This window comes from Nicotiana tabacum, chromosome 5, assembly GCF_000715075.1.
Source record: "Nicotiana tabacum cultivar K326 chromosome 5, ASM71507v2, whole genome shotgun sequence".
NCBI classification, from domain to species: Eukaryota; Viridiplantae; Streptophyta; class Magnoliopsida; order Solanales; family Solanaceae; genus Nicotiana; species Nicotiana tabacum.
Window position 1 is genome coordinate 93,232,124 of NC_134084.1, and position 72,089 is coordinate 93,304,212.

Below are 72,089 nucleotides of genomic sequence, written 5' to 3' on the forward strand. Positions count from 1 at the left end.
TGAACTGTATATGTGGATCGGGTTGCGTGCCGCAACAATATTATACTTGGATCTGTTGCACGCCGCAATAATATTATATTTGGATCGGGTTGCGCGCCGCAACAATATTATAATTGGATCGGGTTGCGGGCCGCAACAATAATATAATTGGATCAGGTTGTACGCCGTAACAGTAATAAATAATATTGATCGGGTTGCATGCCGCAACAGTGTTATTATGTTTTGGGATCGGGTTGCGCGCCACAACAATTGAGAATACAAAGTGTTTATGGATTGGTTACGAGTTCCTTATTGTTTCGCTGTAAATTCTAGATTGCCCTTATACCTTTCTCTTAATTTACTGTTGGTAGTGATACTCCCCGCAGCATGTACCCCCTCCCATCTTTACTTGTTTATTCCTATTTTATTTTCCACTGCATATTATATAACTGCACAGGTTTATCTGGTAGTCTAGTCCTAGCCTCGTCACTACTTCGCCGGGATTAGGTCAGACACTTATCAGCACATAGGGTCGGTTGTGCTAATATTGCACTCTGCACTATGTGCAGATCCCGAAGCGGCAGCTTTTGGACCATAGCTTTGGGTGACTGCCTTCAGTCTAGTTAGAGATCTCGAGGTAGTCCGCAGGCCCGGCGTTCTCTTCTATCTTCATATGTATTCTGTTTTCATTTACTTCAGAGACAAATTGCACCTTTCTTTCCAGACATTTGTATGTTGTATTCGTAGTTGGTCCGTGATATTGTGACACCGAATTCCGGGTAGAGATGTATGTTGGTATTATCGTACTGATTTTGGCTAAGTTATCAGATTACGTCTTCCACTTATATTTATTTATCGTTAATATTTTACTGTTGATCGCATGCTAATTTAAATTGTTAAAAATGGATAAATAAAAGAGTTAGTGATTCTATAATACGCGGCTTGCCTATCTTTCACGAGTAGGCGCCCACTACAAGAATATTGACTTTTAACAACCAAATTTTAACGAAGAGATTTTAATCCGGTCGTTATAAGTGTATCTATGATGACCAATTTTATTTCCGGTCATCAAAACTAATTTTAGGAGTAATATTAACGAAAGGATAAATTTTGGTCATTAAAAATAATAAAATCCAGACGTTAAATATAACAAAATTGGGCGTTATTTTTCCCCTCTTTTTCTGCCCAACCCATAACTGACCCACGCACCCCTCAACTCTCTTTCCACCCTCGCCTCCAACCCCCCCTTTTCCCCCAAAAGAACGTATTGTATGTTTTATATAAGTATACAATAACTTACAGTTTGTTACAGAGCAATTAATAGCTAGCATCTCACAAATTGAACTCTATAAAGAATCACAATTTGGGTTCCTCTCTGCAACCTAGAGTTTCATTCTCCTTCTCATCAAGGTAAGCTCTAAACTTGTAGTAAATTATTTTGAAATTGGGCACTTTTTATGTTATCAGTTCTCTCTCTATTTTTCAAATATTGAGTTTCTTCTTATAATTATATATGCTTCAAATTTATAATTACAGGTACGTTTTATGAATATTGATGTTGAATGTGCAGAAGTTGTTTCTTTATTTCCATTGAATTTTGCTCCTTACATAATAGCTATGTGTATTCATCTTTAAAGCAGATTATTGTTTGAAATTGGGTTTGATTGCATATTGTTATTGGGAAAGAAGCTTCTCAATATCTGGTCATGATTGTATTGTAAACTTTCTCTAGTGAAATTAGGGGTGGGCATAAAATCCGAGAAACTCAAAAACGTGCTAGAAGGGGGAATGTAGCAACTAGGATAGCAGTCAAGTTCTCAAGTCATAATGGAGGCTTGCAAGAATGGGCACCAAAATCTCCACTTCAAGTCCTTCTGAAACCAACTTCGCCATACTTGCTCCATTTTAGGCACAAATATTGCAATCAGACAATCTATTGGGAACCTATTTGACTGTCTAAAGTCTATTTCTTGTAATTACCAGTTGTCCTTGAAAATCTGCTTTAATATGCAACTAGAATAGGGTGAATTAATGTATATGAACAAATAGGTTGTAAGAAAGTAGCTAATCTACCCGCAAAACAGGTCTACGTCCGAACCAAATTAATTCGATTCTTCGATACAGGTTCTTTGGTTTTCGGTACGGTCTTCGGTATTGAGATATAAATATTTCGGTTCTTCGATTAGGTATTCGGTATTAAGGTTTTGAAATTTCGGTATACCGAAATACCGAACTTTTTTAGTATGCATATTAAGTACCTTAATTTAATCAAATCTGTGTCCAACCCATAAACCAATCCAAGTCTCATTTTTCCTTTTAGCTTATCAGAATACATTAAAATTACTATTTCAGTGAAGTAATAAAATTAAGCTTGAGGAAATTTGGTTTATTTGCTGCTACTACCTCAATTCAATGCCATATTTTGTTTATTGCATTAACTTTTACTGATCTTTATAAATAGAAAACATTTTTTGTCTATCATTAACTAAGAATATTGATCTTCAATAGCTACTAAAAGATGTGTACTTACTGCATCTAATAAATTAGCAAGAATAATATGTGATTATCTCATAATATACAAATGGAGAAGGGTAGAGGGGCGGGCCATTATCCACCGAGTTTCGAAGGCTGCGGTTGGTCCAAAGGATCGGCCCCAGACGAATTTCTCGGTCTCATCAATATATATATATATATATATATATATATATATATATATATATATATATATATATAACAGAACATTCAACTTTAAGTAATCTAGACTCAAAATACGTAGAATAACTTCTGCTTCGAACCCCTTAAACAATAAGTAGAATTCCAGAATTTTGCAAGGTCAACAGCGCTACTGGGAGTGGATTTTGTTGCATTTCCATTTTGTGAGTTTGTATAAGCGTTGGTTTACCAGATGACGTCTTATTTGTTACCTTGCTTTCATTTTGCTATATGATTTAATGGGATGTCTGTATGAAAACGGACATTTGCTGCTGCATTTTTATGGAAATTTGTCATGCAAATTTGTTGTGTAAATTGATAAACCGAATACGTAATAGGCATCAAATCTCATTGAGGGAGATATGTGTTTATCTCAAAAGTGGAGCTTCATATTTTGCAAAACCAATTAAACATATAAAAATTAGTAGCTGATAAACCAACAAGTTACCATCCTTATTTTGAAATTGAAACTTGTGAAAGTACTTAGTTTTAAGCTCTTGATGACAAAAAACAAGACTTTCTAACTAGGGAAAAGGAAAAGTTAATGGCAAGAACACAATCGATTATGCCGGAACTGGTGCTAGAAAAATTACAAATACGGTTAATCAAGCCAATATTTGTATAAACAATAAAGAGTGCAAGTCATGTTAGATTACATTGTTAAAGATAATTGACAATCTAATGTATTCATAAATTCTTAATTAACCTGTTAAATTATTTATGCAACTATATGAATATTCATAGATTCTTAATCTATGTAAATGAATTTTATTCCATTTACTTCTTACTCCTTTTGCATTATTTTGTTAATATAATTTTATTGTATACATATTATGCATGTACTAGATTATGGCACCTGACAAACAATGGATGCAACTTATTCATGATCGACTTGATGATGCTTATAAACTTGGGGTGGAGAAATTCTTGGATTATGCTTTTACAAGACTAGGAGAAACACACACAATACGTTGTCCATGCATCAAATGTGGTAATGCATATTTAGGAATAGGTGAAGTTATGCTTGATTTCTGTATTACTTGGTTTGAACTAGTCCATGTTGGTGAAGTAATGTTTGACTTCTGTATTACTTGGTTTGAACTGGTGCATAATTTCATAAAATAGGAGAGCACAGATTTCTGTATTTTGTTTTACTTCAATTATTAAGATATTCATGACTATCTATATGGATATCAACCGTCCATTGGCTTTGGTCATTAGAACCTTACTTTCTTTGATTCTTATATTATGATAATGTAACACCCTTTTACACCAGTCATACCAATCACTTCTTATTACGGTACATTACCTTTTTTTGTTCAGTTACCATCAGTTAATTTTAAAGTTGGAAAACTTTTTACAGTACATTAGCTCTTATCATTTGTAAAGTTCACTCACAATAGTGATTATTAGTCTATGTTGCTCGTGTGATGATATGAATGTCGTTAATATTATAATACTGTACGAACTCTTATGAATAAGAAGATGATAAACATTAGTAAAAAATATGAAAACAAGAGTAGGTCCTCTCTCGAAATTAACTTGATGGTGAACAAATTTGCATCAATGAACAAAAATAAGAAACTCAGCCTCTTATTTGGTTAGTATATCTTTTTCGCTTTCTTGGGTTATCTCTCTGTCTAAAGGTTAACAATAAGGACAGAAATGTGAATTTGATGAAGATATGCAGTCGATAGCAAGCTATTTCAAGATTTTGGGAGAAGTGACAGGAGAATAAAGGAAGGAGCTTAAAACATACTGGCGGTATAAAAAGATTTACACAATCGGGTCACTTGTAAATAATTACAACAAGATTGTATGATAATTATTAACAGGTGATCTGCTAAAAATGGTTGTATTTGCTATCACAGCTTAAACTGATAACGTATAAAATGTTTTACACTAGAATATAGTTAATTCCATCCATTTTCTGTTTCCTACAATACTTATATTATCTTTCTGATTTTTGTTGTTGTCATAGATTCTATTGTCTATTTTCGTCTTGAGCCGAGGGTTTCTCGGAAACAACCTCTCTATCTTTCCGGGATAGGGGTAAGGTCTGCATACATTATACCCTCTCATACCCCACTTGTGAGATTTTATTGGGTTGTTATTGTTGTAATTATGTGTGCTGATTTGTTTTGCCTACTTCTAATAATTTCTGTTTTTAGAAATTTGTCTCTTAATTGCTATTGTTTTTAATCCTTTTTGTTTATATCTTTTATTGATGCCCCTTATGTTCCAAATCATCCAAGTCATTTATTAAGAGGATCCTCCACCATGATTTGGTGGTTTTGTATTCTCAATTACATGTTCCGCTATTTGTAAAGCCTCAAAACTATACACTCCTAGTTGGTTCAGTGATCACATCCTTCCCTCTTAGGAATGTTGTGGGTTGGCTTCATTTGTCCCTTTCCTTGCTGTCCTCTCTGTATATGTTTCTGATTTGTTGCATCTTTAGTGATAGTTTTCCCTATCATGTTTTTGACTTTGCTTCACTGACTGATGTTGTTGTTTTAATTCACTTGTAGTTGAAATATCACCCTGTTCAACATTCACTTCTTTTGATCTCCATTCTTGCACAACTCTTCTTGGTCTTCTCCTTTGTTGTTGGCCAAACTATCTGTTCTTATCATGCTCATTCACGTTTTGCACAGTTATGCCCTATGCTTATACATTTAGTATTATTAGCTTTTTTTTTCACCATGTATGAAACTTTTTAATAAAGGTTATTTGAATTCCAAAAAAAATTGTGTCTTATGCTTTAGATTTATAATAGCCATGTTTGATTTATTTACTCCAATTGTTCAATTAACACGGTGATTAAATTTATTCATTTTTTAAAATAAAATAGTTAGAGAAGTTTTTGCTAAAATGACATGAGCTTGTTCTTTTAACAGATAAAAAATTTGAAGTATGAGGATGTCATTGAAGAAAGTACAAAGCAAGTTGATGCATATTAGATCGTATAGTTCTCTTGGCAGTTGTGTAGGGATGTTGTCATTTTACATATGTTATAATTTCGTTTTCTCTCTTAGAGGATTTGATAGTGAGAAAGTCATACAGTTTAGATGTATATATATTCTAGTAATGTGTTCTTTTATAGTTCTTTCTAATTGACAGATTAATTTTATGTGAATACATGTGGTTATTTATTATTTTTTCTGATGTATATGTATAAGTATATGGAACAATGAATATTATTGCAAACACATGAAAAAATTTATGAATTATCTAATTGCATTTATTAAAATTTCATATAAGTGATGGAAAATATGGTCTTTACAACTATTTAATGATTGGATTGTCAAATTGTTAAACAGGTATTAGCGAAATAAAATTAGTCGTTAAAAATATTATCGTTAAAAGTAACAGAAAATTAATGAAAGGAAACTCCAATCGCTAAAAGTAATTATAGTAATCGAATTTGTGGTTGTTTTTAAAGAGCTTTAACGACCGGATGACAAATCAACGAGGGAAAAATTCGGTCACAAAAGAGTAAGTATAATGACCATAAAATATGTCGTCGCTAAAGAATCTTTAATGACCGAACTCCAATCCGGTCGTTAACTTTTAACAACGGCGCATTTAGTGACCGGTGACGACTAGTTTTTGCCCGGTCTTTAGTGACCTATAGCGATCATATTTGGGCTTTTAACGACTGGATTTTTCGTCGCTAATAATCACTTCTCTTGTAGTGGCCATCACGACTCCCGAGGGTGGGGAATCCGGGTCATGACAAATTGGTATCAGAGCTCTAGGTTACATAGGTCTCACAATTCACAGACAAGCTTAGTAGAGCCTGAGGGAACGGTACAGAGATGTTTGTATTTATCCCCCAGAGGCTACAGAGTTAGGAAAAACTTCATATTTATTCTTTCCTGTCGTGCGGTTTGATTTCTCAATGCTAATTGAATTTCTACTCTATTCTTTCGCATATGTCAAGAACACGCGCTTCCTCATCCACCGATCAGTAGCCCGAGCCCCCAGCAGCAGCTCTCACGAGGGGCAGAGGGCGAGGCCGAGGCCGTGCTAGAGGCCGAGGTATGGGCAGAGCTCAGCCCAAAGCAGCAGCACCAGCGGCGGAGCCTCAGGTTGACTTTGATGATGAGGTTCTGGCCCAGACCATTCTGGTGGGCCTAGCTCAGGTCCCAGAGGGGCTTATTGCTACCCTAGTACTCTAGAATGCTCTGGTCCGTCTAGTGGGCCTCATGGAGAGTGTCACCTAGGCAGGCTTACTTCCCGTAGCACCAACCGTCTCTCAGGCTGGAGGAGGAGCCCAGACTCCTGCTACTCGCACTCCGGAGCAGATGGCTCCCTAGTTTCAGACTCCAGTAGTTCAGCCAGTTGGAGCAGTTCAGCCGAGTGTGGTAGCTCAGATCGGTGATGGGGCAGCTATGTCCGCCGATTCTTTGTAGAGATTGGACAGGTTCACCAAGCTCTTCACTACTACTTCCAGTGGTGCATCTTCTGAGGATCCCCAGGATTATCTAGACAGCTGTCATGAAGTTCTCAGAAACATGGGGATAGTGGAGACCAATGGGGTCGACTTTGCTATTTTTCGCTTGTCTGGATCCGCCAAGACTTGGTGGAGAAATTATTGTTTGGCTAGACCAGTAGGACCACCAGCTTTGACTTGGGAGCAGTTTATTCAGCTATTTCTGGGAAGTTTCTCCCCATCACTTAGAGAGAGGCCTATCGGAGTGTCACGACCCAAATCCGGACCCGGTCGTGATAGCGCCCCTCATGAAGACAAGGTCAGCCGACACTTCCCATTTTCCAATTATTAACAGTTAAGCATTTAAGAAACGGTTTAATCGTGATAAAATAAATCTGAATTAACAATGATAACATAAATACGCGGAAGAACACCCATACATAGCCCTAACCGGGGTGTCACTAGTCATGAGCATCTATAAGTCATAATACAATTCTGCTAAATCCATAACTAGTACAACTGTCTGAAGGGAAATAGAAGTGATAAAGGAGTAGAGACACGGGGCTACGGACGTCAACAGCTACCTCGTAATCTCCGAAAGCCCGCCTGAAGCAGGAGGAATCAGCACTCGAGAGCAAAACCAGCTACGCCTGAATCTGCACACAGAGGTGCAGGGAGTAAAGTGAGTACTCCAACTCAGTGAGTAACAAATGTAAATAACGACTGAAAGTAAGAAAACACGTAAGGCACAAGGCATTCTATAATGAAGCATTAAAACCATTTAAAAGTAGTAAAACAGTGAAAAGTCAAGTAAAATCCTCTTTCAACAAGAAAACAAGTAATTGACAGGTACTTAAGGTAAAGTAAACAAATAGAAGTTCGCCCCTCGGGCACAGTATCACCATATCCGCCCCTCGGGCAATATCTCAGAACAATAACAGCCCATCGGGCTCAATCTCACATCACAATGGGTACCCGCGCTCACTGGGGGTGTGTAGACTCCTGGAGGGGCCCCTTACGGCCTAAGCGCAATAATAAGCCATCTTGTGGCATCAAACTAGGCCCTCGACCTCATATCAATCAAGCCACCTCGTGGCGTACATATCTCAGGCCCTCGGCCTCAAATTAGTATCAATGTTTCCTCACAACATAGGCCCTCGGCCTTACTCAGTCAAAATCCTCACAAGCCCCTCGGGAAATAGTAAAACAGTGTTTCTCAGCCCAAACATCATTTAAAATGTCATTTAAGTATTAAAACTAAGTAAACATGGCTGAATAGTAAAACAGTGGAAAATAACATGACTGAGTTCAAGTAGAAAGTCAAAACAGTGAGGAAATATCAATAAAATCCCTGAAGAGTTCAAATAGTTGGCACTAGGCCCAAATATGACATTCAGCCCAAATAATGATGATAGCAAATAGTTTTCAATCAAATACGCGGTAAAATAATCAATCAGGACGGACCAAGTCATAATCCCCAATAATGCACGACCCCACGCTCGTCATCAAGCGTGTATCTCACCTCAATATAGCACTACGATGTGCAATTCGGGGTTTCAAATCCTCAGAACATCATTTACAATCATTACTTACCTCGAACCGGCTAAATCTCTAGCTTGCAACACCTTTGCCCCTCGAATCGGCCTCCACTCACATCGAATCAATCCAAAATCAAAATGAGGACGTCAAAATATGCTAAGGGAACGAAGCCCAAGCGAAAACAATCAATAAATGGCACAATTCCCGAAATTACCAAAACCCGATCCCTGGGCCCACGTCTCGAAATTCAGAAATTTTTACACCAATAGATTCCTTATCTTCCCGCGAGTTCATACATACCAATAACATCAAAATCGATCCACAAATGACCCTTCAAATCCCAAATGTTTGGTCTCCAATTTCAAGCCCTAGTTCTTCAATTTTTGGCTTAGATTCCATGATTTTCTAGGTGAAATTCACATAATAATCGAGTTTTTAGTCTAAGAATCTTACCTCCAAGTGATTCCCCTCGTACCCCTCTTCAATCTCCTTCAAAAATCTCCAAAAACGACCAGCTATGGAGGAAATGAGCCCCAAAATCGCGAACAAGACGAGTTAAAAACATTCTGCCCAGGCCTTAATTTCCTTCTTCGTGAACGCGATCAAAGCCTCACGTTCGCGAAGCAAAAAAATAACATTGACCATAATCCTCTTATGCGAACGCGATACAACCCACGCGAACGTGATGCTTTTCCCATATGAACCTTCGCGAACGCGATTTTCCCATCGCGAACGCGATTCTCCCATCGCAAACGCGATGGGTTAATTTCCACTGAAGCTTGACCTTTCAATTCCTTCTATGCGAGCGCAACTACACGCCCACGAACGCGATGCACAACATCGCAGCCCTTCGCGAACGCGTCACCTACCTCGCGAATGCGAAGTCTAAACTTCCACCTCCCTCATCAGACTCTTCGCGAACGCGAGGGTCCTCTCGCGAACGCGAAGACCAAAATGCCTGCAACTGCTGGAACTCAAAATCTGCAATTTTTCAAACTTCAAAATGATCCGGTTGACCACCCGAAACTCACCCGAGGCCCCCGGGACCTTAACCAAAGGCAAAACCATATCCTAAAACCTTATTCAAACTTGTTCCAATCACCAAAATACCTCAAACAACATCAAATAACCCAAAACATATCGGATTCAAGCCAAACTTTCTAAAATCTTCCGAATTACGCTTTTGATCAAAAACCCAACCAAACCACGTCCGAATGACCTGAAATTTCGCACACACATCCCAAATGATACAACAGAACTACTGCAACTCTCAGAATTCCATTCCAACCCCTATATCCAAATCTCTCCTATCAACCAGAATCGCTAAAATATCAACTTCACCAATTCAAGCCTAAATCTACTCTGAACCTCCAGAACTCATTCCGATCACACTCCTAAGTCATAAATCACCTCTAAAAGCTAACCAAACCATCAGAACTCATATCCGATCCCTCTAACACATAAGTCAACATCCGGTTGACTTTTCCAACTTAAGCTCCCTCAAAAGAGACTAAGTGTCCCAAACCTTACCAAATTACTTCCGGATTCAATCCGACCAACCCAATATCACATAACACGGATAAACAAATCATAAAGAAGCATAAATGGGGAAAACAAAGCGGTAATTCATGAGACGACTAGTCGGGTCATCACATGGAGATAGTTTGAGCGTCTCCAGCAAGGTTCTATAACCGTTACTCAGTATGAGACCAGATTCATTGACTTGGCCCATCAAGTTCTTATCATACTTCCAACTGAGAGAGAGAGAGGGTGAGGAAGTTTATTGAGGGACTTATTCAACCGATTCGACTTTAGATGGCTAAGGAGACAGGGAGAGAGATTTCTTTCCAGGAGGCGGCCAATGTGGCCAGGAGAGTGGAGATGGTTCTGTCGCAGGGAGGTGGTCAGGGGTCTGACAAGAGGCCTCGTCATTCGGGTAGGTTCAGTGGTGCTTCGTCTGGAGGCAGGGATTCATATGGTAGAGGTCATCCTCTTAGGCCCTTCAATCAGCACTTCAAGTTTCTCACGGCGCTTCAGGTGGTCATGGATCTCATATGCAGTAGTTTGATCAGCAAACCTACAATGCACCACCAGCTCCTATCAGTGCACCACCGCTCTAGAGTTTTTGGGGTGGTCATTCATGTTGACAGGGTCAGTCTCAATTTCCTCAGTCGCACACTCAGGTGGATGCTTTGAGTGTGGTGAGTATGGTCATATCCAGAGGGCTTGTTCGAGATTGGTGGGTACTCAGTTGCAGTAGCAGGGTTCCCATGCTATGGTTCAGGCACCAGGTGTTCCACCGCCTGCTCTGTCAGCTAGAGGTGGGGGGTAGAGGTGCTAGAGGTGGAGGTAGAGGTGTTAGAGGTGGAGCTTAGACCGCTAGAGGTGGAGGCCAGCCAGCTGCAGGCCATCCCAGAGATGTAGTCTAGGGTGGTGGGGCCCAACCCCGATGTTATGTTATTCCAGCCAGGCTTGAGGTTGAGGCTTCCAGTGCAGTTATCACAAGTATTGTTCTGGTTTATGGCAGAGATGCTTCAGTTTTATTTGATCCAGGGTCTACATACTCCTATGTATCATCTTATTTTGCACCGTATCTGGTCATGCCTAGTGATTCCTTGAGTGCCTATGTATATGTGTCTATATCAGTAGGTAATTCTATTGTGGTAGATTGAGTCCATCATCCGTGTATAGTTGTTATTGGGGGTCTTGAGACTCGTGTAGATTTGTTACTTCTGGAAATGGTTGATTTTGATGTCATACTGGGGATGGACTGGTTATCACCTTACCATGTCATCTTAGACTGTCATGCCAAGACTGTAACCTTAGCCTTGCTGGGTTTACCTCGTTTAGAGTGGAGAGGGACTCCTGGTCATTCTACCTGTAGTGTTATCTCTTATGTGAAGGCTCGGCGTATGGTCGAGAAGGTGTGTTTGGCCCATTTGGCATATGTTCGTGATTCTAGTGTTGAGGTTCCTTCTATTGATTCTGTGCCTGTTGTTTGTGAGTTCCCTGAGGTATTTCCTTCAGACCTCCCGGGTATGCCACCCGATAGGGATATTGACTTCTGTATTGATTTGGCTTCGAGCACTCAGCCCATTTCTATCCCGCCGTATCGTATGGCCCCGCCTGAGTTGAAAGAGTTAAAGGAGAAGTTACAAGACTTGCTTGAAAAAGGTTTAATTAGACCTAGTGTTTCGCCTTGGGGGCGCCAGTGTTGTTTGTTAAGAAGAAGGACGAATCGATGAGAATGTGTATTCATTATCGGCAGTTGAACAAGGTTACAATCAAGAATAAGTATCTGTTGCCGAGGATTGATGATTTGTTTGATCAACTTCAGGGTGCCAACGTATTTTTGAAGATTGACTTGAGATCTGGCTACCATCAGTTGAGTATTAGGGAATCTAATGTCCCTAAGACAGTTTTCCACACTCGGTACGGGCATTATGAGTTCTTGGTGATGTCATTCGGGTTGACAAATGCCCTAGCAGCTTTTATGGATTTGATGAACCGAGTGTTCAGGCCTTATTTGGATTCGTTCGTGATAGTCTTCATTGATGATATTTTGATCTATTCCCGTAGCCGGGAGGAGCACGGGCAACATCTTAGGGTGGTTCTTCAGACTTTGAGGGATAGTCAGTTGTATGCCAAGTTTTCGAAGTATGAGCTCTGGTTGAGTTCAGTTGCATTCTTGGGTCATGTCGTATCAGCAGAGGGTATTCAGGTTGATCCAAAGAAGATAGAGGCAGTCAAGAATTGGCCTAGACCCGCATCAGGTACAGAGATCCGGAGTTTCTTGGGTCTGCCAGGCTACTATCGTCGGGTTGTGGAGGGGTTTTCGTCTATTGCAGCCCCGATGACCAGGTTGACCCAGAAGGGTGCCCAGTTCAGGTGGTAGGACGAGTGTGAGGCGAGCTTTCATAAGCTCAAGACAACTTTTACTACGGCACTAGTGTTGGTTTTGCCCACAAGTTCAGGGCCATATATAGTTTATTGTGGTGCATTTCGTATTGGACTTGGTGCGGTGTTGATGCAGGATGACAAGGTCATTGCCTATGCTTCATGGTAGTTGAAGATTCATGAGAAGAACTATCCGGTTCATGATTTGGAGTTGGCATCCATTGTTCACGTGTTGAAGATTTGGAGGCATTATCTTTATGGCGTGACATGTGAGTTGTTCACGGATCACAAGAGTCTGCAGTACTTGTTCAAGTAGGAGGAGCTAAATTTGAGGCAGAGAAGGTGGTTGGAGCTGTTGAAAGACTATGATATTACCATCTTATATCATCCGGGAAAGGTCAATGTGGTGGTCGATTCTTTGAGTAGGAAGTCAGCTAGCATGGGCAGTCTTGCTTATATTTCGGTCGGTGAGAGGCCACTTGCTTTGGATGTTCAGGCTTTGGCCAATCCGTTCGTGAGGTTGGATGTTTCTGAGCCCAGTCGTGTGTTAGCTTGGACGGTCGCTCGTTCTTCCTTATTGGAGCGTATCCGTGATCGGTAGTATGATGATCCCCATTTGTGTGTCCTTAGAGACACGGTGCAGCATGGAGGTGCCAAGCAGGTTACCTTAGGTGATGATGGAGTTTTGATATTGCAGGGTCGAGTTTGTGTGCCTAATGTGGATGGACTCCAAGAGTTGATTTTAGAGGAGGCCCATAGTTCCCGGTACTTTATTCATCCGGGCGCCGCTAAGATGTATCAGGATTTGTGGCAGCATTATTGGTGGAGGAGAATGAAGAAGCACATTGTTGCATATGTGGCTCGGTGTTTGAACTGTCAGCAGGTTAAGTACGAGCATCAGAGGCCTGGTGGTTTGTTTCAGAGGATTGAGATTCCCGAGTAGAAGTGGGAGCAGATCACTATGGACTTTTTTGTTGGACTCCCATGGACTCAGAGGAAGTTCGACTCAATGTGGGTTATTGTTGATAGGCTGACCAAGTCAGCACATTTCATTCATGTGGCAATCTCATATTCTTCCGAGAGGTTAGCTGAGATCTATATCCGGGAGATTGTTCGTCTTGATGGTGTGCCCGTGTCTATCATTTCGGATCGAGGTACTCAGTTTACCTCACATTTCTGGAGAGCGGTTCAGCAAGAGTTGGGCACACGGGTTGAGTTGAGAACAGCATTTCATCCTCAGACGGACGGGCAGTCCGAGCGGACTATTCAGATTTTGGAGGATATGCTCCGAGCTTGTGTCATTGACTTTGCAGGCTCGTGGGATTAGTTTTTGCCTTTAGCAGAGTTTGCCTATAACAACAGCTACCAGTCGAGTATCCAGATGGCTCCTTATGAGGCTTTGTATGGTAGGCGATATCGGTCGCCGGTTGGATGGTTTGAGCCGGGGGAGGCTCGGTTGTTGGGTACGGATCTGGTTCAGGATGCCTTGGACAAGGTCAAGATTATTTAGGATAGGCTTCTTACAGCTCAGTCCAGGCAAAAGAGTTATGCCGACCATAAGGTTCGAGATTTGGCATTCATGGTCGGTGAGCGGGTATTGCTTCAGGTGTCGCCTATGAAGGGCGTGATGAGATTTGGAAAGAAGGGCAAGCTTAGACCTAGGTTCATTGGCCCGTTTGAGATTCTTGATCGAGTGGAAGAGGTGGCTTACAGACTTGCGTTGCCGCCGAGCTTATCATCCGTGCATCCAGTGTTTCATATGTCCATGCTTCGGAAGTATCACGACGATCCATCCCACGTGTTAGATTTCAGTACTGTCCAGTTGGACAAGGACTTGTCTTATGAAGAGGAGTCGGTAGCTATTCTAGATAGGCAGGTTTGTCAGTTGAGATCGAAGAGCTTTCCTTCTGTTCGTGTTCAGTGGAGAGGTCAGCATGTTGAGGCATCGACCTGGGAGTCCGAGTCCGATATGCGGAGCCGTTATCCCGATCTTTTCCCCGACTTAGGTACTTCCTTCTTATGTCCGTTCGAAGACGAACGGTTGTTTTAGAGGTGGAGAATGTGATGACACAAAAGGTCATCACTTGTTATAAAATGAATTCTGTGTTCCGAGCCTTAAAAACCTCTTTCAGCATCACCTCAATTTATGTGCGCAGTCCGAGCGCATAGCCGGAAAGCCAATACGTGAAAAATCTATGAAAAATGATGAATTTTGACTTTAAAATAGATTGAAGTTGACTTCGGTCAACATTTTGGGTAAACGACCCGGAACCATGATTTGACGGTCCCGGAGGGTCCGTGGAAAAATATGGGACTTGGGCGTATGCCCGGAATCAAATTCCGAGGTCCCAAGCCCGAGAAATGAATTTTTAAAGAAAATTATTTTCTGGAATTATATATAAGTTTTGGAAATGAAATGCGTTTAAAATTTGAAGGTATCGGGCCCGTATTTTGGTTTCGGAGCTCGGTACATGTCTTAAATGTGATTTAAGATGAGTCTGTGAAATTTAGTAAGAAATGGAAGTCGTTTGAGGTGATTCGGACCCGTAGTTGTGAAAATTGATACTTTGGAAGTTTTGAGATTTTTCTTAGATTTCTAGGCTAAATTCATAGTTGTTGATTGTATTTTAGTGATTTGAATGCACGAGCGAGTCCGTATGATATTTTTAGGTTGGTGTGCATGTTTGGTTTGGAGCCCCGAGGGATCGGGTGAGTTTTGGATAGGCCACGGACTGGATTTTGGACTTGGAAAATTAAAGACTTCAACTGTTGCATTGCAGGCCTGCAGACTTCGCATTGCGAAGCCTGGCTCGCAAATGCGAAGGCCTTGTCGCAAATGTGAAAATAGCCCAGGCCAGCCTACCTCGCAAATGCGAGGGATTTATCGCAAATGTGATCCCCCAGTTTGTAGACAGTCGTCGCAAATACGACATGTTGTTCGCAATTCTCACTTCGCAAATGCGAAAAATGCTTTGCAAATGCGAGCTTAGCAAAAGTCTGGGTTCGCAATTGGTCATAATTGATTCTCCCAAATCAATTGTAAGTGATTTCTAACTAGTTTTTTTCAATATTTAACATCTTTTCACATGATTTCAACTCAAATCAATGATTTTCATGGGGGAAATTGGGTGTTTTGGGTAGAACCTAGGTTTTCCAAAAATTGGGGATTTGGACCTCGATTTGAGGTCCAATTTCAAAATAAATTATATATTTGAGTTCGTGGGGGAATTGGTAATCAGGTTTTGGTTCGAACCTCGGGTTTTGACTATGTGGGCCGGGGGCCAATTTTTGACTTTTTGGGTAAAACTTTGGAAAACTTATTTTCATGCATTAGAATTGATTCATTTAGCATTTATTGATATAATTAAGTAACTTGTGGCTAGATACGAGAGAATTGGTGGTGGAATCAAGAGGTAAAGCGATAGTTGAGACTTGAATTGTGTTCGTGGCATCGAGGTAAGTGTTTGGTCTAACCTTAGCTTGAGGGATTAGGAGTTGTGTCTTATTTGCTATATGTTACTTATTGAGTACGACGTATAGGCATGGTGACGAGTATCTATACGTTGGTGTCAAGCATGACCGTGAGTCTTAAATTGAAATTGTTGTGTTCTTAATAAATACTACAAATCCCTAAGTTGTTGATTCTCTGTGTTGAGCAAGGATTATGGTTATTCTCGTGGGATTTACTTATGATTGAGTATTGGTGCTAGTTGAGGTAGTTAGATGTTGGAACAAGTTTGGTTATAGCTAATTTTCCCTTGCCGGGACGTATTTACTTATACTATCGATTCCCTTGCCGGGATAGTGTTGTTTCTTTATTGATCCCTTGTCGGGACTCTTGTTATGATTAGTGTTGAACTGTATATGTGGATCGGGTTGCGCGCCGCAATAATATTATATTTGGATCGGATTGCGCACCGCAACAATATTATAATTTGATCAGGTTGCACACCGCAACAGTGATAAATAATATGGATCGGGTTGCACTCCACAACAGTGTTATTATGTTTTGGGATCGGGTTGCGTGCCGCAACAATTGAGAATACAAAGTGTTTATGGATTGGTTACGAGTTCCTTATTGTTTCGCTGTAAATTCTAGATTGCCCTTATACCTTTCTCTTAATTTACTGTTGGTAGTGATATTCCCCTGTAGCATGTACCCCCTCCCATCTTTACTTGTTTATTCCTGTTTTATTTTCCGCTTTATATTATATAACTGCACAGGTTTATCTGGTAGTATGATCCTAGCATCGTCACTACTTCGTCGGGGTTAAGCCAGGCACTTACCAGCACATGTGGTCGGTTGTGCTGATACTACACTTTACACTATGTGCAGATCCCAGAGCGGCAGCTTTTGGACCGTAGCTTTGGGTGGCTGCATTCAGTCCAGTTAGAGATCCCGAGGTAGTACTGCAGGCATCCGCAGACCCGGCATTCTCTTCTATCTTCATATGTATTCTGTTTTCATTTACTTTAGAGACAGATTGTACCTTTCTTTCCAGATATTTGTATGTAGTATTCATAGTTGGTCCGTTATATTGTGACACCGAATTCCGGGTAGAGATGTATGTTGGTATTGTCGTACTGGTTTTGGCTAAGTTATCAGATTATGTCTTCCGCTTGTATTTATTTATCGTTAATATTTCAATATTGATTGCATGCTAATTTAAATTGTTAAAAAGAGTTAAATAAAAGAGTTAGTGATTCTATAATATGCGACTTGCCTAACTTTCACGAGTAGGCGCCATCACGACTCCCGAGGATGGAAAATTCGGGCCGTGACGATTTTTCATCTTTTTTTTTGTTCTGTTTGAAACGATACCTTTAGTTAGTAAGTGGGTCTTGAATCTTTTTGTTCAACCTTTGTGATCAGTGTGTTGTTACTAAAATAAATTAAATTTGCAAAGTAGATGTATTAAATTATAAACAATGTTTAAAAATTTTAAATTTAGGAAAATAGTTTTTGGATAAAATTTCTTTTAAAAATTTTCCAACGCTTCTTCCTTCTCTTCAGACTTCTATTATTACGTCCCTTTTTTTGCTCAAAGGAAAAAATTGTCATCTTCCTATGGCAGGAATTTCTATTAATCTATTTAAAGGTCACAAGAATAATTATGAAAGAGCTAATTTAGTGTCTATAAAGATTGATCAATGTTATGAGGTTGAAAGTTGGTATACCTCCATGAATTTTTATTTCTCACAATCTCGGTTTGAGATGAATAAAAAGCATCATGTTTTTTTTTTGAGTTTTTCTTTCTGCGTTCGGAAGAAGCAAACAAGAATTAGACTTCAATTGGATTTAGACCTAGACACGTGAATATATTAGAATTCAATGTGATTTAAACTTGAAAGATAGAGATTAACATTGAATAAAATTATCATTTATTCGCAAAAATCAAAAAAATTATTAATGAGAAACTTAGAGATGAAAATTTTCATAATATAAAACATGAGATTTACAAAATAAAATAATTATAAGGACTAATTACCCCCCACCCCCCCCCCAAAAAAAAATATTATCAAATAAATATTTTCTGCATTCTTTTTAATACCACTAATGACTTCTGCATTCTTTTTAATTTCAAATCATGTGCTCATTGGCGAATTCTATAAATAAGAAAAGGTCAAATTCCAAGTTTTTACATCAAGAAAATAATTAAAAATGATAAAACCTAATGCTAACTTAGAGAGGTCCATATACTCTTAAGTTGAAAAGGGGTTGTTTGATTGGATGCAAGTTATCTTATATTATTCCGAAATTAGTTATTCTAGGATTGTTATCCCATTATTCTGTAGGAATAAAAAATCACTATAATAATTAATCCCGCAATTCCTATTGGATGATTGAGAACTTCTATGCGGCAGGTTTTTTCTTTTATTGAATTAGATATATATGATCAATGTTTCTCATTTTTAGGAACTTACACTTTTATTTATAATAACTCAAACATTAGCACCAAAAAATCATTTTTAATATAACATTTGAATAATTTTAAAAAAAAAAATTACTCATTTAGATACGTATCCTAATACTAGTAGTATATGTTAAGAGCAGAGGCGAAGTTGCAAATTCCACTTTATTACCCCTTAGACTTCTTCCTTTCTTAGACAACCCTTTAATCATAACGAGTCCACAATACTTCAATCTCTTCGAGTGGCATTAAGATGATGGTCCAACTCCAAAATAGTCAAAAAGAGATTGGCAAATGAAAATGATAGATGATTTTGAAAGTCGATCACGACACTTTTAAAGGGTTTAATTGAAAGTCGTCCCGTCACGTCCAACGGGACGGGATGGAACAGACTTTAATTGGGACGGGTTTTAAATGGGTTGGGATAAACGGGACGACCCGGTAGGCCCATTCCATCCCACTAATAAAGATAATGGAATGGGACGGGGCATTTAAAAAAAATTATTTAAATATTTAAGCTTTATTTGGCAGCGGCTATTTTTTTATAGATAGCAACGGTTATTTTTTAAAGTTGACAATGACTAAGTTTTTAAAGTTTGCAGCGACTAGTTTTTTGACTTTTTTAATAAATTTAAAACTTAATAAATTATAAAAAAAAACTAAATAAAGAATTATAAAATATTAAAACAAAAGACTTGTAACAAAATATTTTTAGTAATTATTATACACTTGCAAAATATTTAATATAATCTCAAGCAATAAAGTAACTAAATTTAATAAATTTTTAGTAAAGTTTGCAACGAATTAAGGCTAAAGCCTTTTATTTTATTAATAAAATTTTTAAATTTCACATACAAAAATTTGCCCAAATATTTGAAACATAGTTGATTATGAAAATTGAGAGAAGAATATAGATAAAATATAAGAGATTTGAGAGGGAATGATTGATTTTTGTGAGAAAAATGAAGAAGGATGGAGGCATTTATAGTTAAAAATAGGGTCAAAGTATAATTTAATAAACTTAGGGGTTAAATTAAAAGGTTTTTTTTTGGGGAGGGGGGGTGTTTGGGAGGTAGGGGCTAAAAATGGTCGTTTATAGCCATTGCCAATGGCTAATTTTGAAAAAAATGCTACTGGCCAACGACTCTTTTGCGAAAACAAAAAAAAATATCATGTGGGCTGGCGGGATGGGATGGAACCTTAACGGTCCAGCCCATCGGGACAAAATGGATAGCTCGTCCCTTCCAATGTCTTGTTTAATATAGGCCCGGTCCCGTTTAACATTTAGTCGGCCAGGACAGGAGGGAACCGGGACCGGGATGGACCAGGCCGACCTTCCCGTAGAACAACCATATGCCACATATTGAACGAATTTTCAAGTGGACACCTATAAACATTCAAGTGAAGTAGTTTAAACAACATGATGCAGTTGGAATTTGTAGCATGGCACAATTCTAAGGGGTCGTTTGGTAGGGAAACAAGTTATTCCAGAATTATAATAACGACAATTAAATAGTGATGAGATTATTTTATGGATATATTTTTGTAGAGAGATGTTTGGTACATTTAAAAATGAGATATACGAGGTAGAATATACAATATATGTTTGGTGTTTACTAGATAGGTTGAGATAAACTTTTATTTCGAATTTTAACCTCGACTTTTGTAAAGGACTTAAGGGGAAAAGCCTTGAAAAAAAAAGTATTTTTATCATTATAGTATTTCAGTTCGGAATTAAATAATCCCGATATTATTATTCCACTCTTAATGTGCGATAAATTTATAATGCCAAAAAAAAAAAACGTTAATTATTACATCGTCGTTCAAGCCCTAAGTAGACACATGAATTTTCAAAAAAAATTCAAGGTGTATAACACATAAATGTCATATTGGAAAGGTCATATGTTCGTCTATTAACGGAGGAGAAGTAAATTGGAATAAATCATAAATATTAAAGAGAAGAAAACGAACATACTAGCATATGACCTAATTTTAAATAATCATATCTCGCAATATATTATGATTTTGAGCTACGACCTATATATCAAATGAAATCTCTTTGAGTGTAGTTTCAAGAGATTCAAACCGTTTGTCAGTCTGACACTCCTACAATAAGTTATGATCTTTTTACTCAAGAGTACAAAAAAAAAATTGGTTCTAAGAAATTGTACTGGCGTGGTTCCCTGCACAGTGCCAGACGCAGCGCGACAAGCCAAAATAAGTCCAAAACATTCAGAAAATTAGGTCTCTAATAATCCTCTTAGTGTTATGCCCCGCGCGGCTCCGTAGGCCAAATTTTGGTTTGTTTGACTTTAAAATAACTAAAATAAATGGATACTTTGGGGAGAGAGAAACTTAGTTATTTCTATCGTGTTCTAAAGATGTTTTTGAGCGTAAGAATAACCTAGGTCTTTCTCAATCCATCCAATGTAAGGTCACCACCATAAATTCAAGTTAAAAGCTCTAGATTAGCATTGTTTAACACTTAGAATTTCTAAAATCCTAGATTCTCCGCAAGAATCCAAAGGACTTTTCAAGAACCCAAGACCTAGCTAAGGTTTCCAAAAGCAACATCTAAGATAATTTCTTTGCTCTCTACCAACAAGATTAGAAACTTTATAATGCATTATAATGTTTGAGTAATTGAAATGATAGAATTTATGGGTAAAAACCTAGTTATAATATTATGGCCAAGTAGAATCAAATTTGGTGAATTTGGATTGAAGTTAATGGTTGGGCTAATGATTTTAATCCCCTTATTGTAGATCTTGAGGAGTTTTACCACACGAATTTGTTGGTAGAGTTCTTGACAGTCGATTGCGATAAGTTGAGTTTATGGTCCCACTCCTAGCTAGCTAAGTCAAGGGTTCTGTAACGACCCGACCGGTCGTTTTGAACTTTTGCACTTTGCTCGCCAGTTCTCGAGCATGACTTGCCCTGTGTGATGTATTATGACCTATGTAAATTGTTGGTTTTGATTTTCTGGGTAATCGGAATGAATTTGGAAAAACAGTTCTCAGTTTGAAGCTTGAAATTTGAAAAGTTTGACCAAGATTTGACTTGTTGGTATATGATCTCGGATCGGAATTTTTATGATTTGGTTAGCTCCGTTAGGTTATTTGGGACTTAGGAGCGTTATCGGAATGCATTTTAGAAGTCCGTGGAAGGTTTAGGCTTGAATTGGCGAAATTGAGATTTCGACGTTTTCCGGTTGATAGGTGAGATTTTGATATAGGGGTCGGAATGGAATTTCGGAAGTTGAAGTAGCTCCGTTGTATCATTTGTGACATGTATGAAAAATTTCAGATCATTCGGACGTGGTTTGGTTGGGTTTTTTATTAAAAGCGAAATTTGGAAGTTCTTGAAATTTTTAGGCTTGAATCCGATGTGATTTTGGTGTTTTAATGTTGTTTTGAGCATTTCGAAGGTTGGAACAAGTTTGAATAAAGTTATGGGATGTGTTAGAATGTTTTGTTGAGGTCCCGAGGGCCTCGGGTGGGTTTCAGATGGTTAAACGGATCAATTTTGGACTTTGGACTTGGCAGTTTTTGTTGGTTTTGTGTTGCAGACAAATTGTTCTTCGCGTTCGCGGTCAGGGACTCGCGTTCGCGAAGAGTGTTTTTATATGTTGATATTTTTGTTCTACGCGTTCGCGAGGAAGGGGACGCGAACGCGAAGGTGGAGGCTTCATGTTCATCGCGGATGCGAGACTGGGGTCGCGTTCGCGAAGAGGAGTAAGGTCGTTGGGCACCCCAGGCCCATGTGCTATGCGTTCGCGAGAGTTGGACCGCGTTCACGAAAGCCTGGTAAGGCGAAGTATCGCGTTTGCGTGGAAATTGTCCGTGTTCGCGAAGGGAAAAATGGAGAGGCAGTGAATTTGGTCTACGCGAACGCGAGAGACCGGTCGCGTTCACGAACAAGGTAATTTTACCTGGGGCAGAATGTTTAAAAGGGAGTTTCGCGAGCTTTGTTCTATTTTCTCCATTGTTGAACGATTTTTGGAGCTTTTGAGAAAGATTGAAGAGGGAATCGAAGGGTAACACTTGGAGGTAAGATTTTTGAACTCTATACTCGATCTTATATTGATTCTTACTCGTTAATCATGAAATATGTGGAAATTAATCCTTAAATTGGGGAATTAGGGCTTGAATTTGAAGTGGCAATTGAGGTCCGATTTTGATGTTCTCGGTATGTATAGACTCCTGAGAGGATGAAGATTCTATTGATGTGACTTTTATCGAATTTCGAGACGTGGGCCTGGGGGTCGGGTTTGAGCAATTTCGGGATTTATTTTATGTAAATTGGATATTTTCGAGTGGGCTTTGTTCCCTTAGCATATTTTAATAGTTATGTACTGATTGCGGCTAGATTTGGAGCATCCAGAGGTCGATTCGTGAGGACAAAGGCATCGCGGGCTAGAGTTGGACCGGATCGCGGTAAGTAATGATTGTAAATGTTGTCCTGAGGGTTTGAAACCCCGAATTTCTCATCGTTGTGCTACTTTGAGGTGACATACATGCTAGATGACGAACATGTAGTCGTGCACCGTTGGGGATTGAGACTTGGTTCGTCCCGTACGACTGTTAAGTCGCGTATTTGATTTGAAATCTTATGATATTCCATATTTTAGAGATTGATATTATATTTTGGGTTGTATGCCATATTTGGGGCCTTGTGCCGACCTGTTGAGACCCTTAGGGGAACTTTCACTATTTTTCCTCATTCTATTTGTTTTGAAAGCGTATCCTCAGTCATGTTTTACCTGTTTTTTTGTTTAAATCTGGTTTTATCACTTTACTTCTTAAAATGTGAAAACTGTTTGGGCTGAGTTTCTTGTTTTACTGATGATCCGAGTGATTGCGAGGTTGTTGACTGAAATAGACCGAGGGTCTGATTATGAGGTTGACGACTAAGATAGACCAGGGTCTGATTGTGAGATTAATGACTGAGAGTAGACGAGGGCCTGGTTGTGAGGATTATATATTTATGGATCGGGCTACACGCCGCAGCAATATATATATATATATATATATATATATATATATATATATATATATATATATATATATATATATATATATATATATATATATCAGGTTGCACGCCACAACGATATGTTGGATCGGGCTGCACGCCGCAACGATATAGCGCTTGGGTTGTAGGAGCCCCTCCAGAGTCTGCACACCCCTAGTGAGCGCAGTCGACTATATATATATGGATTGGGCTGCACACCGCAGCGATATATAGATCGGGATGCACGCCACAGCGGTTACTATATGGTACTTATTGAGTGTGAGCGCTGATTGATGAGAGTTGAGTCTCGAGTGACTGAGAGGCTTGCCCGAGGGGCTGTATACATATATGAGTGATGCTTTGCCCGAGGGTCTTGTTTTGATGTAATTGTTGTTTCCACTCCTCTTTATACTGAGCCTCTGTTGAAAATGTTGAACAAATGCTTTTAAACAACTTTCCTTTAAGCTGGAGTTTTTATGAGATGTTCGGAATTCGATCACTGATTTGGCTTTGTTATTTCCACTGAGATTGTTATGTTATGAGGTGTTTATGATTCCTATTTTGCCCGAGGGGCTGTATACGAACTATGTTTTGCCCGAGGGGCCGATTATGATTTTCATCTCTTTTATTATAAATGGTATTGAACCCCTACTAAAACTGTCAGAAAGCATTTTCAAATGGATTTTACCAAAATCTGGATTTTAAATGAGACGTTTGACTCGTACTCCGATTTGAAAGCCTATTGTGCTTATTGAGTTTATCATAAATGTGGATTCATCGTTTCCTACTGCTCAGTCTTTATTTACCCTTATTACTTACTAGGTTGGAGTACTCACATTACTCTCTGCACCTCGTGTGCAGATTCAGGTATTTCGAAATCCGGTAGCGGGTGTTGATTGCTCTAACGTGGAGTCATCAGAGTTAGAAAGGTGGCTGCACCACGTTCGCACCGTTGCTTCCTTCTCTCATTTCATTACTGTACTTAGTACATTTTTGACTGTTTTTGTTGTATTCAGACCTTGGTAGATGCTCATGACTAGTGACACCCCGATGTCGGGCTTGTATGTTATTTTCGCACTGTTCATTCAGACTTATATTATGAAACATTTGTTAAATTAAAGGCTTAAAAATGACTCTTAATTATTAAAGGGTTATAATGGGTGTTGTGTCGACTGGCCTTGTCTTCACGAGAGGCACCATCACGACCAGGTCTGAGTTTTGAGTCGTGACAGGTCCGATGAGAGAATAATTGTTAAAAAAGTTATTTGATAAAAAGTGACTGATTGTTCTTAAATATAAATGCTTATACTGTTTGTTTGAAAACCTATATTGCTTAAATTCTATGAATCTATCATTAGTTCATGATACAAATTATCTTATAGAAATATAATTTCCTTGTTTTATAACTCAGGAAGCTCATAATATCAGAAGTAATTGAATCACTTGTTTGGTTGATGGTTATTATGCCATTACTTATATTTATTTCAATGCGGATTTTATATATGTGGCCACATACGAAAAGAGAAAATATTCTAGTGGATATCCTATCCACGAAGGCCTAGTGAGCGTGAGCTAATTTAGTGAACATTTTATCCATAAGGGCTTAGTGTGCGTGAGTTGGTCTTGTGGATATTATATCCACAAGGGCCTAATATACGTGAGTTAGTCTAGCCGCCTTATCGACGAGGGCCTAACGGGCGTGAGTGTCGTGGTTGCAGGACTAGCTACCCCACATTCGTGGATGTTCTATGTTCAGATTCAGATTCATAAAAAGGAGAATGTCGTTAGCCTCCCCAATTGTAAAGCCGCCAGGACCGAGAATTAGGCCAGACATCCTCACATTTGCAGGTGCCATTGTATGCTCAGATTGATATATTTGGGAAATGATTAACCTCCCCGAGTGTAAAAGTTCCTGGGACCGGGGATTGGCCAACCATCCTCATACTCGCAGGGCTCCAATGTTTGTTAGATAAAGTTTAAAAATAAAGAAACTTAGGTATATTCATATATTATTACTTAGCTCAGATTTTATATTTATAGTTCAGCTCTCAATTTTATGTATTAGTTCAACTTTTCGATTTTATGATACAATCCTGATTCCATATTCCATATTACAACTCAGCTTTTGGATTTCTGTGTTTAACTTACTAAATTGCTTAAGTTACATTCATTTCATCCTTATTATAACTCTTTAATCCAGAAAAAATTTGTTCTCCGCTTGGGGAGTGCTAAACAAAACTTACTGGGTGCCCTTAAAGATAGTTAGCCCGTTTTGGTCTGCGACGTTATGTGGCGAGCCTTGAGTGTATAGGTAACGAAGCTCATAGCTAGTTTCCGGATTTCATGGATCCATTAGGTAGACTCTGTAAATTTCGTTCTAGCGGCAGTTGATTGTTTCCGCACTCTATCTATATAGATATTTTTGTTATTCTAGAGGAATGCCCCAAAGATATTGTTCTCAATTTTAGTCCTTAAAAGGCTCATGACTTATCCTTAGAGGGTTCAGGATTTTAGATAAAATTTTGCTGAACTTTTATTAATTTTTATGGCTATAATATAAGAGTTATTCATATTTTGTTTACTTTAATAATTTTATATAAGCACTTATAATAAGATAATATATGGCTTGTTCGATGAACAAGGTAAGTTGATCGTCATCACATTCCACACCAGTTTTGGAGTGTGACAAAAATAATGCCACAATATTGTATAAATTAATTTTGGAATTACTAATCCTAAATTAAAAAATTTAATCAAACGCGGAAAAATAATAATTTTGCATTTAATTTTGGTATATTATCCAGTATTCTCACCTACCAAACGACCCCTAAGGGCAATTAGGCCACATACTATATAGGTCCAATGATGCTGGTTCCATATGTTTTCCAAAAGGAGTCCTTAAACGGAACTAATATCAATACAGCTGCACACTCCAATACGTTGCAGCATTTGTTAAGGATGCCAAATAAAGTATAAAATTGGGTACGCTTTATAGGATGTGGCTTGCCACAAATAATCACATGGAATCAAATGATGAAATGTATCATAGTATTTACATTTTTGTCTAGACATAATATTTGGACCTCAAAGTGAAGAATACTCGAGCAGAAAATAGGAAAATTCTCCTACTACTTTTATGACTAGTCTGCTTTGTCTTTCTGCACACTCACTTTGAAATATCAGCAAAAAATGCATTAAGCTGTCGACCAACTAAATATCTCAAAACATAGGGTAAACTGTTGGTTATTACTAATCACCCAATAAAATAAGGCATTTGTGCGGTCGGGAACACAATTCATGGGGGATCCACATGATAGAGCATCGAGTTAATTGATTTTGTGACTCTTTACAAATTTGTTTTAAATTTTATGACCCTACCTCTTTTTTTTTTTACACATGAGAGATTTACTTTTATATATACGAGATCTAAAAATATATATAATTTTCTTAATTTAAACATTATAAAGGGACATGATATACAAATAATACGAGCGATATAAAAGAAAAGATCATTTGTGGGAGTTCACAGTGAAAACCCAAAAATAGATAGGTGATGATTTGAGTGAAATTTTATGTTTCAACTAGCTAACTTAGCATTTAACTAACTTATATATATTGACATGAATAAAATACTTACATTATCATTGTAATTTGTAATTTAATATATTGTACCAAATGATATGTCATAAAATCCAGGATAGCTGAATAGGTCAGCCAGCGTAACACTAACGAGGCTACACTAATAACATGTGTTTGTCTCTTATTTTTGGTAAAATGCTGAAATATTGTTATTGTATCGGATTAATTCATAAGGTGTGTTAATTAACTTAATTATTAGCTAGTCCACCATTATGGCCGTTGAAAGAGATGATCTTTTCACCAAAGATATGACTATTTAGGGTTTGCAATGAGAACAAATCGTCTATATCTTAGAAGAGAACTTGACGTTGTGGACAAAGGGATTTTGTTCACAGAAGATTTCAAACAATCGTTGAATCATGTAGTCGTAGCGGATCCATAATTTAAGGTATATTGGTTCAACCTTTAAGGTTTTAGTATTGAATTATTTATACTTTTAAAGTTATTGGTTCATGAATATTATTTATTGATATTTTAGTGACTTTTTATACATAGATTTATATTTCGAATAAAAAATACTGGATTGTGATGAACCTGGTATTCGTATGTTGCATACACCCCTGGATTTTTGTAAGGAGAAACCAATAGTTTTCTAAATTAATGCTAATTTCCTTCGAATTTATAGCGTGTTTTCGAGTGTTTGGCCAAGCTTCTAAAATTTACTTATTTTAAGAAGAGCTTTTTCCAAAAGTGCTTTTCAAAAAAAATACTTTTAGTGAGAATCGATTTGTGTTTGGCTAATTAATTTGAAAAATACTTTTGAGCAGTAATTAGTGTTTGGCCAAGCTTTTGAAAACTGCTTCTAAGTGTATTTTTCTCAAAAGTACTTCTCAGAAAAGTTCTTTTGAGAGAAACTACATTTTTCTGCTTCTCAAAAACTGATTTTGCTTCTCCTTAAAAACACTTATTTTCTTTATAAAAGCTTGACAAACACCTCAATGTTTGGTCAAAAGTACTTTTGGCCAATAAAAACACTTAAGAGTTTAGACTCCGAAAAAAAACTTGGACAAACAAGCTATTAGTATGTGGTACCGGTTGATTTAACACGGAGCTTGAGAATAATTTTTATTTTTTAAATTTATGGTCTAAAATATAAAATTAAAAATAATATTATTTTTAAATATAACAAGATGATATTTCCTTTTGAATAACTTAAAAAGGAAAGAGTTGAAACTTGAATTACTACTAGAGATACCAAATTTGATGCGACAAGACAATGCAAGTGAGGAAAGGACAAATGCTAATGACATATTTGAGTGACCTCTCTCCTTCTTATTCTGTCAGAATATAATTCCTACCCAAATTTTGGGCTTTCTGTTACCACCGTCAAATTTGACAATGGCTATCAGACGTACAATGAACGCCCCAACTTTCCATCATGAGTCTCCCCTAAATTGTACTTCACATCAGTACAGTGTTCCGATCCCTTTTTCTTTTACCTTTTACCCTTTACCCTTTTTATCTCTGTTTTTTGTTTAGAAACAGTAATTTGTTCGGAAGATTTAACTTCAGTTATGGCTGTGGCGCTGACTTCAATGTTCCACTTACACCACTTCACTTTATTTCGATTCCTAGTTACCTTCTTTTTCATTTTCCATAATTATAATTAGTGTATTCGAAATTTATTAGCTCTTGGGCTGCGCGCCGCATTAGGATTTATAAGCTATCTGCCCCTCCGGAGTCTACACACCCACAGTGATCTGTTTCTCCGGAGTCTACACACCCACAGTGAGCGAAATTGCTATTTGATTATGATGGGATCGGACTGTAGTTGCAGCGGGTACAATACAGTGCTGAGTAAGGGAGTTAAATGGATGGGCCGGGCCGGGCTGGGTTGGGATTTTTTGGACCCATACAGGTTATGGTCCGGACCGGTTACGGATTGGGGCTTACCGGGTTTAACGGGTTCGGGTTCATCCGGATAAAAATTGAACCATAAGGGTTACGGGTTGAGGGGGCCGGGCCGGGTTTAGTGTATTTTTTAATTTTTTTTTTTGTATAACTATTGTAAGTTATATTAATACTTTGTATTAACATAAAGAATACAAGGAAGATGAGAAAAAATTGCACTTATAAATTGCAAGTGCTACATTTATTTCAAAATTCAAACTTACAAATTGAAAAGTTTGCATTTAACAACAAGTAAATAAACCAAAAAAGAGTAAATTCAAAGGTTTTGCATTGCCTTAATAAGTTCTTCATAATCAATATGAACTGAGTGATCTTCTTCTGGAGTGTTAAATTCGGATGAGTTACCATTTGTTAGTATATCTCCAAGTTCCTCGTCTTCTGGGCTATCAACATCTTCACGTCCTTGATTTCTTCGTTCCGATCTAATCCAATCTCTGAAACATACTAAAACTTCCAAATCATTGCTTCCCAATGAGTGACGGGTGTCTCCAAGTTGTTGTCTTGCTTGGCTAAATGCACTCTCTGATGCAACAGTTGAATTGACACATTCAGCACGTCCCGAGCAATAGCGAAAAGAAGAGGAAATTGTTTTCCATTCTCATGCCACCATCCCAACGGTGAAAATTCCTTTGAGCGAGGCTCTTTTTGCTTCTGCAAGTAGAATTGAAGTTCATCAATGTTCCTGCTACTGGTTTGAGTGTTAGAAAATGTTGAAAAAATATTAAAACTATCAAGGCCTTCTTCATCATCCACAGTAGCAGAAGTGGTACTATGCATAGTGAGATTAACATTGCCTACAGTACGAGCATCATCATCAATTACATTTGCATAATAATTATATAATTGTTGTAAATATTCATTTAACTTGTTCATACAAGTATATAAATCTGGGGTTTCAGTTGGTCCAATCTCCATATAAGTATATAAAATATTCATTAATTGGTGACAATCATACATCTTAATAAAAGGATTTAAAACAACACCAATCAAGTAAATCGGAGGAATTGGAAAGAAATATTTTTTGAATTTTGCTTGTATTTTTTCAACAACATCCCTATATTTTTCTTTCTTCTTAAATTCAAAAAGTAGAAAAGAAATTTCAGCTATATTATCATCTACTAGCAATTTTACTATTAATAGAAAAGAAATTAGCAGCTCCAACACCACTAGGTGTTAGTGGTATCTTATCTTCCATTTCTAATTCATTATCATCTATACCAAAATCTTCCTGTAATTGTTCATAATCTATATTATTATCAGGTAATGTTTTAGCAATATTTGGAGAGGTATTTAAATTACTACCAGATGTTGAACCTGAAGTACTACCTCTTTTTTTATTTCCCCGATTAATAACCTTGTTACAAACTCTTTTTGCAACATTAAACATATTATAAAAATTTAACTACTAGCAACAAAACAAATAAATACGCAAATAAAATAGTAAATAAGAGAAAGAGTTGGAGGGAGTGCACCGAATTTGGCAATAAATTGAGCACTTGATGATTCCGCAACTCAAATGTTACCACGAAGAAACGTCAATTGTTCCAATTTTAAAGTTCAATTGGTCAAACTTCAAAAAATAAATACTACGATAAATTAAATTCCAAAAAAATAGCCAAATAGTTAATTGCACTTTAATAGGTAAAGAATGAAGATTGAAGAATGAGAGAATATGAGAATTGAGAGATGAGTGAAAAAATGTGTAACACTCCTCAAATTTATAATAGTTTCAAGATACACTATTATAGAATTAAATTATTATTATTATTATTATTTTTCTTGTTAATAGTGAATATATATATATATACACACACACTCATAAATAATTGGATATACAATTAGGAAAATATTATTATTTATTAAAGGTGGGTATCATTAATTATTAGTTACAAAAAAGAAAAAGAAAAAAGGGCCTAAAAATAAAAACCATAAAATGGGCACTTAAAGACAAAGGCTCTTGAAGCCTTAACCAAAAAACTTCCATCGTGAAAAGCAGAAAGCAGAGGCCACGAAAAAAAAAACAGAACACTAAGTTCTGTTCGCTCACGAAACCGAGCACGCAGGCAACGAAAAATACTAAGGTTCTTCACAACTCACTTATTCTTGAACTCAGGTATGTAAAATCCCTTATTTTCAATTACCCTACAGTAGTAATAGGTAAGAATTGAATAGCTAAATCCCTTCTTCCTCTATATCATCAATAAATTTCATAATTAGGTGTAGTACTTTAAAAATGATCAAAATACACCGGTTGTTGTAGAATCGATTGTTTGACTGGTGTCAATTGGACTGAGGTCTACGTATTGGCTCAAGGAGTTTTTAGGTGAGTTGATATAACCCTTTACTAAAGTGGTTTAACTCACAAAAGCACGCATACAAGGTGTTTGATGAATTGCTTAAAAGAGTTTATCTTTATTTAATTAGAGCGAGTGAGTACCCATTAATGTAGAATTTGTTCTAGCAAAAGTTTAGATGATCTATTACGCTATATGTGCTTAAATTTTCAGATTTTTGCGTTGTTCTTATATGCTATTTTCATGTTGAAAATTATGAAGAAGAGAATCTTTGAAAATATTTTTATATGTTTATTTTATTCTTATGCCATGCTTTACATTTAAGGACACCAATATGAGCATGTACATAATGTTCTATAAAGAAAAGATTTAGACTTGAAAAGTCACAAGAAGAAGTTTTAGAAAGAAAAGATTTTTGGGGAGTATCCTTTATTCTGAGAAGGGGTCATCATCCAGGCCGAGGGTCCTGACCAAGGCGTTGACTTCCTGAAACTACTTGTGCCAAAGTAGGGAGCATACGAGCCGAGGGTCTCGTTGCTGAGAATTTACTTAGCCATGCTAAGGTATGATACATAAGCGCTGAGAACCATGAAGCGAGTGGCACCTCGTGGATTGGGCCTATTCGATCAGGTTGGGATCGAACCCGTGCCGATCACATGGTGACTTAGACAGAATTAAGTCAGGATAGTTGGAACTCCCAAATTATAAAGTGAAGTATTTTTTTTAAAGAAAGAAAAAGGAAAAGAATTTTTTTTAGAATATTCATAAATTGCTATTATGCAATTATTTTAGAATTATTCTTATAAGCTTTATGTTTTACATGCATTTAGAACCTTTGCTTGTAACGTATATGTTATTAAAGTTTCTCCCCCTGTAGTTGAGACTCACTGAGTACAGTGGATGGTACTGACGTTCTCTTTGGGGAACCTACGTTGGTCTGCGGTACAACGTAGGAACTGGATTTGCAGGCGAGCAGGTTACGAGTTAGGATTTCCTTCCCTTCCAATGATATTGGTGAGCTCCGCTTTTGTTCGTGGAGTATTCTTAGAGTCATTTTCATTTAGCTATTTCTTTGTTTATTTAGAGACCTGGCTAGGAAATCTCATGTCCTGAGCAGTGCGTCAGTTTATCAGTAGAGGCTTCATAGACATAGTCAATGGGTTAAGATTTAGATGTTTTTTTATTATAATAACTTAGCATAAATTTGGTAGTTAGTACGTATAAAGTTTTGGAGTTGATTTATTTAAATATTTACATTAATCAAAAGTATTTGGTTGGAGTATTAACTTGTTGCATATAAAGTTTGAAGTTATAATAGATTTGATCAGCAGAGATGATTCGCTCGGTCAGGTTTAGTGATCGAGTGCCGGTCCCGGCTTGTTTAGAAAATGGGTCATGACAAACTTGGTATCAGAGCCTCAGGTTTATGGAGTCCTAGGGGTCTATGAAGCCGTGTTAGTAGAGTCTTGTTTATGTGTATGAAGCGCGCCATACTTATAAACAGGAGGCTACAAGCATTTAGGAAAAATCTTTTTTTTTCATACTTTAGATCGTGCAGTAGAGCCTACCTCTAAGAAATTATCTAATGTATTCTTTTCTCCAAAACTCGCAGAAATGGCTCGTACTCGCAACTCTGACACCGACACTCCGGATGCTGCTCAAGAAACTATTGCTACTATTGTGGCTCAAGGCATAACTAAAAAGGCTCGAACTCAGAAAAGGAAGGGTAAATCCACAAGGGGGTTCAAGTACCCCAGGTTGAACATGAAGAAGGGGTGGAGCATGATGAGCAAGTACCTCAAGATCCAACGCCAACCCCAACAGCAGCTCCGACTCAAACAACTATATCCTCAGAGGTGGGTCAGATGTTCAATGCAGTCAACAGTGCTATGGAGATGTTTAAGGCCTTTATGGCTAACCAGAACGAGAAAAGAGATAAGATTCCACCTCAAACAAATAGGCAGAACAATTCTGAGCCCTCAAGAGTGAATGAATTTCAGAAGTTGAGTCCTCAAGTGTTCCATGGTTCTATAGTTGATGAAGATCCAATGTTATGGATGAAGGGTGTTAAGAAAGCCCTCCGAGTGATGAAAGTATTTGATGACAAAGCTGTGGAGCTGGCTGCTTACCAACTTAGAGATGTGGCTGGCGCTTGGTTTGAGATGTGGGAAAAAGAGAGAGATGAAGATGATGGTCCACCTACTTGGGAAGAATTTGAAGAGGCCTTCATGGCTAACTTTATCCCAGAAGAGGATATAGCAGCTAAGGCTACAGAGTTTGAACAGCTCACGCAAGGGAATAAAAGTATGCAAGAGTACTACATGGAATTCATAAGGTTAAATAACCATGCTCCTCACATGGTTAAGACAGAAAAAGCAAAGACTCGCAGGTTTGTTGGCGGTTTGGCTTACCACATTAAGGATACGACATCAGCTGCAGCGGTAGGAATGACAGCTTTCTCATCTGTTGTGGGGTTTGCCAAGCACTTAGAAAAATACAGACAACAAAGGAGAGAAGAGAAAGAGCATAACAAGAAATCCCGGACAACGAGCAGGTTTAATGGTACATCCAGCGGAGGCGGAAGGAATTCCTCTAATAAGGAGTCATTAGCACCAGCTCAGTTCAGTCATCAGTCAGATGGTGGGTCTTCCTTCAGACGTACTCAGAGTAATGGAAATCAGTCTCGCCAGAATCAGAATTTTAGGACATCATCCTCACATAGCCAGAGTCATGCTGAGCAACATTCACACCAGCAAAGTATTTGTGGAACATGTAAGCGGCAACATTCAGGTCAGTGCAAGCTCGGGTTTCATGGTTGCTACCATTGTGGAGACATTGGTCATATAAAGGCCAACTGCCCAAAGTTGCAACGTAAGTTCAGTGGTGGATCAACTCGTCCTTCTAGTTCCTCAGCTACTGCAGTTGCACCACCTCAGGCTCGTGGTTCTCATAATCAGTCCGGGCATGGAGCAGGCAGAGGTGCAGACCGAGTTACTCAGGGAGGGGGACAACCCCGTTTATTTGCTACACTTGATCGTCAGAGTGCAGAGGCATCTGCAGAAGTTATTACAGGTATACTTTTAGTCTGCTCACATAATGCTTATGCCATAATGGATCCAGGTTCAACATTTTCATATGTGACTCCATACTTTGCAATTAACCTCGGACTAGAACCTGAACAACTTAGTGAGCCATTCCTAGTATCTACTCCAGTTGGCGAGTCAGTGAAAGTCACCAGAGTCTATAGAGGCTGTATAGTTTCAGTCCAAGGTCGCAACACCAAAGCTGATATCATAGAGTTAGAAATGGTGGATTTTGATGTGATCATGGGTATGGATTGGTTGTCTTCCTGCTATGCCATGTTAGATTGTCATGCCAAGATAGTCAGGTTCCAATTTCCAAATGAAGAAGTTTTAGAGTGGAAGGGTAGTTCAGCATCGCTTGTAGGTGAGTTAGAGTTCATGGTTGGTGATAAGGTATTTTTGATAGTTTCACCAATGAAAGGAGTTATGAGGTTTGGTAAGAAAGGGAAACTTAGCCCTAGATTTATCGGACCTTATGAAATTCTAGAAAAGAAAGGAAACGTGGCTTATAAGCTAGCGCTACCCATTGAGTTGTCCTCTATTCATCCTATCTTTCATGTGTCTATGCTTAGAAAGTACATTCATGATGAGTCGCATATAATACCTGCTGATACTATAGAAATTAAAGAAGGCTTGATTTATGAAGAGGTACCTATAGAAATTCTCGATAGGCAAGTAAGAAAGTTGAGAACAAAAGATTTAGCATCGGTAAAAGTTTTGTGGAGTAATCATGATTCAAAACAGGCTACATGGGAGGTCGAGAAAGATATGAGAAAGAAATATCCATATTTATTTGAGGAAAAAGGTATGTGAACCTAAGTTCGGTGTTACATTTATATTCCATTTATTAAATACAAGTTAGCAAGTGTTTATGTCCTTCCTAGATTATATTTAGTTGTTGTAGTGATTTAGTTTACGCTAGAGTATATTTAATTCATTAAAGTGATTTACTTTTGCTAAAGTGTTGTGCTTCAGATAATTGTTAGTTATTGTGGTACCTCCTTGCCGGAGTGTGAGTAATTAATTTATGGGTTGTGTATGGTGCCTATGAATGGCCTGTTATGGTATATTTGGTTGTTGTTGGTGTAGTTGTGGTATTTGTGACAGAGATATTTTTTTGGATAGTCCAATTTACAAGGGAAACTCTACCGAAATTTTTGAAAATTTAGGGAGCTAGCCAAAAACGTTAAGTCCCTTGGAAAAGTGAGTAGTGCTAAGAAAATTTAAGAGGTTCAAGGACCTAAGAAATGATTGTTAGCTTAAGAATAAGGGCCTAGCAACATTCGAGGACGAATGTTTTTAAGGAGGGAAGATTGTAACACTCCTCAAATTTATAATAGTTTCAAGATACACTAATTATAGAATTAAATTATTATTATTATTATTATTTTTATTATTCTTGTTAATAGTGAATATATATATATATACACACAAACACACTCATAAATAATTGGATATACAATTAGGAAAATATTATTATTTATTAAAGGTGGATATCATTAATTATTAGTTACAAAAAAGAAAAAGGGAAAAGGGCCTAAAAAAAACCCATAAAATGGGCACTTAAAGACAAAGGCTCTTGAAGCCTTAACCAAAAAACTTCCATCTTGAAAAGCAGAAAGCAGAGGCCACGAAAAAAAAACAGAACACTAAGTTCTGTTCGCTCACGAAACCGAGCACGCAGGCAACGAAAAATACTAGGGTTCTTCACAACTCACTTATTCTTCAACTCAGGTATGTAAAATCCCTTATTGTCAATTACCCTACAGTAGTAATAGGTAAGAATTGAATAGCTAAATCTCTTCTTCCTCTATATCATTAATAAATTACATAATTAGGTGTAGTACTTTAAAATTGATCAAAATAAACCGGTTGTTGTAGAATCGATTGTTTGACTGGTGTCAATTGGACTGGAGTCTACGTATTGGCTCAAGGAGTTTTGAGGTGAGTTGATATAACCCTTTACTAAAGTGGTTTAACTCACAAAAGCACGCATTCAAGGTGTTTGATGAATTGCTTAAAAGAGTTTATCTTTATTTAATTAGAGCGAGTGAGTACCCATTAATGTAGAATTTGTTCTAGCAAAAGTTTAGATGATCTATTACGCTATATGTGCTTAAATTTTCAGGTTTTTGTGTTGTTCTTATATGCTATTTTCATGTTGAAAATTATGAAGAAGAGAATCTTTGAAAATATTTTTATATGTTTATTTCATTCTTATGCCATGCTTTACATTTAAGGACACCAATATGAGCATGTACATAATGTTCTATAAAGAAAAGATTTTAGACTTGAAAAGTCACAAGAAGAAGTTTTAGAAAGAAAAGATTTTGGGGAGTATCCTTTATTCTGAGAAGGGGTCATCATCCAGGCCGAGGGTCCTGACCAAGGCGTTGACTTCCTGAAACTACTTGTGCCAAAGTAGGGAGCATACGACCCGAGGTTCTCGTTGCTGAGAATTTACTTAGCCATGCTAAGGTATGATACATAAGCGCTGAGAACCATGAAGCGAGTGGCACCTCGTGGATTGGGCCTATTCGATCAGGTTGGGATCGAACCCGTGCCGATCACATGGTGACTTAGACAGAATTAAGTCAGGATAGTTGGAACTCCCAAATTATAAAGTGAAGTATTTTTTTTAAAGAAAGAAAAAGGAAAAGAATTTTTTTTAGAATATTCATAAATTGCTATTATGCAATTATTTTAGAATTATTCTTATAAGCTTTATGTTTTACATGCATTTAGAACCTTTGCTTGTAACGTATATGTTATTAAAGTTTCTCCCCCTGTTGTTGAGACTCACTGAGTACAGTGGATGGTACTGACGTTCTCTTTGGGGAACCTACGTTGGTCTGCGGTACAACGTAGGAACTGGATTTGCAGGCGAGCAGGTTACGAGTTAGGATTTCCTTCCCTTCCAATGATATTGGTGAGCTCCGCTTTTGTTCGTGGAGTATTCTTAGAGTCATTTTCATTTAGCTATTTCTTTGTTTATTTAGAGACCTGGCCAGGAAATCTCATGTCCTGAGCAGTGCGTCAGTTTATCAGTAGAGGCTTCATAGACATAGTCAATGGGTTAAGATTTAGATGTTTTTTTATTATAATAACTTAGCATAAATTTGGTAGTTAGTACGTATAAAGTTTTGGAGTTGATTTATTTAAATATTTACATTAATCAAAAGTATTTGGTTGGAGTATTAACTTGTTGCATATAAAGTTTGAAGTTATAATAGATTTGATCAGCAGAGATGGTTCGCTCGATCAGGTTTAGTGATCTAGTGCCGGTCCTGGCTTGTTTAGAAAATGGGTCGTGACAAACTTGGTATCAGAGCCTCAGGTTTATGGAGTCCTAGGGGTCTATGAAGCCGTGTTAGTAGAGTCTTGTTTATGTGTATGAAGTGCGCCATACTTATAAACAGGAGGCTACAAGCATTTAGGAAAAATATTTTTTTTTCATACTTTAGATCGTGTAGTAGAGCCCACTTCTAAGAAATTATCTAATGCATTCTTTTCTCCAAAACTCGCAGAAATGGTTCGTACTCGCAACTCTGACACCGACACTCCGGATGCTGCTCAAGAAACTATTGCTACTATTGTGGCTCAAGGCATAACTAAAAAGGCTCGAACTCAGAAAAGGAAGGGTAAATCCACAAGGGGGTTCAAGTACCCCAGGTTGAACATGAAGAAGGGGTGGAGCATGATGAGCAAGTACCTCAGGATCCAACGCCAACCCCAATAGCAGCTCCGACCCAAACAATTATATCCCCAAAGGTGGGTCAGATGTTCAATGCAGTCAACAGTGCTATGGAGATGTTTAAGGCCTTTATGGCTAACCAGAACGAGAAAAGAGATAAGATTCCACCTCAAACAAATAGGCAGAACAATTCTGAGCCCTCAAGAGTGAATGAATTTCTGAAGTTGAGTCCTCAAGTGTTCCATGGTTCTATAGTTGATGAAGATCCAATGTTATGGATGGAGGGTTTTAAGAAAGCCCTCCGAGTGATGAAAGTATTTGATGACAAAGCTGTGGAGCTGGCTGCTTACCAGCTTAGAGATGTGGCTGGCGCTTGGTTTGAGATGTGGGAAAAAGAGAGAGATGAAGATGATGGTCCACCTACTTGGGAAGAATTTGAAGAGGCCTTTATGGCTAACTTTATCTCAGAAGAGGATATAGCAGCTAAGACTACAGAGTTTGAACAGCTCACGCAAGGGAATAAAAGTATGCAAGAGTACTACATGGAATTCATAAGGTTAGCTAAGCATGCTCCTCACATGGTTAAGACAGAAAAAGCAAAGATTCGTAGGTTTGTTGGCGGTTTGGCTTACCATATTAAGGATACGACATCAGCTGCAGCGGTAGGAATGACATCTTTCTCATCTGTTGTGGGGTTCGCCAAGCACTTAGAAAAATACAGACAACAAAGGAGAGAAGAGAAAGAGCATAACAAGAAATCCCCGACAACGGGCAAGTTTAATGGTACATCCAGCGGAGGCGGAAGGAATTCCTCTAATAAGGAGTCATTAGCACCAGCTCAGTTCAGTCATCAGTCAGGTGGTGGGTCTTCCTTCAGACGTACTCAGAGTAATGGAAATCAGTCTCGCCAGAATTAGAATTTTAGGACATCATCCTCACATAGCCAGAGTCATGCTGAGCAACATTCACACCAGCAAAGTATTTGTGGAACATGTAAGCGGCAACATTTAGGTCAGTGCAAGCTCGGGTTTCATGGTTGCTACCATTGTGGAGACATTGGTCATATAAAGGCCAACTGCCCAAAGTTGCAACGTAAGTTCAGTGGTGGATCAACTCGTCCTTCTAGTTCCTCAGCTACTGCAGTTGCACCACCTCAGGCTCGTGGTTCTCATAATCAGTCCGGGCATGGAGCAGGCAGAGGTGCAGACCGAGTTACTCAGGGAGGGGGACAACCCCGTTTATTTGCTACACTTGATCGTCAGAGTGCAGAGGCATCTGCAGAAGTTATTACAGGTATACTTTTAGTCTGCTCACATAATGCTTATGCCATAATGTTTCCAGGTTCAACATTTTCATATGTGACTCCATACTTTGCAATTAGCCTCGGACTATAACCTGAACAACTTAGTGAGCCATTCCTAGTATCTACTCCAGTTGGCGAGTCAGTGAAAGTCACCAGAGTCTATAGAGGCTGTATAGTTTCAGTCCAAGGTCGCAACACCAAAGCTGATCTCATAGAGTTAGAAATGGTGGATTTTGATGTGATCATGGGTATGTATTGGTTGTCTTCCTGCTATGTCATATTAGATTGTCATGCCAAGATAGTCAGGTTCCAATTTCCAAATGAAGAAGTTTTAGAGTGGAAGGATAGTTCAGCATCGCTTGTAGGTAAGTTTATTTCTTATCTTAAGGCACAACGAATGATCGGTAAGGGGTGTCTCGCCTATTTGGCTCACATTATTAATCCAGAATCAGAACCGCCAGCTCTTCAGTCAGTGCCAATTGTTAGAGAATTTCCAGAAGTTTTCCCAGATGACCTTCCCGGACTTCCTCCCGAAAGAATCATAGACTTCGGTATTGATCTCATGCCAGGCACTCAGCCCATATCTATACCTCCCTATAGGATGGCTCCAGTAGAACTTAATGAGTTGAGAGAACAGTTGAAAGACCTTCTTGACAAGGGCTTCATCAGGCCGAGTGTTTCACCGTGGGGTGCCCCGATCCTGTTTGCCAAAAAGAAAGATGGGTCTCTCAGAATGTGTGTCGACTATCGGCAGTTGAATACAGTTACCATTAAGAACAAGTACCCACTGCCAAGAATTGATGATTTATTTGATCAACTTCAGGGTGCAAAGTACTTTTCAAAAATAGACTTGAGGTCGGGATACCATCAATTGAGAATCAGAAAGGAGGACATATCTAAAACAGCCTTTAGAACTCGCTACGGGCACTATGAATTTCTAGTAATGTCCTTCGGGTTGACAAATGCTCCAGCTGCATTCATGGACCTCATGAACAGAGTTTTCAAGCCATTCCTGGATACCTTTATTATCGTGTTTATAGACGATATTTTGGTATACTCTAAGAGCAAGGAAGAACATGCAGAACACCTTAGAATAGCCTTGCAGACCTTGAAGGAGAATGAGCTTTATGCCAAGTTTTCAAAATGTGAGTTCTGGTTGCAGTCAGTAGCATTCTTAGGCCACGTGGTATCTAGTGAAGGAATAAAAGTAGACCCTCAGAAGACAGAAGCAGTCAAGAACTGGCTCAGGCCGACAACGCCAACCGAAATTAGGAGTTTCTTGGGGTTAGCTGGCTACTATAGAAGGTTTGTAGAGGGGTTTTCCTCACTTGCAGCTCCATTAACTAAGTTGACTCAGAAAGCAGTTAAGTTCCAATGGTCAGACGCTTGTGAGCAGAGTTTTCAAGAGTTAAAGAAGAGGTTGACCACTGCACCTGTGCTAACCTTGCCAACAGGTTCGGGTGGGTTCACAGTGTATTGTGATGCCTCCAGAGTGGGCCTTGGTTGTGTTCTTATGCAAAATGGAAAAGTTATTGCTTATGCTTCCAGGCAGTTAAAGAATCATGAAAAGAACTACCCCACACACGACTTGGAGCTTGCAGCAGTGGTGTTTGCATTAAAAATATGGCGACACTACCTTTATGGTGAGCATTCTAAAGTGTTTACAGATCACAAAAGCCTCCAGTACATTTTTAAGCAAAAAGAACTAAATTTGAGACAGAGAAGGTGGCTCGAGCTATTGAAGGATTATGACATCAATATCCTTTATCACCCGGGCAAAGCTAATGTGGTAGCAGATGCACTTAGTAGGAAGTCAATGGGTGTCTTGGCCCATCTTGCAGTACAAAGGCGATCTTTGGGTCGAGAAATTCAAAAACTAGCAAATGATGGAATTAGATTGGATAAGACCGAAGAAGGAGACATAACTGCTTATGCCTTAGCGCAATCCTCCCTTGTTGCGCATGTTAAGGCGAAGCAAGACGAAGATCCGTACTTAGTAAAATTAAAAGAAGGAGTCAGAAGCAAAGAAATCACTCCTTTCACTCTAGGAAGTGACGGAGTTTTGAAGTTGAATGATCGGTTATGTGTGCCTGATTTAGATGGTCTTAGGAAGGCCATAATGGAGGAAGCTCACAGTTCGAGGTACTCTATACACCCAGGTGCTACCAAAATGCATCTAGATTTGAAAGAATTGTATTGGTGGAAAGGCATGAAGAAACAAGTAGCAGATCATGTGGCTAAATGTTTAAATTGTCAGCAAGTCAAAGCCGAGCATCAGAGGCCTGGTGGCCTAGCTCAAGATATAGAGATACCACAGTGGAAGTGGGAGATGATTAATATGGATTTCGTAGTAGGTCTACCTCGCACATACCGTAACCATGATTCAATTTGTGTTATTGTAGACCGACTGACAAAGTCCGCGCATTTCCTACCAGTAAAGACGACAGACTCCGCAGAGCAGTATGCGCAGTTGTACATAAAAGAAATAGTCCGATTGCATGGTACTCCAGTTTCAATCATATCTGACAGAGGCCCTCAATTCACGGCAAATTTTTGGCAGACATTTCAGAAAAGATTAGGTACCAAGGTCAATTTAAGTACTGCTTTTCATCCACAAACCGATGGCCAGGCAGAAAGGACCATTCAGACTCTCGAAGATATGATGCGCGTGTGTGTTATAGATTTTGGAGGTAATTGGGATGATCACTTGCCACTTATAGAATTTGCTTATAATAACAGCTACCAAGCCAGCATTGGTATGGCTCCGTATGAAGCATTGTATGAGCGGAGATGTAGGTCTCCGGTGGGTTGGTTTGAACCAGCAGAGGTGCCGTTGATTGGTCCAGAGTTTGTTTGTGAGGCCTTGGAGAAAGTTCAGCTAATTAGAGAAAGACTTAAAGCGGCTCAGAGTCATCAAAAGTCTTATTCTGACAAGAGGCATCATGAGTTAGAGTTCATGGTTGGTGATAAGGTGTTTTTGAAAGTTTCACCAATGAAAGGAGTTATGAGGTTTGGTAAGAAAGGGAAACTTAGCCCTAGATTTATCGGACCTTATGAAATTCTAGAAAAGAAAGGAAACGTGGCTTATAAGCTAGCGCTACCCATTGAGTTGTCCTCTATTCATCCTGTCTTTCATGTGTCTATGCTTAGAAAGTACATTCATGATGAGTCGCATATAATACCTGCTGATACTATAGAAATTAAAGAAGGCTTTATTTATGAAGAGGTACCTATAGAAATTCTCGATAGGCAAGTAAGAAAGTTGAGAACAAAAGATTTAGCATCGGTAAAAGTTTTGTGTAGTAATCATGATTCAAAACAGGCTACATGGGAGGTCGAGAAAAATATGAGAAAGAAATATCCATATTTATTTGAGGAAAAAGGTATGTGAACCTAAGTTCGGTGTTACATTTATATTCCATTTATTAAATACAAGTTAGCAAGTGTTTATGTCCTTCCTAGATTATATTTAGTTGTTGTAGTGATTTAGTTTACGCTAGAGTATATTTAATTCATTAAAGTGATTTACTTTTGCTAAAGTGTTGTGCTTCAGATAATTGTTAGTTATTGTGGTACCTCCTTGCCGGAGTGTGAGTAATTAATTTATGGGTTGTGTATGGTGCCTATGAATGGCCTGTTATGGTATATTTGGTTGTTGTTGGTGTAGTTGTGGTATTTGTGACAGAGATATTTTTTTGGATAGTCCAATTTACAAGGGAATCTCTACCGAAATTTTTGAAAATTTAGGGAGCTAGCCAAAAACGTTAAGTCCCTTGGAAAAGTGAGTAGTGCTAAGAAAATTTAAGAGGTTCAAGGACCTAAGAAATGATTGTTAGCTTAAGAATAAGGGCCTAGCAACATTCGAGGACGAATGTTTTTAAGGAGGGAAGATTGTAACACTCCTCAAATTTATAATAGTTTCAAGATACACTAATTATAGAATTAAATTATTATTATTATTATTATTTTTCTTGTTAATAGTGAATATATATATATATACACACAAACACACTCATAAATAATTGGATATACAATTAGGAAAATATTATTATTTATTAAAAGTGGATATCATTAATTATTAGTTACAAAAAAGAAAAAGGGAAAAGGGCCTAAAAAAACCCATAAAATGGGCACTTAAAGACAAAGGCTCTTGAAGCCTTAACCAAAAAACTTCCATCTTGAAAAGCAGAAAGCAGAGGCCACGAAAAAAAAATAGAACACTAAGTTCTGTTCGCTCACGAAACCGAGCACGCAGGCAACGAAAAATACTAGGGTTCTTCACAACTCACTTATTCTTGAACTCAGGTATGTAAAATCCCTTATTGTCAATTACCCTACAGTAGTAATAGGTAATAATTGAATAGCTAAGTCCCTTCTTCCTCTATATCATCAATAAATTTCATAATTAGGTGTAGTAATTTAAAATTGATCAAAATACACCGGTTGTTGTAGAATCGATTGTTTGACTGGTGTCAATTGGACTGGGGTCTACGTATTGGCTCAAGGAGTTTTGAGGTGAGTTGATATAACCCTTTACTAAAGTGGTTTAACTCACAAAAGCACGCATTCAAGGTGTTTGATGAATTGCTTAAAAGAGTTTATCTTTATTTAATTAGAGCGAGTGAGTACCCATTAATGTAGAATTTGTTCTAGCAAAAGTTTAGATGATCTATTACGCTATATGTGCTTAAATTTTCAGATTTTTGTGTTGTTCTTATATGCTATTTTCATGTTGAAAATTATGAAGAAGAGAATCTTTGAAAATATTTTTATATGTTTATTTCATTCTTATGCCATGCTTTACATTTAAGGACACCAATATGAGCATGTACATAATGTTCTATAAAGAAAATATTTAGACTTGAAAAGTCACAAGAAGAAGTTTTAGAAAGAAAAGATTTTTGGGGAGTATCCTTTATTCTGAGAAGGGGTCATCGTCCAGGCCGAGGGTCCTGACCAAGGCGTTGACTTCCTGAAACTACTTGTGCCAAAGTAGGGAGCATACGAGCCGAGGGTCTCGTTGCTGAGAATTTACTTAGCGATGCTAAGGTATGATACATAAGCGCTGAGAACCATGAAGCGAGTGGCACCTCATGGATTGGGCCTATTCGATCAGGTTGGGATCGAACCCGTGCCGATCACACGGTGACTTAGACAGAATTAAGTCAGGATAGTTGGAACTCCCAAAGTATAAAGTGAAGTATTTTTTTTAAAGAAAGAAAAAGGAAGATTTTTTTTTAGAATATTCATAAATTGCTATTATGCAATTATTTTAGAATTATTCTTATAAGCTTTATGTTTTACATGCATTTAGAACCTTTGCTTGTAACGTATATGTTATTAAAGTTTCTCCCCCTGTTGTTGAGACTCACTGAGTACAGTGGATGGTACTGACGTTCTCTTTTGGGAACCTACGTTGGTCTGCGGTACAACGTAGGAACTGGATTTGCAGGCGAGCAGGTTACGAGTTAGGATTTCCTTCCCTTCCAATGATATTGGTGAGCTCCGCTTTTGTTCGTGGAGTATTCTTAGAGTCATTTTCATTTAGCTATTTCTTTGTTTATTTAGAGACCTGACCAGGAAATCTCATGTCCGGAGCAGTGCGTCAGTTTATCAGTAGAGGCTTCATAGACATAGTCAATGGGTTAAGATTTAGATGTTTTTTTATTATAATAACTTAGCATAAATTTGGTAATTAGTACGTATAAAGTTTTGGAGTTGATTTATTTAAATATTTACATTAATCAAAAGTATTTGGTTGGAGTATTAACTTGTTGCATATAAAGTTTGAAGTTATAATAGATTTGATCAGCAGAGATGGTTCGCTCGGTCAGGTTTAGTGATCGAGTGCCGGTCCCGGCTTGTTTAGAAAATGGGTCGTGACAAAATGAGGAAGAGAGGGGGGGTATTTTGTAGATTTTGAAAGGGGGGTTAATTTAAAAAAAAAAACAAAATTGGGCTATTTGTGTAATTCACCCGTTGAGCAACGACCATTTTCTGAATGGACCATGCCAACGGTCAGATCTGGCCCAAATTTAAAAAAAAAGTTTTTAATTTTTTTTTTACCGTTAAACCGGGTCGGGCCGGGCCGGGCCGGTTAATCGGTTTACGAACATTGTTCACCTAACGGGTTGGACCGGTCCGGGTAATCGGTATTTTAAACGTAAACGGACCAACCCGCGCGTTCCCCCTAACCCAGCCCAACCCAACCCCCTTTAACCGGTCCGAGCCGGTTCCAGTTTTAACCGGTCTGGGCCAGTCTGGAACCGGGCTGACCCGGCCCGTTTAATACCCTTAGTGCTAAGTGATTGAGTGTGATGAGTGAGACTTGAGACGGTTATATTGAATACTCTGAGAGTGTGAGTACACGAGGCTTTCCTGGTGTTGCATCACATAAGATATGCGTACTGGCATGTAGATATAGAGATGTCATATTCCTCATATCATTCAGACTTGGCATATTCTATCAGTATTGAGCTTAACTGTTAAACCTGTAAACATGTCTATTTCTGTACTGGTACCTACAAATTATGAGTTTCTTTGAGATATTATTGTCATACCTTCTGTCAATTTCGGTACTGTTTAATATGTATTTGGATTGTATTGTTCGACTTCGTCATTGCTTTCAACCCAAATGTCAGACTTGTTATTTATTGAGTTGGTTGTACTCATGCTACACTCTGCACTTCGTGTACAGATTCGGATATTTTCGGGCACGGTGGTTGCTGATTTTTAGAGTTTCATCAGTCGAAGACTATCGAGGAAGCTGCCTTGGCGTCCGCAGACCTTGACTCTCCTCCTTTATCTTTTAATTTTGTTTATATTGTTCTACTTTCCTAGAGAGTGTTCCATTTGTCAGACCGTGTTATAATATAAATGTTCATGTACTCCGTGATACCCGAATCTTTTTGGAGAATTTTGTATTGAGTTACGGTGTTTTCATCTAGTTTTTATGATATTCTTACTTACTTAAACCTATTTCAGTACATTTTTAATTTAAGCTGTTGGTATGTGTGAGTTGTCGGCTTACCTAGTATCATGATAGGCGCCATCACATCACTTGTGAATTGGGGTCGTGACAATGTGTTGTCCTCTTCTAAATTTTGTGGGGTTGCTTTTTCTTTTTCTGCGATTCTCCTTCCAATACGTGTTTATTTTAATGTCTGCTTAATGATATTTTCTATTTATTCAACATTTATTTTTTAAATTACTTGTCCATATATATATATATATATATATATATATCACGCCAAAAGTGCTAAAGTCTTTGGTATTGCAGTGCTAAAGTCTTTGGTATTGCATTTTTATCTTTTGAAGTTAAACCAAAAAGAGTATTTATGTCCACACACAAATTCATAACGTAGACACATCAAATCTAGTGTAATACTACTTTATGTGTGTCATCTATGCATGCAGACGAGCACTCTTAAACTAATAATATAATTAACCAAGCTAAAGAATATCTATAATAAAAAAGATGACCTTAATAAATAAAACGAAAGCATATGGTGTAAAACAACGTAAGCGAAAGAGTCAAAATGGAACCACAGGTTTTGTAGTAGAATTGAAGGACATAGCAGCACTAGCAAAGATGTAATGGCAGGTAGGAATTAGGGGAGAGCAATGTACATGCGTGGAGCTGAATAGTCATGTCAATACATAACTTCATTTAATGTTCTTTCTTTTCTCTTCGAGATCATGTCTTGATGCTGCTGTTAGTACTGCTCACTGTATAGTTATGAAGCTTACACAAATATCCACTCTAGATATTATTATTTGAACGAATCTTTTCCCCTTTTAGTTTCGGGAAATTTTTCAAAAGAACATGTGAAAAATTTAAATTTTAACTAAATATGATTAAATGCCTTTATACTTTTATTGATTTATGCTAAAACTTGATATTGAAGCAAGAAGTAGACCTAAAATCACCGAATATGAAAGTCATCTCGGTAGATTTAATTAGAATATTTTGAAATCTACATTAACATAAACCTAGGAAAATAAAAAATAAGGAAAATTAAAGATTCTTGTAGATGATATCAACTAGAAGACTAAGACTTACAACAAGACTCTTATGGCTAGTGTATTTGATATATAACCACTAAATAAAGTATTTAAGAAAATCTCTAATGTACTAGATAGTTTCTCGAGCCAAAGATCTATCGAAAACAACCTCTCTATATCCACAAAGTAGGGGTAAGGCATGCGTATACAATACCCTCCCTAAATCACACTTGTGAAATTACACTGAGTTTGTTTTGTCGAGAATCACCATTAACGACCTTACTCTATCATAATTAGGAACCCTATATACTGCTAGTGAGCGAGCTTAACTAAGAGAGAAGGCAGAGCATGAGAGCTATGTTTAGGAAATGAAAATTGATTCATTACTGAAGAGATACAATGCAATCTTATATACACATGTTCTAACCTCTAATGACAGTTGTCAATAACTAATATAACAATGTAACCACCTAACTAACTAATTACATAATTAGCTACTAACTACAGCCTATTGACATGTGTCCCTCAATTTATTGCTCCTTCAATACTCCCCCTTAAGCTGGCAGGTGCAAACACATTTAGCACTCCCGGCTTGGATACAAGATATTCATGTTGTGATCTTGCTAATGCTTTTGTAAGGATGTCTGCATGTTGTTCTTCTGAATTGATGTACAAAGTCTTCATGCCTAATTGGGTATTCTCTAATGAAGTGACATTCTACCTCTATGTGTTTTGTTCTTTCATGATAAACTGGATTTGCTGCTATTATAGAGCTGCCTTACTGTCACAGTATAGTTCTACAGGTAGGTTCACCTCTGCTCCAAGCTCATTAAATAACCCTACTACCCATACTAGTTCAGACACTGTCACTGCCATGCTTCTATACTTAACTTCAGTTGAGCTCTTGGATACTGTATCTATTTCTTTGATTTCCATGATATCAAAGAATCTCCATACTTCACAATGAACCTTGTGACTGATCTCCTTGTGTTTGGACATGAAGCCCAGTCTGCATCACAATAAGCTTTCAGTTTCTCTAGCCTCTTTGAGCTCATCAGAATCCTTAGTCCGGGTTCCCTTTTCACATGCCTCACAACTCATAGAGTTGCTTCCCAGTGTGAGTTTTTGGGTTGCTATAGGAATTTGCTGAGTGTCTGAATTGCAAATGCAATGTCCAGTCTTGTTATTGTCAAATACAATAGCTTCCCTATTAGCCTTTGATATTTTCCTCTATCTTCAAGTAGTTCATCACTTGTGACTTCATTCAGTTCTTTATCTGTACATTTTTATTGTTATCAAGAGGAGTCCATGATAGTTTTGCAGCACTCAGCCCTGCATCTCCTATGAGCTCCAGTGCATACTTTCTTTGGTTCATAAGAATTCTTTTCTCTGATCTACTGAATTCCAAACTCAAGAAATATCTGAGTTCCCCTAGATCTTTGATCTTGAATGCCTTATGTAGTCTTATCTTGGTTTCCTCGATTAGCTTTAAGTCATTCCCAGGCACCAACATATCATCAACATAGACAAGTATGATGACTGTACTGCTATCCTTCCTCTTTGTAAAGAAAGAGTAATCTAGGCAGCTTTGCACAAAACTAAATTCCTGCAAGGCATCTGTCAACTTCAAATTCCATTATCTACTAGCCTGTTTGAGCCCATAGAGGGATTTAACAAGTTTGCACACAATTTCAGGATCCCCCTAGCTGGTGAATCCCTCTGGTAAATGTATGTAGACTTCATCATGTAAATCTCCTTGAAGGAATGCATTGTACACATCCATTTGATGAATGTACCAATTTTCAGCTGCTGCAAGAGCAATGACTGATTTGATTGTTGTAATTTTTAACAGTGGGGAGAAGGTTTTATTGTAATCTAATCCTTTTCTTTGGTTGTAGTCTTTATCAACCAATCGAACTTTGAACCTCTCTATAGAACCATTTGCCTTGTACTTCACTTTATAGACCCATTTGCATCCTATTGGTCTCTTCCCTGATGGTAATTGGATAAGTTCACAAGTGCAATTGTCTTCTAGTACTTGAATTTCTGTCTTCATAACTGCCACTTATCTCTTATCTTTGGATGCCTCCACAAAGTTTCTTGGTTCTTCAATAGCAGAGAATGTAGCTAAGTAATTCTTATATTTGTGATGTATAATATCATACCTGATTGAATTACTGATGGAATAAGAATTTTAATGAGCTGTGGTGGCTGCAGCTGTAACATAATCTGTGAGCCAAATATGTGGCCTTTCATCCTTGTTAGATCTCCTTAAAGAATCAGCAGGTGGGGCTTCTAATGGTTGATTATCAACTTCAAACTTCTAATGGCTGATTATCAACTTCAAACTAGTCCGATGGATTAGGATCATCATCTAAGCCCATGCTGTGAAAATTAATATCTTGAAGGAGGTCTTCGACATCATTTGGTGGACTGTGGATAGCAGTAAGTAATTCATCTACTGAGCCATTAGAAGCTTTAATGATTGGATCAACAACATCAGGGCCTGCAATAACATCTGCATTAGCACCTACATCATTTGGCAACCAATGTACCATACCAAGATTATTATTGAGTGGGACTGCACTTGTACTATCAATAAACATAAAAGATCTGTTGTTGCTTTGTTGCTTGAAAGGAAAAATATTTTCCAAGACTACATCCCTGTTCACAAAAAACACATGTTTGGCCATATCATAAAATATGTAGCCCTTTGTCACTTCAGAGTATCCCATGAATACTGCTGGCACCGCTCTTGATTCAAATTTGTTATGGTTATGCATCCTCTTAGCATAACATAGGCATCTCAGAGTTCTGAAGTAATCCCAACTAGGCTGCCTATTATGAAACACTTCATATGGACTCTTCCCTTGGAGTACTACTGTAGGCATCCTTTTGATAATATAGGTTGCTCCAAAACACAATGCCCCCAGAATTTTATAGGTATGCTCCCCTAAAACCTAATGGCTCTTGCCACTTCTAGAACATTTCTATGTTTCCTCTCAGTTATCCTATTCTGTTGAGGTGCATACACACATGTCCTCTGATGTACTACCCCATATGATTGAAATAGCTCCTGGCATTCATGATTTACAAACTCTGTTCCATTGTCCAAGCTAATTATCTTCACTCTTTTTGTAAATTGAGTAAGAATCAGCTGCAAAAATCTTCTCAAAACAATCACAACATCACTTTTTAATTTTAACAAATATAACCATTTCATTCGAGAATAGTCATCGACAATAGTCAAAAACAGTTTATTTTCATCAAATATTTGTACACTATATGACCCCCATACATCAATATGTATCAAATTAAATATTGCATCAGCTCTAGTAGTACTAGTCTTAAAGGGCAATCTAGTGTACTTGGCTAATGGACATACAATACAATCCTTTAAGGCTTGTCTACAAACATCTATAGGCAAGTGAAACATTTGATTTATTGTTCCAGTTGAGGCATGTCCAATTCTCCTATGCCATAGTCCAATGTTTTTTCTTCTTTTTTGATAGAGAAACCTTGTATTGCTGCATTCAACAAACCTTCAGTAGAGGCTTGAAGGAGCATTAGGTAGAGTCCTCCTTGTTCTCTACCAATCCCCTTCACCTTCTCACTGTATAGGTCCTGAAATATGCAAAAGTCAGGGTAAAAACCAACCCTACACCTCAACTCTTTATTGAGGTTAGAGACTTATAATAAATTGTACTTAAAAACTGGAAGACATAATATATTGTCAACTATGTCTCCATTACTCAACTTACATGACCCTGTGCGAGTCACATATGTAATACCTCCATTTGGTAAATGAACCTTTTTTTGCTTCTGCTTCATTTAATTTAATCTTATTGAGCAACATATTAGCATGAGATATCATATGAGTAGTCGCACCAGCGTAAATTATCCACTCATTTCTACATGTCTCTACTAGAAAAGCTTTGAGTGTACCTGCCATGTTAGCTGAACTTTCTGCAATACCAATACTTTCCTTGTTAAGTAACTTCAGGATTTGAATGTATTGATCATGAGTGAAGAAAAGCCCTTTTGATGTATCTGAATCATTGTGTTGATGCTCTTTGACAGTATGGTTTCCTCCTCCTTGACCCCGCCTGTTGTGATCTTCTACAAACACATTGTGACCAACATGATTTCCTCTTTTCTTTTTGTATTTGAAATCAGCAGAATAGCCTATCAATTTGTAACACTCCTCATGTGTGTGTCCTTTCATCTTGTAATAATCACATTGAACGTTGAAGTTCTACTTTGGCCTCTGTATATGTCCTGCCCTTGCTGCCATTAAGGTTGTTACTTTACCTCCTTCAATTGACGTAAAAGAATTTGGCATGCTCCTTTGACTTTCTCTTTCTGTAGGCATTAAATACACCTTGTTTATGGTAGGAACTGGAATCATCATGAGGATTTGGCTTCAATCTTGCGCATAGGACTCATTCAGTCCCATGAGAAACTATAAGAGTTTCAAACGCTCCATGAAAGTGACAAATTCCCACTATTTTGCACAGTCACAACCTGGAATTGGGGATAAGGAGTTAAATTCTACCTAGAGCAACTTCAATTCAAAAAATACATAGAAACTGAGCTTGTTCCGTGATTGATTGTTGCAATTTGTTTATGAATATAAAAAATCCTTGAGCAATCAATTTTGTCAAATCGCTCTGTTAATTCTCCCCAAACTGCACTAACACTCGAAGAGTATACAATTCCACTGAGCAATTCAGGTTAAACATAATTCATTATCCACGACAATATTATGGCGTTGCATCGTTCCTAGAGATCAACTAGATTCGGACCATAACTTTCTTTTTTGCATGTGCCTTCGATGAACCCTAACATATTACGACCTAAAATCGCAATTCGCGTCGCTCGGCTCCACATAGAGTAGTTCTTCGGTCCTCTCAACTGCATAGATGTTAATACAACTCCTGAATTATCATTAGCATTCAAAAAAAGTGGATGATTATGACTTAGCTTTTCCAGCAATTTGCTGTCGAGCGCCATTAGTTGAGTGCACCTGCAAATTTCAGCAAAAAGCTCCGATCAAGTAAGATGACCACACTTGTAGCCCATCGGCTCTGATACCATGTCGAGAATCACCATTAATGACCTTACTCTATCACAATTAGGAACCCTAGCTACTGCTAGTGAGCGAGCTTAACTAAGGGAGAAGCAGAGCATGAGAGCTGTGTTTAGGAAATGAAAACTGATTCATTACTGAAGAAGAGATACAGTGCAATCTTATATACACGTGATCTAACCTCTAATGACAGCTGTCAACAACTAATATAACAACGTAACTAACTAACTAACTAACTAACTAATTACATAATTAGCTACTAAATACAGCCTATTGACATGTGTCCCTCAAGTTACTGCTCCTTCAATACCAATATATTGTTATTGTTGTCTAATGTACTAGATAATTCTTGTATGTGGAGTATTGGAATATTATGAATCTAAGTAAAATAACTATGATATCGAGCATTTATATAGCTGACCAACTAATATGGTATTGAGGCACATTTCTTTTTCTTTTAAAAAAATAAATATATTTTGACCGCTTGCATAATTTAGTTATGGGGTTTTAAATCCTTTATAGAAGACTCACTTACATCAATTATTATCTTCAGTTTTGTTTCAAAACAAAACCCAAAAGTTTGTGCAAACGTTTGAGTGGATTTCAGTAAGTTCTATAATATTTTAAGATTAGAGAAAATCTAGCTAAAGCGGGTAAATATTGTTTTAATTTTGTATTTATAGGGGAAAATCCTAGAAATATGATACTCTACATTCTTTTACCTTTTGGGTTCGCCAAAGAACCTTTGGACTAATATTTTATGGTGGTTTTGAAGTTTTTAAGATTTAAACTGAAATCACACTATCTCAGTATATCTCTATATGAATTGTTTTAACCTTAACTATTGTTACTTCTATACTTTAGAAACTAGTTTTAGGATATGCGCTTTGTGCTTGTACCTATATCAATAAGAATACAATTTTTAAAATTATATAAATATTATTAAATAATGTGTTTGAGTTATTAAACTTTATCAAAGAAAAAAAGAAATATATGGTCCTAAAAATGATGAATGCTAACATAGTCTATTCAATAGAGCCGTGTCTTTTAATAATTGAATGACAAATGTAGTTTTATTTAAACCAAATATATATATATATATATATTTTATGTATACCTTGTTTATGTCTTGTCAAATGAATTTGATAATAGATTTAAAAAAATCAAAATATTTTAAATCTTCAAGGGCTATGTGTTTTTACTGAAAATAAAAAAAAAGTATAATAATTTGTGAAATTGAACTGATAAAATTATAGATTGGAATATAATTTAAGATGTATATACTGAATAATGATTGAGGACTTTCATGAACAAACTCTTTTTCTTTTATTGAGTTAGCTATATGTTTACTTTGATAATGGTATTTACAATTATTATTTGATTTTGCGGTTCTAAAAATATGTGATTTATTTTAATGCTAATTGTTAGACAATAGATGCTAAGTGCAAGTAAAGAAAATGAGAAATGCAAACCAATAGGGTCACAAGGCTGAGCCTCAAGCTAGCTGGAGCAGGGCCTCGAGGTCTTACTGGGCTAATAGCAACGAACTATCGATAAAGAATTAATGATGACGAGGGCCTCAAAGATGGCATTTTGCGATTAATAATGAGCAATAAATTAACAATAAATGAACAATGAAAGAATAAACAATAAATGTGAAGAACAATTGTTTAAGCAGAGAGCAGAGAATGCCACATTATATTCAATATGTTGTGTAATCATCCGAATCTCTTTACAAGATGACAAAGGTCCCCTTTATATATGAGGGGAAATCCCAACAAAGTACATGTCTAATAATAACGAGGAAATGCTACTGGTACAACTGTATAATGACTTAGTACGGATTAGTACTATTCTTTACAAACATGGTCAGCTCTAACCATGTGTATTTGGAAATTTTCCCGTCTCTCCATGACGATCATCGATTGTACTGCTCCGAGGTTGACCACAGTGATCCTTCGATATGCTCCCTCGAGGGTCACACCTCACGCTCTGCTTCGGGCTTCTTTGAGGTTAGGCGTAGGGCAGCATAGTAGCCCCAGAATTGAACTCCCCAATTTTGGCTGTATACAGATAGTTCCCGCGTTTCTTAGAATGAAATGATAAGAAACGATCTTGAGTTCTTGCCTCTTCGATACCCCCATTGTGACGTAGCCACGTGAGATCATTAAATGGCATGATAGAAAAGTTATACTGGGGTCTTATCAAACACGATTCTTGAAAAGCCCACGAACTTCTATTGGTCACCCTTTCAAATCCTCCTAGTGACTTATAAATACTCTAATTCTCTATCTTTCAAACCTTTGAAACATCTTTCAAATCTTCAAGTCCTCATTAATAGTTTCCTACCTTCACCCTTCTTTCGTGTTCAGTTCTTTGTCAATTTGCTTTGAAACTTTTGTTACAACTATGGCAAAAACTTCTAAAACGGTACCTCAGAAAGGGGAAGCTCCTTCTTCGTCACGCTCATCTAAGAGCAAAAAGGTAGTGCCCCCAGCGTCGAGGAGTGTGTTCCTGGGACCTTCGATACAGCTTCCGACTTCAAAGTTGATAAACCTTCTTCGGTACCGAGTCGATGCGAACCCATATCTCGGTATGTTAGTCTAATAACTAACATAAAAAAGGTGAAAGTAGATTGCCGCTGGGGAAAGGCGGTACAAGTAGAGATCCCTTATCCGGAAGAGGATATAACTACGCATAAACCAGGTTTCCTCGACGCGTATACGTATACCTTAGGCCCTGTATATTCTTCTTCTCCATCAATAGACCCGGTGATCCTCGATTTATGTCGAGAATATCGAGTGACGCTTGGTCAGATTTATCCTTCTTTTTGGAGAGTCGTCTATTTGCTTAGACATTTCTCGAACATGGTCGAGGGGATGTCTTTCACCCTCGATCACCCGATCAGATTGTATAGCCCTCGCCTCTATCGAGGGGCCTAGTTAAGCTTCAGATCGATCTGCCAAAGAATTTTTTGCCAACACCGATGAATAAAAAGACCGAGGGTGGATGAGCCGCTTCATTCGAGTTCGAACTTTGGACCTTATCCCAGCCGAGAAGATGCCGCTCCCCGAGGAATGGAATATGAGGCGCAAGTGTTGTTACACCGAGCATGTTTTATCACCTGAATGTCCTCTTTTCCACTTTCGAACTAACTCCTTTGTTGTTTGAATTGATTTTTTGTTGATTGCTTAGCCACCGTGTGGTTCCCCGGCTTGGTCAACGACCTCCCGGGCTGGGTTAGACTTTTAGACTTCGCCTCTCCTGATAAGCATGTTTGGCATGATCTGTCCAAAACTCGATGGTAGGCCAAAAATCATGGTACGACCTCACCATTATCACTTCTAAATCCTTTATGAATGGATTTCTTGGCGGTGTGTTTGACAATTTACACCTGTGCAGACCTCAGGGAAGCTATTTCAATGAGACTGCCTCCTCTTAGCGATTCGGAGGCTCAAAGGCCTGCCAAAGATAGAAATATAAAGGAGGAGATGCCGGCGGAGTCCCCGAGACCAAAGAGAACTAAGGCTCGAAAGCCCAGGAACGATGTAACGGTCTTAACTTCGGTAGCGGCTGAAAGTTTTCGTGCTGAAGACGATGATGGTTGCCCACTGGTACATCCCAAAACGATGCACTGATGCTTCGAAAGTTGCCGGGCAGAAGACTGTCGGGTCAGAGGTAGCCAGTGCTGTCCCACCTTATATTGAGGAACCCCGAGCCGATCACTGAACATGATACAACTTATGCAGAGGAACACTTGGAGGATCCGGCCCTGAGGCCCTGAGGCCCTTCAAGGGCAAGAAGAAGCCTCGATAGAGGTTGATGTCATAGGTGGTCTTCAATCGGGCCCATTGTTTTTCTCAGGGAAAATACGGGATGCCCAAAACAGGGAGACCACCGATGCAGGGGCATCTGGGGGGAGGATGAGATGTTTGGAGATGTTTTTGCCGGCGTTGAAGAGGGTGATGATCTCGATGCCCCAGTCGTTCTCGAGGAGGCTGCAAAACTCCAAAAATAGGTGATTTTGACATAATCTTCATGCCTTGAGTTTTGATCCTTGTTTTTCTAACTTCTTTCCTTTGTGCTATAGGTCATGATGCTTTATGACCAGGCCTTATCCAAGTTAAGAGCTAAACTGACTCAAGGAGTTCGAGAATCCTGCCACGGAGTCGAAAGAGCTAAGGACTCTATATGCCTGAAGGGAGGAGGAACTGAACAGCTTTCGAGCGAGCTCGTAGAAAATGCTCTAAGAGCGGGCCAAATTCATTGAGCAGGTAGTTCAGTATTCATGAGCTTGCTTGTTGTTTTCGTAACTCGGTGTTTACTATCTTGGCTTGGCATTTGTAGATCGAGCGAAAGGATGCCCTAGCGGAGCACCTTCGAGAAGAGATTGCTACCAAAGATGCCGAGATACTTGAGCTGAAGCGGTGCAAGGATAGCACAACCTTGGAAAGGGATACTCTCCGAGGGGAGTTGGCCTCGACCCAGGGTCTTCTTCAAGGTGCTAAGGAGGAGGCCCATAAATTCCAGGTGCTTCATGCTGAGTCGGATGTTGTATTATCCGTGGTTAAGTCTGAAACCGATGCACACTTATCCTCATATCAGAAAGATGCAGTTGCAGCAAATACTCGAGCCAGGGAGATATCTTAAAAGGCCGAGCTCAAACTGGCTCGTGCCCCTGCACATGCTCGGTTAGAGGCTCGGAGAAAGGCCTTCGAGGAAGTGCATGCCAAAGGTTTTGATCTCTCCACCAAGATCGAAGAAGCGAAGGCCTTGGAAGTGGGGTCAGCAGCTCCGACTTCTTCAGACGAGGGCTCAGGGAGTGGCGAAGATGAAGATTAAGCCACCTTTGTTCCTTTTATTTTTTCTTCTTTTATACATGGACTCCGCGTGGGAATTTTGTAAATGCGCCTATGTAAATATATTTTTGGAATGCAAAGGACTTTCTCATTTAATTTCTTTAAAGTTTTTCCTTTCAGTGTTCATGCCGAAGTCATGCTTCGAACTTGGATTTAACTTCTTCGAACTCGGTCTCGGAGTAGCAGAGACCCTTTAGACCAGGTCGTTCTGGTTTCAATTGCATACCATCCCCAGGTCGGGTTGGTAAGGGCTCGATTTGACTCCTCGAAGCCTTGAACGAGGGGTTGCAACGTTATTCATATGACATGACAGTGAAGTTACCTAAATGGCCCAGTCGGTACATTTCCCAAAAAGTCATGATTGCATCGTGATAGCAGATTAGCTATCAAAGTTAATGAATAGTCGTGGCTCTTCTTATATATACTTGCTTTCTCTTCTTTGAAGGTTCTGCCGCTTTGTGCAACTACCTTCTTCTGTAGAGTTCCTTTTTTGCACTAGTTCTAGTGCCGCATCAGGTCAAAGCTTTCCCCTGAGTTTTCTTCCTCTCTTTCTTGTGTTGAAGGAGCTATGGCTACCATGCCCAAATCTGCTCACCAAGAAGAGGGAAGTCCTACCTTTGCTTCCCGCCCAACCGGTGGTACACCACCAGCGTGGGGTGAGCTAACTTCAAACTGTTTTATATCGAAGAGAGATTTTACGATGGAGAAACCTCTCAACGCTCCAGGCCATCGAGAGCATGCATCGAGGTTCATTCGATCAATAGAAGAGAGACACATCGATGCTGTAAGGAGAGATTGTGGATGGGGAGAAAAGGTGAGGCTGCAGGTACCCTCCCGGGAAGAGGATATCATGGCCCACGTAGAGGGGTTCTTGAACGTGTACACGTACCCGTTTATGTTGGGTCCTCTTGACCGAATCGTGCTCGAATTTTGTCTAAAACATCGAGTTACTTTGGCTCAGATCTATCTGTCCTTCTGGTGGATTGTGCTGATGATGAGATTGTTTACTAAAAAGTCCGAGCTCGAGTTCACTCTTATCCATCTCCTTAGATTGTATCGGCCTTTACATCATCGAGGCCTAATTACACTACGATACCGATCTACTAGGACCTTTTATCTCCAGCGATGAGGAGGACAAGGATCAAGGATGGATGAGTCGGTTTGTTCGAGTGAGGACCGTTGATATTATTCCAGTGGACTTCCTGCCGTTTCCTGAGAAATGGAACTTCAAGCGTAAGAGATGCATTGTATTCTGTTATTTTTATTCTTAGTGGAGCTAGAATCCGTAAGGGCATTTTCTTTCCTTTTTCGCAGCGATCCCGTGGATGCCGACTTATGATGAGTGCAATTGGCGAGATTTGTCGAAGGGCAAATGGGAGGCTAGGCACCATGGTACGTGCTATGTAGTCCCTTTCTTGAGGAGTACTTTCCCTTTCTTTTGCACTAATTTCTTAGTTGTAGACATTGGTGAATTTTCTGAGGTGAGACCTTCCCCTTTCGAGATGGAGGAAGGACCTTCGACTTCTGATATAGAGAAAGATAATAAAAGAAAAAGGTCGTCGGAGGACGAGGATCCCCACAACAAAGCAGGATCTACCCGGAGGCGCGAGGAGGACGTTGCCGTTGACGAAGGCTTCATTTTTATCGGCCGCTCTGTGGACATCAATGCACTCGGAGAGAATGACTCTATATTGAAGGCCCGAATTAGGAGGCCTCCCGAAACTGTCGAGCCTATTGGGCTCGAGGCTCCTAATCTCAAGGGAGAGATCCCACAATCGAGGAAAGGTGGAGGTCCTTTATTACCTGATTTGGCAGCTGGTTCTCGAACGTCGGGGAGTACTCCGAGAGGAATGGGCTTCGACATATCTCTGCCTAGTCAAAGTGCATCGGGATACTCTACCAGGGGCGATGAGAGCGAGCCGGTAGATGCGAAATCGACCTTCGAGGAAGCTCGACAGCTCTGTTCTATGGTGAGTTCTGAAGTTATTATAACTTTTTCAATCTTCATATTTTCTCTTCTATAACTGAACTTTTCTTTCTCATAGGCCTTCGATAAGCTCAATTCTGAGCTTCTTCACTGTGAGGCTAAGTTGCGCAAAGCCTTGAATGGGGAGAAATCTCCCAAGCTTCTTTGTGAGAAGAAGACAAGAGAGCTGACATATCTTCGATCAGAGTTGGATCGAAGCCGAGATTATGAAGGCAACCTCGAGAAGCAGGTAACTTCTGTTTTGAGGGAATATAGGCTTCTTCTCCCACTTTTGGAGTTCGGTATCCCAGTTGCAGAAAAAGACAGAGACTAAGGAGCGCCTTCGAGGCGAAGTTAGCCAGGTCAATTCTGAATGCAACGATTTGAAGGGACAAATATATATACATGTTGCGGCCAAAAGGAACGCTTAGGCTAAGGCCTCCGCCCTCGAGATACAACTTCGTAATGCTCGAGAAGGTGACTCAGTCCCGATGGGCATAATTTCTAAGCTTGAAATACATCTTTTGAAGATAAAAGCCGAAGTCGTGGACGCTCGAGCAGAAGTCGAGGAGGTTCGAGCAAAGGCCGATAAGAAGGTGGACATCTATCTAAAAGATGTTGCTGAAGCTCGTACGAAGTTGAGGGGGGATTCCGATTGAGAGAGAGAAACAATGAATATACCCAACGCAAATCCCAGAGAGAAACTCTCGAGGAGATTCATGGTAATGGCTTCGATCTTTCAGAGGAGATAGAGCAGGCCAAGGCGGATGAGTTTGACACCCAGTTCCTCGTTTCCGATGCTGAAGACAACGAGGAGGGGGCCAGTGAGGGAGCTAGTCCCGATGGAGCCGATGGTGACATAGTTCCCTAGGAGTAAAGGCTAAGTTCCCGAGGGTAGACTAGGTTTTTCTTTCTTGTTCTTTGTAGAGGGCTCCCTACGAGGGCATTGTAAATTTATCTTTGTACCATTATTCATAATAAAAAAATAAGAAGCCTTTGGTTTTCCCTTCATATGAATTTCCACTGGCTCGTGTCTTTATTTATGTTTAAAGCATTGATGCTTGTCGATTATTAGTCCGATATGTTGGACTTTTGAGATAGGAACCCTTAGGTTATGTTTGTTGAGTAATTGATAATAGTTGACCGTTTAGGGCTCGGTCCTCGAATCAAGTTTTGATTCAGGCTTATTGACCCTTAGGTTCTCAGTATATTTGCCCTTAGGATCTTACGTATTGGACCTTAGGCTCTTTAGGCTGGCTCTTAGGCTCTTACGCATTGGCCCTTAGGCACTTTAGGTTGGCCTTTAGGTTCTTATGCATTGGACCTTAGGCACTTTTTAGATTGGGTCGATGCGACTTTTAATATGGCTGTAGTTTTCCCCATTTTGGCTGAAGACTTTTGAAGTTTTGATTATGCCTTGGCATGTTTTGTGTTCGTCCGACTCTTCGAAATCTCAAATAAGAACCTCGATTGTGAGTCGATATGTGATGATAATTGAGTACCTCGGGAGGTGCTCTTGAAGGCTGATTTTTCGAAGCCTTTTGCTAAAGGCTGATTGTCTCAAAGCCTTGTCATTGTTTGGAGCTGATATGATCGAAGCTCCTTTGCTTATGCCAGGGATAGCCTGATTAACCAGTTCTTTTCGAAGTATTTAGAGGCCTTTAGTTTTATGGCATCAGTCGGACATCTTCGAGCCGCATTAATTTGGCCGGAGCCTTTTGATACGACCGTAGTCGATAGCCCCCGGGTGAGATGACCTCGGCGTTTATATCGAGGGTATGTCTTTTTAGGGGTCTTACAAGTTCGATATATAGCCTTGGTCTTAATATCGAGATTATGCCTTTTTAAGGTCTTATAAGTTTTGGCGTGCCTCGTTGAGGTCTTACAGATTTGGTGTTGCCTTACTTGAGGGCTTACTTGCTCGAAGTTGCCTGATCGAGGTCTTACGAATTCGAGTTTTCGATGGCTCGATGAGCTGACTGTCGAAGACAGTCCCGGAGTGTTCGAGAGTTCGCTTTTGGCCCTCGAGCCATCTTATGAGAAAGTAGTGGACTTCTTCGAGGCACAAAGTGTTTTGGTGTGCAAAGAGGCTTCCTTAATTACTTGATATATGCGTACATATTTTTTGCTTTTGGAGACTCGATTACTCCACATGGACACAATTCATTTGACCGTTTGGCCCAATACAACATTCTCTTATAGAGGTTCTCCTAGACCTAGCTCGATTTCTTTGAAGAGGCGACCCCCCGGGGTGATGCCCCCCAGTATTTGAGGTTGATCGAAGAGAAGACTCAAATATTTGATGAGTTATCCTTAGGTAGCATATGAACGTTGCCTCGTTAAAAACCTCTCCGAAAAAACCTATTTGGGATAAAACCCGATCTGAGGGAAAAAGAGCGCAACGCATGCTTTAAAACCCAAGGTCTTTGAGCTGGAGGGTGCTTCAATTCCCTGTAATCGGACACCTACAATAACTTAGTACAAAACATAAATGAAAAGGGAGAAGGTTGTACCTTAGCTTTGATAGCGTTAGGGCCCCGATCCGTTTTAGTTGCTTGCCCCGAGGACGTGGTACGATCCTTTATTTACTCATTCAGTTGGAGTCGAGAATGTAGGTTGTGGTTGCTATTTGACTGTTCGCTTGTCTTTCGGCTTCTTCGATGTAGAGGACATAGATCTGTCACTACATCGTGAATCACGAACATCTCTCTTGCTGCGTCCTGCTCCCCGTATACTGCTTTTACTCCATCCTTGGCTGGAAACTTCATCATTCGATGAAGGGTTGATGGCACTAACCTCATACTGTGTATCCACAGCCTTCCAAGTAAGGCATTGTTTCTCACGTCACCTTCGATGACATGAAACTTGATATCTTGGATTGCACCGGCCACGTTAACTGGGAGGATGACCTCTCCTTTTGTTGTCTCGCTTGACATGTTGAATCCATTAATGACTCGAGAGGTGGGTACGATCTAGTTGAGCAGTCCGAGCTGCTTCACCACCCTCGACCTGACTATGTTGGCCGAGCTACCTGGATCTACGAGTGCACGTTTAATTTAAAACTTATTCAAAAGAAAAAAATTACCAGTGCGTCATTATAAGGCTAAGACAAGGTCTCGATGTCCTCTTCGTTGAATGTGAGAGCATCCTCTGGTACGTGACTTTGAATTCGTTTTTCCCTGGTGATGGATATTTTTGTTCGCTTGACAACCGGTCCCTGTGGGGCGTCGGCCCCTCCAATGATCATGTGGATGACGTGCTATGGTTCTTCCGGTTCGCTCTTCCTGTTAGCCTCTCTTTCCCGAAATTGATTTTTATCTTGGTTGCTGAGGAACTCTCGAAGGTGCCCTTCACTGATCAGTCGGGCTACCTTTTCTCGAAACTGTCTGCAATCCTTGGTTCTATGACCGTGAGTGCCGTGATATTTGCATACCAAGTTAGGGTTTCTCTGTGAAGGGTCTGACAATATAGGTTTTGGCCACCTGGTATCTTTGATTTCACCTATGGTCGATACGAAACATCAATATTGAAGTTATACTCGGATAGCCAAGGTGCCTCTATCGGCCCAGTGTGCCTATCGAACTCAGCTTTACTCATGAGTCCCCGAGATTTTTGACCTCGGTCTGTCCTTCGATCACCTCGAGGTATATTATGCCTTGGAGCATTTCTTCGATCTTCCACATAAGGCTGGTATCTTTCCTTGCTTGGTCTTGACTCCCTTTCTGTAAGCTTTTATTCCTTCATTAAGAGTCTGCTAGGATATACTGAGCCCGAGGGGCGCCTAATTGATCGTCTTTGACCCTGATCTTTGATTGATACCTGTTGTGCACATCCGTCCAGGGATATTCGATCAAATTTTGTTTTAGCTGCTTCGAGGCCACCGAGCTTCGCTCGTTCAAGCCTTGAGTGAAGGCCTATACTGCCCAGTCGTCGAAGACTTGTGGTAATTACATTCGCTCCATCTGAAAGCGAGATAAAAGCTCCCTTAGCATCTCGTTTTCTCTTTGTTTGATTTTGAAGACATCAGACTTCCTGATGGAGACCTTGATGTCACCAGCGTGCGCCCTCACAAAAGAGTCCGCCAACATGGCGAATGAATCAATTGAATTCTGGGGTAGGTTATGATACCACATCATAGCCCCCTTTGACAATGTTTCTCCAAATTTTTTCAACAAGACGGACTCAATTTCATCGTCCTTCAAGCCGTTCCCTTTTACAGCACAAGTATAAGCGGTAACATGCTCATTGGGGTCTGTGGTCCCATTAAACTTCAGGACATCGGGTATTCTGAATTTTTTTTAGATGGGCTTCGAAGCCGCACTTGATGGGAATGGCCTTTGCACGAACTTCTATGAATCTATGCCCTTCAGAATCGGGGGTGCCCCCGGGATCTGATCGACCCTCGAGTTATAAGTCTCTACTCTTTTATCGTTATCTTCTATCTTCTTTTTTCCTGACTCAATTCTTTTGGTGAGATCCTCGAGCATCTTCATAATAGCGGGGTCTGTTGCTGACCCGTTATTGCTCGATCTCTCCGGTACCTGCTCGACTCGAGGATCCATTCTGGTGCCACTGTGCTTGGTGTTTTTTGTTGACTTTGCAGCTGAGCAATAGCCACTTGTTGTCCTTGCAACATTTCAAAAATGACTTGGAGGCTGACTCCTCATTCTTCCACTCCCCGTGCTTCTTGGCCTCCAGCTTGGTCTTCCCTTCGTCCGTTCCTTACGGGATCTGTGCCTGCTTCCGCGTTTAGAACGTTGTGGGAGTTGATATCAACTGGCTCCACGTTTGTTACTCCCTCAGGGTTTACAGGTAGTATACTCAACCATATGCCGCTATTTTCTCCAAGTTCTTCACTGTCGTGTAGAGGTGCATTTTTTGTTCTAGACATGATTAAGCCTGAAATCAAAGAATCTTGACGAGAAAAAGTGTGAAGAGTAATATGTGTTATCAGAAAACTAGCACCAAAACAATCACTATTATTCTTAGCCCCACGGTGGGCGCCAAACTGTTTACCTTGAAAATGGTATTTACAATTATTATTTGATTTTATGGTTCTAAAAATATGTGATTTATTTTAATACTAGTTATTAGATGAATATATGCTAAGTGCAAGTAAAGAAAATGAGAAATGCAAACCAATAGAGTCACAAGGCTGGGCCTCGAGCTAGCTGGAGCAGGGCCTCGAGGGCTAATAGCAATGAACTATCGATGAAGAATCAATGATGGCGAGGTCAAAGATGGCCTTTTGCGGTTAATAATGAGTAATAAATGAAGAACAATAAATGAACAATGAATGAACAATAAAAGAATAAGCAATAAATGTGAAGAATAATTATTTAAGCAGAGAGCAGAGAATGTTGTATTGTATTCAATATGTTGTGTAATCATCTGAATCCCTTTGCAAGATGACAAGGGTCCCTTTATATATGAGCGGAAATTCCAACATAGTACATGTCTAATAATAACGAGGAAATGCTAATGGTACAACTGTATAATGACTTAGTACTGATTAGTACTATTCTTTGCAGATCTGGTCAGCTCTAACCATATGTATTTGGGAATTTTTCCGCCTCTCCGTGACGATCATCGATTGTACTGCTCTGAGGTCGACCACAGTGATCCTTCGATATGCTCCCTTGAGGGACACACCTCGGGGTCACACCTCACGCTCTGCTTCGGGCTTCTTTGAGGTTAGGCGTGAGGCAGCATAGTAGCCCCAGAATCGAACTCCCCAATTTTGGTCGTATATACTATATAGGATCAATATTCAACAATTTCAGACACAATTTATTTTATTACACTGACACAATTTTTTTAAAAGCATGTAAGTTTCTTACAAAAAATTACTCATTGAGATAAGAAACATGCTCAAAAAATATATGTTCCTAAAAGATGCAAATTATTTCAAAGTTTTCTCTTACTCGAACCATATATTATTCTCTTGTCAATTTGTGTAATATTTAAATTCTACATTTAATAATTAGAATAAATATTTAATTAGGTACAAAATCTCTTACTTTCAATAGTAACAATATATGGAAACATCTAGTTAGAATTATAAGCTCCCTGATAAGAAGAATGAATATGAACATATTTCCATGGAAGTTGTCGTGATGATATATAAGGTAAAGAAATGTAATGATTTTATTTTTTCCAATAATATCTACTTTAAAGTCCTTAATATTAGGACTTCTAACATAATTCAAATAAGGAAAGAATTAATATTTAAAATTTTAGTTAGTTTTAAAGTTCTAAATATTAGAAAAATAACTAAATTACGATTTTGTCTAATATAAAATTTATTTTTAAAAGGTAAAAAAAGAGAACGACATTTCATTAAGGGCCTTCGCACTTTTAATATAGTATAGATAATTATAGCTGCACCTTTTCAAATAAGTTGAGGGAACTCTCATCCTGATGAAGAAAAAGCCCTCTAGTTTTATGTTTTTGTTTTGTTTGGGCCTTTAAATAGCTGTAACTTCCTTTTAAAATTAGATGATTGAAAGCCTTTAACTGATGGGCTGCTAATAACCAACAAATATATAGTTTTTGTATATTATTATAAGATATACATATTTTATACATAATTAGTGTATATTTTTTGTATATTTAAATAGTAGCTATACTTATTTTTGGCCGACGGCTAAATATGTAAGGCCCCGTGAAAAAAATTTTGCTCAAAAACCTGAGCTCTTGTAGTGCCAAATTAGGAATATGTGTTAGAAATTCGTGCGGTTTAAATGATTGTCACGACCCCAGTTCGCCCTCCATGAACAGTCGTGACAGCAACTAGTCTCTATGACTAGATAAGCCTAACAAATGCGGAATATAAACGAAACTTGCGGAAGAAATAATCAAAAACCAATATAACTGAATGGGAACAATAGTTATAATGGCGCTCGGCATATACAACACAACATTCTCAAAGCCAAATACACTATCCTAAAACTCGAAAACTCACCAAAACACAAGCCTGTGGAATATCTAACAGTCTAACTCCAGAATATCTAACAAGAAAGAAAATACATAAGGGCAATATTTAACAGCTAGAATAGAAAGGGACTTCTCAGTCCGCGGACGCGGTAGATGTACCTCAAAGTCTCTAGAGCAGTCTCCTCCCTCAAGGATGGTAGGCCTGAGCAGCGGTACCTGGATCTGCACATGAAAAACATGCGCAGAAGGGGCATGGGTACACCACAACGGTACTCAGTAAGTGCCAAGACTAACCTTGGTTGGGTAGTGACGAAGAAGGTCAGGGCCCTACTAAGGTTAAATAAAATATAAAGATCGACAGTATAGAACAGAACAATATAAATAAGTACAGCAGTAAAATAACACAGGATGTACATGACAACAACAACTATACAAAAGCAAGGTAAACACGAAAATGAAATACAGCTCAGCACATTAATAACATTTGGGGATCTCTAAGGATACCGTCCTGTAGTCCCATATGTACATATCCAATGGATCTCTCGGGATTCAGTCCCGTAGTCCAATTCATAGTGCGCGGGGATCTACCGAAATTCTGTTCCGTAGTCCCAAATGTAAATACCTAGTACTGGGGAATCTACCGGGTAAATTCCCGTATTTCCATACAACTGTGCAGGGGGGATCTACCGGAATCCCACATCCGTAGTCCCAAAATAAACAGACAAGGGGGAGCTACTGGAATTCCACATCCGTAGTCCTAAAATAAACAGACAAGGGGGAGCTACCGGAATCCCACATCAGTAGTCCCAAAATAAATACACAGCAGCAACAGAAAAATATACAGAAATGGCAAAAATTTCATATTAAGGCAACAAGTGATTCTAGCCTAGCATGCTGCACAGAAGTCAAGTAAGGCAGGTTGAGCAAATAAAGCAATTAAGTCACTTAGACATGCTTTCCTATACTAACAACAGGCTTAATAGTGCAAGTAATAGAAATAGGAAAAGAAATATACTAGTAATTACTTAAAGAAAACCGGATTTCCAATAATTTGCACAAGTACGCACTCGCCACCTCACGTACAAGACATTTCAATTATCAAATATATTAATCCTAAGGGGAAGGTCCCCCACACAAGGTTAGACAAGCCACTTACCTCGAACCGGCTCAATAATCAATCCGAAACCACGCTCTTACCACGAGTACTCAACTCCAAATGGACCAACTCTATTCAATTCAATTTTATAATGTAAATAACACTTCAAGTAACTGATTCTACAATTAAATTCTAAGCTAATACGCGGAATTAGGTAAAATGACCAAAATGCCCATCGGGCCCACGTCTCGGAATCAGATAAAATTTACATTTTTGGAATCCTCATACCCTCACGAGTCTAACCATACCAAAATTATTCAATTCTGATACCATTTGGTCCTTCAAATTATCATTTTATATTTTTGAAAGATTTCACAATTTTCTTCCCAAGTTCCATCCCAAATCACGAATTAAATGATGAATTCAATGATAGATTCATGTACTCTAGCCAAATCGGAGTTATAATCACTTACCCCGATGAATTTCTTGAAAAACCTTCGAAAAATCGCAAAAATCCGAGTTTTCTAAGTCAAAATATGAAATAAAACCCTAAACCTCGTATTTATAGTGCATCCCCCGGATTTCCACCACTGTTGACCGCACAAAAACCACCGCTGACCACGGTGGAGCACCTCTGACCGCACAAAAACCAGTGCTATCCGTGGTGGATTTGACTGCAGTGATAGGCTTTAGTATTTTGGCTATAGCTTTCTCTACAGATGTCCAAATTGTGATTTCTTTACCTTTTGGGAAACTAGACACGAAGGACTACAACTTTCATTTTTGAATCATCTCAAAATTCCTTGTAGATCAAAAGGTATAAGCTTCCGAAGGCAGATTAGTAAAACTTTCCTCACCGCAGACCGCACTGGATTTTGTGCGGCCGCAAAGCCCCCAACGCGGCAGCACAAAATCCTGTGCGGACGGTACTGGTGGGTTCAGAGGTCTGCAACTCCTTTGGACCTACAACAGCTATGATTTTAGGCCTAAAACATCCTGGAACCTACCCGGAACTCACCCGAGACCCCGGGACTTCAAACCAAATGTACCAACACATCCCATGACATCATTCAAACTTGTTCAAAACTCTGGAATGCTCACAATTACATCAAATCACCAATTTAACATAGGATTCAAGCCTAAGAACTCCAAGAACTCTTAAATTATGCTTTCGATCAAAAAGTCTATCAAATCTCGTCCGAATGACCTGAAATTTTGCAAGCACATCACATTCAAAACTACGGAGCTACTCCAACTTTGGGAATTCCATTCCGACCCTTAAATCAAAATCTCACTATCGGACCAGAAACTTCAAAAATTTGATTTTCGGCATTTCAAGCCTAAATTAGCTACGGACCTCTAAAACACAATCCGATCACGCCCCTAAGCCCGAAATCATCCAACGGAGCTAACAGAACCATCGGATTTCTATTCCGAGGCTGTCTTCACACTGTTCCGACTACGGTCAACTTTCCAGCACTTAAGCTCTCATTTAGGGACTAAGTGTCTCAAAACTCTCTGAAACTCAAAACCGAACATCCTGGCAAATCAAAATAGCAGAAATAAACTCGGGGAAGGCAGTTAATAGGGGCATTGATTCTCAAGACGACTGATCGGGTCGTCACATCTTCCTACACTTAAACATTTGTTCATCCTCGAACGAGCATAAAGACATACCTGAAGTAGTGAAAAAATGAGGGTAATGGCTGCGCATATCATGCTCGGTCTCCCAGGTCGCCTCCTCGACTGACTGGCCCTGCCATTAAACCTTTACTGATGCAATGTTCTTTGACCTCAGCTTTCTATCCTGCCTGTCCAATATTGCCATTGGCTCATCAACATAAGATAGATCCTTGTCCAATTGGAGTGAACTAAAATCCAACACGTGTGACGGATCACCGTGATACTTCCGGAGCATCGAAACATGGAATACCGGATGAACTCCGGCCAAGCTGGGAGGTAAGGCAAGCTCATAAGCAACCTCCCCAACACACCTCAATATCTCAAAAGGGACAATAAACCTTGGAATCAACTTCCCTTTCTTCCTAAATCTCATAACGCCTTTCATAGGCGAAACTCGAAGCAGAACCCGCTCTCCAACCATATAGGAAACATCACGAACCTTCCGGTTCGCGTAACTCTTTTGTTTGGACTGGGCTGTACAGAGTCTATCCTGAATCACCTTAACCTTCTCCAAAGCATCCTAAACTAAGTCTGTGCCCAATAATATAGCCTCACACGGCTCAAACCAACCCACCGGGTATCTACACCGTCTCCCATATAAAGCCTCATACGGTGCCATCTGAATGCTGGACTGATAGCTGTTGTTATAAGCAAACTCCGCCAATGGCAAGAACTGATCCCAAGACCCACCAAACTCAATCACACATGCACGGAGCATATCCTCAATAATCTAAATATTGCGCTCGGACAGTCCGTCTGTTTGAGGGTGAAATGTTGTACTCAACTCCACCCGAGTACCCAACTCATGCTGAACGACTCTCCAAAACCGTGATGTGAACTGAGTACCTCTATTTGAAATGATGGAAACCAGAATACCATATAGTCGAATAATCTCCCGAATATAGATCTCCGCCAACCACTCTGAGGAATAAGTAGTACACACAGGAATGAAATGAGCGGACTTGGTCAACCGATCCACAATCACCCAAATAGCATCGAACTTTCTCAAAGTCCGTGGGAGCCCAACTACAAAGTCCATGGTGATCCGCTCCCACTTACACTCTGAAATCTCTATCTGCTGAAGCAACCCACCCAGTCTCTGGTGCTCATACTTCACCTACTGACAGTTGATACCCCGAGCTACAAATCCAACTATATCCTTCTTCATCCGCCTCTATCAGTAGTGCTGCCTCAAATCCTGATACATCTTCGTGGCACCCGGATTAATGGAATACCGTGAGCTATGGGCCTCCTCCAAAATCAACTCCCGAAGCCCATCAACATTGGGTACACAAATTCGACCCTACATCCTCAATACCCCATCATCACCAATAGTCACATCTCTTTTATCACCGTGCTGAACCTTGTACTTGAGGACAAGCAAATGAGGGTCATTATACTGCCGCTCCCTGATACGATCAAATAAGGAAGACCGAGAAATCACACAAGCTAGAACCCGACTGGGCTCCGAAAGATCCAATCTCTCAAACTGGCTGGCTAAGGCCTGAATATCCATCGCCATAGGCCTCTCCGATGCTGGTAAATAAGCCAAACTCCCTAAACTCTCCGCCCGATGACTCAAAGCATCGGCCACCACATTGGCCTTGTCCGGGTGATACAAAATAGTAATGTCATAGTCATTCAGCAACTCTAACCACCTCCTCTGGCGCAAATTTAGATCCTTTTGCTTGAACAAGTGCTACAAGCTCGAATGGTCAGTTTAAATCTCACAGGGAATCCTGTATAAATAATGGTGCCAAATCTTCAGGGCGTGAACAGTGGCAGCTAACTCAAGGTCGTGAATAATGTAATTCTTCTCATGTATCTTCAGCTGTTTGGACGCGTAGGGAATCACCCTACCGTCCTGCATCAACACCGCTCCAAGTCCAACCCTCGAGGCATCACAATAGACCGTATAAGACCCCGAACCTGTAGGCAGTATCAAAATTGAGGCTGTAGTTAAAGCTGTCTTGAGCTTATGAAAGCTCACCTCACACTCCTCTGTCCACTGAAATGGAGCACCCTTCTAGGTCAGCCTGGTCATAGGGGCTACAATCGATGAAAAACCCTCCACAAAACGACGGTAGTAGCCCACCAAGCCAAGGAAACTACGGATCTAGGTAGCTGAGGATGGTTTGGGCCAACTCTACACAGCCTCTATCTTCTTCGGGTCCACCTGAATATCCTCACTCGATACCATGTGTCCTAAGAATGCCACTGAATCCAACTAAAACTCACATTTCGCTTAGCATATTACTTGTTCTCCCTCAGAGTTTGAAGCACAGTCCTCAGGTGCTGCTCATGATCATCTTCCCGACTCCGGTAATACACCAGAATATCATCAATAAAGACAATGACGAATAAGTCAAGATACGGTCGGAACACACTGTGCATCAAATGCATAAATGTTGCTGGGGTATTAGTCAGCCCAAATGACATAACAAGGAATTCGTAATGACCATACCGAGTCCTGAAAGCAGTCTTTGGGATATCTGGCTCCCGAATCTTCAACTAATGGTAACCTGAGCGCAAATCAATCTTAGAAAACACCTGTGCGCCCTGAAGCTGGTCAAACAGATCAATACGAGGCAAAAGATAACGTTTTTTCACTGTAACCTTATTCAACTGGCGATAATCAATACACATACGCATATAACCATCCTTTTTCTTCACAAACAAGACAGGAGCACCCCAAGGTAATACACTGGGCCAAATAAAACCCTTATCAAGCAATTCTTGTAACTGATCCTTCAACTCCTTCAACTCATGAGGAGCCATACGATACGGAGGAATAGAAATGGGCTGAGTGCCCGACAATAGATCAATGCCAATAATCAATATCTCTATCAGGCGGCATGCCCGGAAGATCAGCTGGAAACATATCGGAAAAATCCCGTACTGGAACTGAATCAACTGAAGGGTTATCAATATTGACATCTCTCACATAAGCTAATACGCGTCACACCCCTTCTCAACCATGCACTGACCTTTAAGAAAAGAAATAACTCTACTGGGAGTGTGATGTAAAGTACCCTTCCACTC

General features: G+C 39.1%; 1 protein-coding gene across 2 annotated transcripts; it reads left to right on the top strand.

Moving 5' to 3' along the window:
- Nucleotides 1-31,022: 31,022 nt before the first annotated feature.
- LOC142180624 (uncharacterized) lies at nt 31,023-46,383 on the top strand. 2 transcript variants are annotated; one of them, XM_075252684.1, is made up of 5 exons: nt 31,023-31,153; nt 31,301-31,363; nt 32,288-32,348; nt 32,947-34,406; nt 46,112-46,383. In XM_075252684.1, the coding sequence occupies exons 4-5, from the start codon at nt 33,200-33,202 to the stop codon at nt 46,141-46,143; spliced, it is 1,239 nt and encodes a 412-aa protein (XP_075108785.1). In that variant the 5' UTR covers nt 31,023-31,153; nt 31,301-31,363; nt 32,288-32,348; nt 32,947-33,199; the 3' UTR covers nt 46,144-46,383. The 2 variants fall into 2 exon arrangements, with proteins under 2 accessions (XP_075108785.1, XP_075108786.1); XM_075252685.1 differs by lacking the exon at nt 31,301-31,363 and having other exon boundaries at nt 31,063-31,153.
- Nucleotides 46,384-72,089: the final 25,706 nt, after the last annotated feature.

Coding starts and splice junctions, on each gene's coding strand:
- LOC142180624 (XM_075252684.1), top strand. CDS start 33,200: ATGTTCAATGCAGTCAACAGTGCTATGGAGATGTTTAAGGCCTTTATG. Junction 34,407..46,111: donor ATCTGCAGAAGTTATTACAG/GTATACTTTTAG, acceptor CTTCGTGTACAG/ATTCGGATATTTTCGGGCAC.